At 34.5% G+C, this 71,163-nt stretch overlaps 7 protein-coding genes across 10 annotated transcripts; 3 read left to right on the forward strand and 4 right to left on the reverse strand.

Annotated features, from left to right (window-relative positions):
- Positions 1–5,142: 5,142 nt before the first annotated feature.
- LOC108983872 (probable WRKY transcription factor 29) lies at positions 5,143–6,736 on the reverse strand. 2 transcript variants are annotated; one of them, XM_018955648.2, is made up of 2 exons: positions 6,301–6,735; positions 5,143–6,158 (listed from the first exon to the last, which is right to left on the reverse strand). In XM_018955648.2, the coding sequence occupies exons 1-2, from the start codon at positions 6,618–6,620 to the stop codon at positions 5,546–5,548; spliced, it is 933 nt and encodes a 310-aa protein (XP_018811193.1). In that variant the 5' UTR covers positions 6,621–6,735; the 3' UTR covers positions 5,143–5,545. The 2 variants fall into 2 exon arrangements, with proteins under 2 accessions (XP_018811193.1, XP_018811192.1); XM_018955647.2 differs by having other exon boundaries at positions 5,180–6,161; positions 6,301–6,736.
- Positions 6,737–11,811: 5,075 nt separating this feature from the next.
- On the reverse strand, positions 11,812–16,794 carry LOC108983880. 2 transcript variants are annotated; one of them, XM_018955663.2, is made up of 11 exons: positions 16,609–16,794; positions 16,415–16,499; positions 16,111–16,187; positions 15,992–16,016; positions 15,804–15,897; positions 15,606–15,672; positions 15,409–15,505; positions 13,748–13,929; positions 12,822–13,049; positions 12,632–12,748; positions 11,812–12,281 (listed from the first exon to the last, which is right to left on the reverse strand). In XM_018955663.2, the coding sequence occupies exons 1-11, from the start codon at positions 16,684–16,686 to the stop codon at positions 12,216–12,218; spliced, it is 1,116 nt and encodes a 371-aa protein (XP_018811208.1). In that variant the 5' UTR covers positions 16,687–16,794; the 3' UTR covers positions 11,812–12,215. The 2 variants fall into 2 exon arrangements, with proteins under 2 accessions (XP_018811208.1, XP_018811207.1); XM_018955662.2 differs by having other exon boundaries at positions 15,804–15,900; positions 16,609–16,793.
- A 6,243-nt stretch (positions 16,795–23,037) lies between these two features.
- On the forward strand, positions 23,038–27,429 carry LOC108983879 (DET1- and DDB1-associated protein 1-like). Of its 2 annotated transcripts, XM_018955661.2 has the most exons (5): positions 23,188–23,258; positions 24,348–24,408; positions 26,711–26,771; positions 26,963–27,027; positions 27,194–27,429. In XM_018955661.2, exons 2-5 carry the CDS (start codon positions 24,376–24,378, stop codon positions 27,269–27,271), a joined length of 237 nt encoding a protein of 78 aa, XP_018811206.1. In that variant the 5' UTR covers positions 23,188–23,258; positions 24,348–24,375; the 3' UTR covers positions 27,272–27,429. The 2 variants fall into 2 exon arrangements, with proteins under 2 accessions (XP_018811205.1, XP_018811206.1); XM_018955660.2 differs by lacking the exon at positions 24,348–24,408 and having other exon boundaries at positions 23,038–23,258.
- Positions 27,430–28,291: 862 nt separating this feature from the next.
- On the forward strand, positions 28,292–32,118 carry LOC108983878 (2-C-methyl-D-erythritol 2,4-cyclodiphosphate synthase, chloroplastic). Its single transcript, XM_018955659.2, has 3 exons — positions 28,292–28,698; positions 28,958–29,088; positions 31,621–32,118. Exons 1-3 carry the CDS (start codon positions 28,374–28,376, stop codon positions 31,852–31,854), a joined length of 690 nt encoding a protein of 229 aa, XP_018811204.1. The 5' UTR covers positions 28,292–28,373; the 3' UTR covers positions 31,855–32,118.
- Positions 32,119–42,527: 10,409 nt separating this feature from the next.
- On the forward strand, positions 42,528–45,166 carry LOC108983882 (1-aminocyclopropane-1-carboxylate synthase-like). Its single transcript, XM_018955664.2, has 4 exons — positions 42,528–42,823; positions 42,931–43,062; positions 43,256–43,416; positions 43,823–45,166. The coding sequence occupies exons 1-4, from the start codon at positions 42,653–42,655 to the stop codon at positions 44,823–44,825; spliced, it is 1,467 nt and encodes a 488-aa protein (XP_018811209.1). The 5' UTR covers positions 42,528–42,652; the 3' UTR covers positions 44,826–45,166.
- A 5,141-nt stretch (positions 45,167–50,307) lies between these two features.
- LOC108983873 lies at positions 50,308–50,790 on the reverse strand. The gene has a single exon (XM_018955649.2). It carries the CDS (start codon positions 50,788–50,790, stop codon positions 50,308–50,310), a length of 483 nt encoding a protein of 160 aa, XP_018811194.2.
- A 5,727-nt stretch (positions 50,791–56,517) lies between these two features.
- LOC108983871 (heavy metal-associated isoprenylated plant protein 39-like) lies at positions 56,518–57,982 on the reverse strand. The gene is made up of 3 exons (XM_018955646.2): positions 57,740–57,982; positions 57,294–57,369; positions 56,518–57,018 (listed from the first exon to the last, which is right to left on the reverse strand). Exons 1-3 carry the CDS (start codon positions 57,743–57,745, stop codon positions 56,747–56,749), a joined length of 354 nt encoding a protein of 117 aa, XP_018811191.1. The 5' UTR covers positions 57,746–57,982; the 3' UTR covers positions 56,518–56,746.
- Positions 57,983–71,163: the final 13,181 nt, after the last annotated feature.

Consider the following 71,163-nt stretch of genomic DNA (forward strand, 5'->3'; position numbering starts at 1 on the left):
ACTTTAAGGTATTATGTTTTGGGAGAATTTTGTGCAGAAAGGCAAAAATTTTGGATGGATTTATAGCTCTTGTTGTCTGTTTTGTAGCACCGATTTCCTTTCTTTGTGAATTTCTCTTCCAGAGAATGCTATATTTTGTACCAACAGGTTTTCCACGTTTCAGGCTTATTTTAGACTCATTAACTGTTGTATTATTTGATTGTCATACTGGGATATCGATTTTTGCTGGAGTATTAGCAGTTGGAATGTGAAAGTTTATTATTTTCTTGTTATTAGTAAAGACATCTAATAATTAATTTACAATAGTTTACAAATGAATGATCTTTTGAACTTCTAGTTCACATTAATTTGTACGTGAATTATGATGAGATAGCGTCAAAGTGTTCTATATTATTTGTTTTTATGCTTCTGACAACGTTTCTCCTCTTAATGGTAGGAAGACTATTTCATCAAAAACAAAATCTTCAAAACGAGTCTTAAAGTCTCCAGTTAAGGGCTCGAGGTATCTAATGATAGAGGGAGAATCAAAACCAATATAAATTCAAAGTTTGCATTAACAACTCATCTTAGTGCATTGGGGATGCGCAATTGGAACATAAATAACACAACAAAAAAATACGAGGATGAAAAATATTTGATGGTTGGTCAAATGCAAGTTTCAATGGAGAATATTTATTATACACAATTGATCTTATTCGAAATAATGATTGAGCATACAAAATTGCATATCCCCAAGTAGAGACAAGTAGTTTTAGTAATGGTCTAACAATTAATTGCAGACGTTTAATAGATGACTCAGCTAAACCATTATGAGTATGTATATGAGCAACAAAATATTCAATATTAATTCTAACTGACATGCAATAATCATCAAAATTCTAAATTTATTCTCCTACATTATCCAAACAAATAGACTGAATTGAATAATTAGAAAATTGAGCCCGTAATTTAATAATTTGTTTAAGAAGTCTAACATATGCAATATTTTGAGTAGAAAGTAGACAAACATATGACAATCTAGTTTATGCATATATTAAAACCATAAAAATATCTAAATGACCTACGTGGTAGATGTATATGTCCACATATATCTCCATGGATTTTTTGTAAAAAAGATGTTGATTCAATAATTACCTTGGAAGAAGATATTCTGACAATTAGTTTTCTTTTGGAACATGTCACACATGGATAATTACTGAATAAAATAATATTTTGGTTCTTTAAAGGATATTCATATGAATTCTCAATTATTCAATGCATCATGATTGATCCCGAATGATCAAGATGATCATGCCAAAGCATGAAGGTTTTTGGATTAGAGCACTTCTGGTGCATTACAACATGTGATTCAATGATTCTCAATGTTGTATAATATAACCCAGAAGAGAAATATTGTAGTTTTTCAAATATGAGCTTCTGGTCCAAATTTATTGTTTTAATTTAAATATATTCATCACTGCCTTCATTCGTGGTTTCAACATGATAACCATTATAGCAAATATATTTAAAATTCAGTAAATTTCTTCTAGATTTTGAATATACAAACCATCATCAAAACAAAACTTTGTTCCTTTTGGCAACAAGGTATCGGCTCTTCTAGAACCTTCAATTAGATTTGATGACCTAGATATTGTATTGACGTTGACTTTCTATAATGTCAAATATTAGAAATATTTTTTATCCTTAAGAATTGTGTGTTGTACAACTGTTTGCCAGATACATATCTTTATAAATCATCTTAGAATTCATCAATGCATCAATAAAATTTGTCTCTTTATAAACAAAAATATGTATAAAACTTTATTAATGCAAAAGAAAGTATAATAAGATGTATTAAGAGATAATTACTCAAATATAATGTAATAAAGAAATAAAATTAATTGGCATAGTCATATGTATTACTAATTAAAATATTATCTTCTCTTCAGGAGATTTGGAAAATAGCAATGTAAACTTAGCTTTTCAGGAGCTCAATATCATCCTCTTTGAATTTCTTCTGTTTGGATCTACAAAAAAATCAGAAATATCGAGATAAATTAGGACCATCATATTTAGATTAAAAAAATAAGTTAGATGATCTTCTGGATTTTTGTAGTTAGCAAAATTCATTTTGACCCATTTTTCTTTTTCCTTCATAGATGCTTGATACCAATGTCATTTCATACCAAAATAGTGATATTTAGCTTCATATTTCTTTATAGACTTATTAAGCAAATCTTTATCTTCATCTTGTTTTGTCATGGTGTGGTTTCACTTCTGGTGGTATGAAGCACTTTTCTTTGATAAATCTTGAGTACACGCTCCATAATTTAGATAGTTTTTTTTTTATCAAGTCCATGTCCGAGACCACAGATTCCTTTGATGTGAAAAGGGGTTTCATTTGTTCAAGAGAATGTAATAGAATCAATTGGACAAGACTGGTATTTTTTTATTAACAGCTTGTTTTATTCAGCTACTAGTAAACAGGATATTAGTTCAAATACTTAGTGAACATTCGCACTCAATATTGCTACTGTAGAAGCACATTTGAAACGTGAATATGTTATATGTTTCATTTCAAAAATATCATCATTGGCGGCTTTTGTTTCTCTACAAAGTTTCAAATGTACAACTTCAGGTGTATTTAATCATAACGAGCTTTTGGGTGAATCATGTTCTTCTAGTACACGTATTATTCCCTTAAACTACCCCATAGAATCAATAGATATTTTATTGTGAGATACTCAATTTTCAATAAAATTATTGATTTAGAGCAATCATTTAGGATGCTTCATTTCTTTCCTTAATTGTATTGAATGAGAAAGAAATATTTAAAATTGAACTAACAAATAGAATACAAGAATATTTGTCGCATTGATATGATAATATTATACTCTATATAATATCACATAGATCATATCAAAATTTTATAGAATGATTTTTATCGCAATAAACATATATCAATATTTATAGAATAAAAACTTACAGTGGTCGAGAAATGGTTCACAAATATCTTACCAAAGATCAAAAGAACACAACAGTTAGCTACAGTCTCGTGCTGATAACGTGTTGTAAAATTAAAGAAAAGTAACAAAATAATTGAAAGATTACAATATATAAAACTAGTTCTTCAGGAACTCAATATTATTACTCTCAACATTCTTACTATTTGTCTACAATAAATCCTCCTCAAGACTCCCTTTTATAAATATGAGAGGATACATTACATTAAATAGATACACAAACTTAGAGAATGACAATACAAGAATCAAGATGATATATGAATATTGAAAATAGGAATACATGAATGGTTCAGAATTCTAATGGTTATCCATCAAATACATGGAATGTATTTTACTACATTCATGTATTTACAATATGATCGAAGTTATTTAGGGCCTAATTTGCAGATTATTATATTATACAGAGTTATTAGTTCCTTATCTCCACTTTAGTAAAATTTGAGAGATTTCTTATTAATAATATAACAAAATTATAAAGAGAATATTGAAGAGAGAGAAAAAAATTATAATTGTAATCACGTTTTTCTCTCCCACAAGTGAGGAATTTTTTTCATAAATAGGTCATTTTTTTTAGAGAGAGAGAGAGAATTGCGATTTCAAACCAAAATTTAGCGAGAAAATTACTAATGTTGATGCTCTCTTAAGAGTTATATTTATTACCTGATGCTCAAATATGCTAACAATTTGTTTTATGTATATGATTATGTTTATTTAATATTAATGCTATATTCATACCAGTGCCATCAAATCGGACATATAGTACAAGAGATCGATATTATTATTGTTAATGCATTACATTTTATCAGCTTTCCAAATTTTTCTAAACAAGTAATGCTATTTACGTAACGTCGTGGAGTGCACAAGTATCGCGTAATCGTTTAAAAAAAATTATTATTAAAAAATTATTTTTTTATGTGTTTCTCATATTTATTATTTAAATGGACTACAAACATAATTTCTGTTTTATAAAATATCAACACAGATAAGAGGCCGAAAAGTGAGGTACGTAGTACGGGTACCCAAGCCAGCACCAAGCTAGCTCGATCGATCGATCAGTACCATACTAATGCTGGATCATCGAGTAGAATTTGTGAGTAGTGCATTCATGTTTGGACTCATCATCAAGTTTTTATTTTATTTAAGATAGTTTTTTTAACTTCAATTCAAAGGTCTTACTAAAATTTCCCTAAATTTTCTATTTCTAATAAAAAAAATTATAATCATTTACTTAGGTTTCAACAAACACAAATAACACAAGAACTTCCACAAAAATCTAAAAAGCAACTCATGATCTCACAAAATTAATAATAAAAAACATGAACTTTTCGAATCAATTAGCTGCTGCTACGTACGTACGCATTTTCTCAAATCCAAATATAAAACATGTTTTATATTTCCTACCCACTTTTACAAAACCTAATAAAAGCATATATCAGTTTTTATCTTTTTTCAGTAACTCATAAAAAATTCAAAATTTTATAATTTATTCATATATACATGATGCATCGCGCACGCGTTTCTTGTAGTGAGGGACGCCTGCTCGGGCAAGCTGCCGAAGTTTTAGTCAATTACCATTTTACAATAATATTCTAGGGTTAATTGTTTTTTAGTATAGATCAAGTATTCTTTTCGTGCTTTCGTAACTTAATTTTAGAGACAGAACTTATATAGAGATCACCTAGCTTTGCCTTGTGTTGATAGGGTCATGGGTTGGTTGATCCCTAAGATTTTACAGAAAAGTTATGTGATTTAATTAATTTGGAGTTTATAGATTCTGCTGCATGCATGCACACACAACATGCAGAACGCAGTATTAGATATATCCTATAAATTAAGATCCCTCAACTGTAAATTAAGTTATGTGATAGTGGAAAGCCTTCCAAAGTTTAAAACTGCATTAATAATCCCTTTGAAAATGTTCTTTTCCGTACTAGTTGGAAGATCAAATTAGCAGAATTGCGTGCAATTCCAAATAAAGGATTCAGCATGAGTACCAGCTTGATGATCTAAGACTAACGATTTAAAAAATGATTTGAATGTTTGAATGTGAGGATTCATGAACATGTTCATTAAGGGTCATAATTATATAGCTTATCCTGTTTGAATAAAATAACACAATTTGCTATTATTTCCCCTACAGTTAGGGCAGTGCGGGCCAGTGGGTTAATGTCTGGCCTCATATAAAAACTCTTATAAAATCCAACTTGACATACATATATAACTGTACCGATTAAAGAAAATTAATGATTAGAGATGATGTTTTCCTAATCCTTATTTTAATGATGGTGGAAATTAAGTAGATCTACAGTAATGTTTGGTTTAAGTCGGATCGTTCAACCCAACTTTCTTGATATACCCTACATTCTTCACAAACGCACGTCTTTGTCCGATGCCTGAAAGGCCCTTTTAGCCAAGTTGGACTCTAAATTACAAGACAAGAACGGATGAGAGAAAAAAGAAGGAAAAATAAAATTACAATTTCAATCTGTGGCGAGAACTGCAACAGCTTGAGTATGTGATCTGCGTGCAGATGCCCCTTCGTGTCAGTGACCATCACTTACGGCTGTGGATCTTTCGACGAACCAAGGTACAGGAAAGTTATCTAATAATTGATCCAGAAAGCAACCATCCATGGCCGGTTCCGCGGTCAATTCGTCAAAATCCTCAAGGCTTGGAAATAGATCGATATCGCTATCCAATATCATATCAGGCATATTGAAAGTGCCATTATTTTCATTTTCTTGCACCATTTGCTCTTCCTCTTTCTTCAAGCTCGCACTTTGCACAAACTCATCCTCGATGGATGCCATCAAAGGGGTTGTTGGAGAAAGGACTTTGGAAGAACTTGGAGAATTGTTTTTTCTTTTAGGTGTTGGGAATTTGCTCCGAGTGCTGCCAGCAAGGGAGTTTCGGCGAGTTGGACGGGTGTGGTTGTGTTCTGAACTATAGGTTACAATGAAGACTCCCGGCTCCAAAGGGCTCCGTTCCACCTGTTTTCTTGCTGAACACCCTTTTGAACTGCTGCACCTGTAATAGCTCCTCGGATATGGGGATCCCTTGATGGGTTTCTGACCGTATTTCCTCCATGCCCACATATCTGAGCAAAGTCCCTCGGCTGCTGTCACATGTTGGACCACCCTTTTGTGCTGATTCTTCCTGCTGCAGTACAAGGGGATTGAAAATTGTATCAGATTTTTTGGAAAATCAATAAGCTTTCAAATACATATATGAAATCTGGATTAAAGTCGCAAATATATTATAGATCACAGCAAAACTTTTACAGTACCAAATAACCAACCTTCTTCTTGGTTCTTTTATACTGGGCTTCTGTTCTGGTTGTTTGATTTCTTTTGGAACAGATACGGAGCTGGCAAGGATGGTTTGTGAGGGAACGGGTTGCAAGACAGGGTAGATCAAAGGCTTGTAAAGCTTATCCAGTTCGTCTAGAACCGTTGCGGTTTCACTGATTTCAGGAAAACTTAAAAGGTCATCTTCTACAGCACTCAAAGGAGCAAAACAAGATTTTGGGTTCCCAAAGATTGTAGGCCGGGCTTCATTTATGCACCCTCTTACTACAGCTTGCAAATCCCAGTCCTCCATGCGCCCAAAATCACTCATCAAGAACTTGGTGCTGCTCTGAGAGAGAGAGAGAGAGAGAGAGAGAGAGGGAGCAGAAGAGAGAAGAAGGAGCTGACTTTAGATTGTCTGAGAACTGTAAAGAGCCTTGTGAGGAAACTGAAGACTGGGTTCGGTTATATATTGAGCAAAGAGAGAAGGAGATCATAGACTTTCTAAAAAGCTTTGTTTTGAAGTCTTTTCCTTCCCACACGTATACCATTTCCTGATTCCTAACAGATTGACTTTTTTAAAAAGTCAAAGGTTAGGACAAACAGTAACGATACTCGCAACAACCTCTACTCGCTTTACATTTCGCCAGAATCTTCTCGGTCGGTGACTTGAAGCTGCAATTATAGAGTTGAAGTCAAGGAAACCGGGCGAGTTTAGATTTTTATGTACTCTGGAGGTTACCTTTAGAAGTCATGCATGGATAATTTCTCCGCTCACTCTTTCATGCGTCGGCCGCGCGGATACATACTGGCATCCCGCTAATGCGTTTTGGTCAAAAATTTATTATTTTTCTACAGAACTTGCATGTGATTAATTTATACACAATGCTAATAAGACACTGATTCATGAAGCATTATCGTATTAATGATACTAACTTTTTAACTTGTTTGGATCGATAGGCTGCGATATGGGATCTTTAATTTAATTTTTTTTTTGTTTGATATGTCTCTTGCAAGCTGATTATATATATATATATATATATTATGATAAAATCTAAATATTATAGTACTGTTCATACATGAGTATATATCTCCTCTCTCTTTCCGATTTGCATCTGGACCATAATTTTAAGAAATTTCAATGATCTATTAGCCTAGTTTATCCACGCACTATTTGAAGTTTTCAAATGCTGCTTGCGTGAAAACCAATAGATCATCATTGACAGATTGATTAATATGAAGGGAAATTACACTTGATTCTCAAATTACCACCTATTTAACTGTAATATCATTTTCAAACTACCAATTTGATGAACACCCCAATTTGATAGCTAATAAGATTAGGAATGGTCTTATTGCCTTCAAACTAATTATCATTTAACGTTTTGAAAAAAAAAATTTTAAAACACAGTGATCAAATTTGGAATATTGATAATTTTCCTTTAAAGTAGCTAGGTTTTCCCAGCTTTAAAGCAAAAGTTCGATGAACTTTAAAGTGATATATATATATATATAAATATATATATTTACAAAGGTAGTAGTGTCGCATTCAGCTGTACATATATAGTGGGGATATGCTAGTGACAGGATGATCCCACGTATAATTTTATATATATCTTACTTTTGGTAATTTGATTGGCCTGGACATGATATAATATATAGAAGGCCTGCCTAGCTAGGGTATATATCTTGGTTGGTCCCTGATCTCCCTTGTGTACTCATGACTCGCAAAGAGAAGGATATATAGATAGCTTGAACCCCTAAATGGTAAACCCATTTTCTGATCGATTCCCATCAGGCTCATGTCAACCCTAGCTTGCTCACTCCCACTTTGATGAGAAAAACAAATTAGACATGCGCATTCTAACTTCATAACTTTGTTCACAAAATCAGGATCTTACGCAAAAGGAAACAACATGCAGTACCGCCGTTCAAAGACAAGAAATATCCCAGTCAAAGCACCATAAAAGTCAGTTTACTCTGCTTGCAAGTTGCTAGCTAGTTTACATATATAAATATATATATATATATATATCTATATATATGCACTCCTTAATAACTGGGACTCATGAGAAGCCAAGAGTTTTATTAATATATATATATATAAATATATATAAATATATTGTCTAGGGCTGGGGATGAACCAAAAAATAGAGAAAATAACCGAACGTTTGTAAGGCATGAAATGATGATCATCAGACTGTTTTCAGCTGGGAAAAAAAAAACGAATAGAGAACATTGAAAGTGAAACTTTTAAATGATCAAGATACAAATTCGTGGAAATTAAAAGTTTAAAAGAATAATTAAGCATATATATATATAAATTTTCCTTAAAAAGAAAAAGAGAAGGAATCGTTCCGTGAAATGGAGGGCAGCGCAGCAAGAATGGACTTTTGGTGACCACCATAGCACTAGTTAGCGTTATTTTCAGTAGAAATACGTTGATATCTTCTTAGCTTGGCTTATATGCATATATAGAGCAGGAAGAGGACCTAGTGAGCTAGCATATATAGAGCATAGGCAACTTGGGGAGCCTTTGAAATTAAAGGCTGTCAGCTAGCTGAAAGCTCTTGGTTTTGGATGAAGGGGACTGTACCACGCGGAGTGGTGATGACTGATGAGAAACCGCGTCTTTTAGTCGGCGTTTAATTCTCTGTATTTTTTTATTTTTTTCAAAACTTTGACGCCGAAAACGACCTTTCCATATAAAAATAGTGTGAGTATATATTATATATAAATATATATATATAATATTATACGATTTGAAGGTAGAAGTGAGATCTTACCGGCCAATATATGGAAAGCCCGTGCGAAACGACGTCCGTTAAAGTGGACAATGCATGCAAGCTAAATGCTATGGGGAGAATAATTAGGAACAAGTCCAAAGGATACACACCTAATTAGTTGATATTGCTGTGTCTTTGACGTCCCGTGATTGTCTTTGAGAGGAAGGCCCTCTATTAATTCCAAGATATTAGATTTTACTAATTATAATATACAGAAAATTCGTTGATTATTGTGGCTATATAAATATATATGGTACTTATGCATATGGTACTGAAGTCATGTGAGGCGACTGGGATTCGGAATATATATATATACACGATAAATGCATGTGTTAATGTCGTATTTCGCAGGCCTGGACAACTCCACACCCCCGGTATACGAGCGATCACCTGCACAGTAACTACTACGGGAGAGGGACATCGAGGTTCGTTGATCCTTCGATGCTTAAGTCAATATGATGAAGAAGATGGTAAAACAATAATGAATATGATAGCGATTGATTGACTGATTAAAGATGATTACCTTATCCGCTGTTGGTAGTATCCTATTTATAGTTACCGAACAGGTCCCCACCGTAGTGGGCTGTTGCATAGCAGGGGATAATATGTTTACATTGTTGATTCACCGAGCTGCTCTTATGTCATCACCTTGCCAAGCCGTGAAGAGGACATGCTTGCTGGGTCGCATTGGATGCGACACACCTTCTACTCTGGGCCGCATTAAATGCGGCATGGTTTCTACTCTGGGCCGTATTAAATGTGGCATACTTTCTGTCCTGAGTCCCTTCCATCTAGTGATGTATGCCATGTTCCTTCCTTCTTAAGTTTTGCCTATATCTTTTGTCTTGTCAGTATTGCCCGACTTGGACTTCCTGCCCGAGCTTTGATCCAGGTATTGTCTGTTTGACCCAGACCAGGTGATTGGGCTAGGCCTTGCCTCCAGCCCCATCCAACCTAGACCACATATCTCAATCGTGACCTGGGCCCATTATTTGGCCCAACATAAGGGATTTTCTCCCTTCATAGCATGTAACGAGACATGACTTCAAGGCTAATGATGATACATGATTTATAACTATTTTTATAATTTTATTTCAATTAGAGGGTAATTATGCAAGATTTAAATAAGTTGTAAAAGAGGGCATGTTGTGGAGTGAATGAGAAACCCTAGTGCCGACACTCTCTCTCTCAAATTCTCTTAGAAATCCTCCAAATCGCTAGAGGAGGAGGAGAAAGGGGGCTTCCTCCACCTTTTCCTTTCTCCTTCCCACTCTCATTCCCTCATTTCTCCATCCCTCATTTCTCTTCCTTTCCCCCTTTCTTTCCCTCCTATCTTCATCCCTCATTTCTCTTCTTTTCTTAATTTATTTTGTTTCCTTCAAGGCTGAAAAGACAAATCTACAGTTCTTCGGCACCTCTTGTGAAGCACGAGCAGCACAAGATGCTTCCTAGGCCGATCGTTGGGATCGTTCAGATCTAACTTTTATGACTGATTTTGAAGTCTATCAAAATAGATCTAAGCTGTAATTCGTCATTTTCATATCCATCTTTCTGTTTTCATTGTTGTTTCTTTTTGTTTAGTTAAAAAAAAAAAAAGAAAAAAAAAAAGAAAAAGAAGAAGAAGAAGAAGAAGAAGAAGAAGAAGAAAATCATCTCTTGGATGTTTTGTCCGTAGAGGTTAACTCCTCTCCTATGGAAGGTGGAGGGTATGAGTCTCTGTTTTAAGGCAGAGTACTATCTTTTAGATGGTTTGTCTGTAGAGAACTACAACAATAGTCAAAACCATACCATTCATAAAAGAATTTGTGTACTGAAGGAGCTCTAAATGTAATAGTTGGCTTGTGACTTGGAAATTGTCCCATATGTATCTGGTCATGAATGTAACTTTTCTATGATGAATGAATGAAGTCAATTTCCCATTAAAAAAAAAGAAAAAAAGTTGTGAAAAAAATATCATTATTCTAGTTGATGATGTGAATAATACGTACGTACGCAAGTAATAAAACTTTGCTTACTATTGCTTTAGTGCTTAGTCACTGACGTAGCATAATTCTCATACAACTTGCAGGCTAGGCCAGTCTTAGCATTCCATGCATGTACTTAATTAAGTACATGACAAACAGACACTCAACAAAGTTAAGTCATAATAAATAAATACATAGCTTTTAAGAACCTATACAAAGTTAATAAAAGCAATTTTATAGCTAATCCCCCCCCATACATTGGATCAGCCCATATGCATGCATGCATTTATGTCGGGTCTATCCAGTTACAAGATGGAAAAATAGAATATCGCACTTTCATTTAAGGGTTTTATTAGGGCATACCATGCAGTACACGTATCTTCATCAACCTCGAACTGCCTTCTTAATTAGGGGTTCATAACTATTGCCTGTCGGCTTTCAAATATAATGTTTTATTGTCTCTTTCTGAGGTAGCACTGTCATGATCATGTTCTCCACAACCAAAAACAAAGGCCAAGCTGTCTTTCATCGAAAAAATGAAAAAATGAAAAAACAAAAAAAAAAACAAAATAGACCGATCGAGTTGAATTCAAAAGTTCACGTTTTGATCTCTTGCATTTTCTCCACAAACAATACTGATAGCATGCCTACATATATATATATATATATATATATATCTATTATCTCTATTATACTGATAGCATGCCTATATATATATATATATATATATATTATATCCACTAGAGAAACAAGTATTAAAGAACTAGGTTTATCTCAAATGAGTGCTTTATAAGAAAGATCACGTTATTGCCGACTTTGTAGGTTCATTGTATTATATATTCAAATCTACCATTACAAGAGAGATACCAACACCGTAATTTTGTGCAAGCCTCACCCAAATAATGATGCTGACCAATATTACATTCCAGCGAAAGAATGAAAGGATAAATTATCCAAAAATATCTCCATCTAATTATCACAACAGATCTAGGAAGGGCATCATCCTAAATAACTCATAAGCTAGCCTCAGCTGCAATACACGGATCGGTATGGCCAACTCAAAATCCCAGGAAAAGAATATACCAATAACAAAAAGAAACTCACTTTCTCCTTCTAAATGTAAACTCTTCGTACTGGTGTTGCACTAGTAATGCCAAAATTTTTTACCAAAATACTTCAGCCTCTCCTCGATGTAAGACTCACCCTTTTTCCTTCCACATGAAACTTCTGACTACCTTGTATCTGCGGTTACAACCCAATAGTTCATGAATTGCACAAAAAAATAAAAAATAAAGTGAAAGAAACACACAAAAATTATACATCTTCATATTTGAATAGAGTATCCTTCCTCAGTATTTACTTTTACTGATGAACCAAAGGACCAACTCTTAATATTAATATAACTCTTAAGGATCTCAGTTTGTTACTGTGCCTAGTAGTTCAAACTTAAAATGAAAATAAACAGTGCTCAGTAGTTCAAACTATCTAAGGAATTATAAAAATTGGCAAGAAAAACTTTTTTTTGGGCTACTTTCCATTTTTCTTCCAAGGATTAAAATCATAAAATTGTAACACTACCTAAAAAACAATACCTTTTGTTTCAGGTAAGCTAGAGCATCTCTCCTTGAAGAGAAGTTCGAAAAAACAGAAGATGAATGCTCATCAATAAGAAGTTTCAGCTGTTTCAGCTTCAATGACTCTCCAGGTACCTGAAATCAGCCTTCAATCAGTGATAAAGAGAATTTGCAACATTAAAACAAATTTCAGTTCTGGAAGACCAACCTGTCGAAGAAGCTTTTTGCACAGCTTCTTCAACTTCACTTTGGGTTCATCAGTCCTTTCCTCTTCTGATGAGTCGTCACGTTTTCGTTTAGCTAAATAACCAAGATCTGTAGAATCTTCATTCTCACTATCACTAAATGATGTCTTTTTCCCCTGAAAGTGGCAACCAGCTACTTTTTTTGGCCGGTCCCTAATACCTAGTCCTTGCTTTCCAGTCGTGGCTTTATCCTGAAATGAAAAGAATGCATCAAAACTCAAACGTCTAAACTTTATGTCTCACTATGCTTTTCCTTCCTTACACTCAGCAAACTTCTTATTATGATAAACAAATTACCAGACTACAAGGTCTGCAGAAAATCTGTCAGCATATTACATGATTAACCAAATTATCAGCCATCCCTCACTAGTCACCGTCATTAATTACTTAACTTTCAGACATTGATGAAATTAAATGATTTTGAATTAGGAATAAAATGGCATAAACTTGCAATTATTTTCTCATCACAAGAGTGCCTCCTCCCAAGTCCACCCGAACCCCAAAAAGAAAACTATCAGCCCCTTCTTTGTCCACAAAAACTCCAGATATGTCACCAAACATTTGTCCTAATGAAAACAATTTTTTTTTTACCTTCCGCAAATAGCCATTTCCTCATATTCAGACCACAAGACTATATACGTTTTTATGTTTAAATGTAGAAGTAATGGCAGGATTGTGGACGCTAAATTGCTAATCTATGACAAGTAGGTGATGGAGGATCTAACCAGTTCCTTTAAAATGTGTTTTAATAAAGAGTGCAACATATATGGTTGGAGAATGAAACATGTTTTGCCAAAAAAATGAGTTAAAAAAAAACAAAAACAAAAACAGGCGCAACCAGAGTGCATGGGAAGTATTTGTGTAACACCTATCAAGAAGAGGAACATACTTGGACAAGATTATATAGTTTCTCCTGATCATCTTCAAAAAATACAGTTCTCTCGCCACAGGTTTGAGAATTATCAATTATCAGAGATTTCTTTCTCATAGACTCTGCTCCAAGGAAACCTGCTGAGATAAACCCATAGTTATGGCCCCACCATTCTGGAGAAACACCTTCAGCTTTGTCTCCTGTCACAAAGTGATAAGGCTTTTCAAATAGCAATTGGTTTAACCTATCTTATCTAGCCAACAGGACACAGTAAGAGATATTTACAAGGATTTACAGTTAACAGAATACTTTTCACATATTACATGATGCAGAAAAATGTTTGGAAGAGAACTGGAATTCCATTGCCCACTACAGGTTATAAGAAAAGGAGTCTTGATAGAACATATTTCTTTTTTGATAAGAAGAGCCTTGATAGAACATATTGACAGCACAAGAAGGGAAAGAACTTCAGATTTCAGAGTTTGACCAAATTCCAACCCAACCTTTGACAGAATACTACTACTTTTTCTTATATAAGTACAGAAGATAACTACCTGAAAAACATGTCAGCATTTTTCTATCAGGCATATGGCAGATGCTTTTCACATTGAGTAACATATTAGAGTAGTAAACAATCTTCTTGTTACCCCAAGTCTGATCTCTTTTTCTCTAACATCAAACATATATTTTTTCTTATATTATTGCTCATTAACTTCAGTGCTTCAATGGGAGAACCAAGAGTTGACAATAAAACAAGTAGATTTTGAGGTAGAAAATATCAGACATTAATTCCTTCTGTTCTTAGAGCACACAAGGTGACACTTATCAGTCAATAACAATGTATCCATCATCTTAAGTGATCTTTTATTTTTCAATTGCAAGCATAAATCAATAACCAAAACGATAAAAGAAGCTTACCCTTAGACCAATATCAACACCTTTTGATAATTAAGTCAATATTATTAATTGTGCAAAGGGTGCAACCCAAGTACACAGGGTGTATACAAGCGGTGTGGAGCCATCTAACTAGAGATGAAACAAAAACAAGATGACATAAAATTTATGTAAATAAAACTACACCCATTAAGTCAATGTTCAAGACACGAGGGTCTTTAGCAGTATAGAACAAAACTCATCCACTGACTTCATACAGCCTTCAAAGATCCTCGCATTTAGTTCCTTCCGCACAGACCATATCATGCAAAAAGGAAACATCCTTCAACTTCGACATTATATTAGCCTATGCTATCACGCAAAAGTCATGTAAAATGCCAAAATAATATTCAAAAAGAAAATAGAATTATCCTCTCTTCCTAATGAAATTATTAGTGAAAATTCTACCCCCTCAATGCCTAAAATCTCAACTTCTTTAATAAAAAGTATATTTCAAATGTCTGCTGAATCACACATTTTCAGATGTATCATGACCATTACCTAGCTTCAGAAACAATATTACAAGGATAAACCTCTCAAGCAATATGATTGTTAGTAAAATATCATCCCACACACACAGAGAGAAGCAGCACAATGAAAACAAAATATAGGAAACTACCGTTTTACTTTGAGAATAGCAAAGAGAGTTTAATTATATTGATCAAAGGAATGCCATATACAGGAAACAAACACATTATAAAAATCTCACCACATTATTCAAACAAATGGTCAAAGCCAAAAATTACCTTCACTATAGAAAAATTGGCTTTCCTCTGGCTTTGCCAATTCCAATTCACCATCTAGATCAGGATTTTTTCCTGAAGACTCCTCGGTCTTTTTGACCTAGGGTACACATACACGGGATATTAGGAAGAAAATTATAAAACAAAAAAGATGAACATAGATACATTAGTTTCGTGAGAAATATGCTTTCATGACCTACAAGAATTCCTTCAAGATCCTTAGAAGAATAGGCATGCACAAGCTTTCCTCTCTCTCTCTTTTTATATCTGATTATCAGCAAGAAACCAATCAGTAGTGAACACTCAAAACACCCAACACAGGAATCTTATAAAAGAAAATCACAACTACGTGATCTAATTCCTTATCAAAAAGAAAAATAAAAGAAAATCACAGCTACCTTCCCTGTGGTCGAGTAGCCTTCACGACTGGAACCTGAAGATCGTCAGATGCATCGTTGTCAGTGCCTACTTCAGCCGAGTTCTTCTCAATACCTACTGTGCAAATACAATAATACTCCGTACGTCAAATTGTAACATTAAGGTGGCTACAATATTAAGTCAATGTCATTATCTTATACTCTCATACCTTCATTGCTGGATTGTATAGCTTGCTGCCAATCAAAAAAAAACAAAACAGATTTGTTAGCGAAATTAAAACGTATTTTGTACTGATCCTCGTTTTGGAGGAGTGAACGCCTTACATACCACTTTCAACCTTTTGAGGATATTGTCAAATTGTGTGGTATCAAATGCCCAACTGTTTGGCTTCTCTACACCAATACCTATCCCAGAATCCAACGATAAAGAAAAAGAAAGTCACTTCGAGAGCCTAGCATCAATACATAAGTAAGATTCATTGATCCAACCACGCTTTTCCCTTACTAGGCCGCTAATAGTTGTAGATTTGGAATTAAAAATTTGGACATATTTCCGTTCCTAACTTTTTTTTCTTCTCGGAATTCAAACAAGCAAAAACATTTAGATAAAAAAAACAAATAAAAAGACTAACCAGTAGTGTCCTGTTTGTTCTTTACTCTAACGTGTCCTTTGATTCCTTGCTTGTCTTTCCCGAGCCCTTCTCCTTCTTCCCATCCCTTTTAAGAGAATAAAAAAAAAAAAAGGTAAAAAAAAATCACCCAAGCTAAATCCTCGAAGAAATAAAGTAGAGAGAAAAAGAGAATTCAGGGAGAGGAGTGAGAGCACCATTTGTTTCATGAGGCGGAAAGCAGCAGATTGTCTGGCAACGCCGACATAGCAGAGGGGAGCTTCGGGAGAGGCCATGCCTGGTGCGAAGTCGTTCTTCGCCTTAGGCCGACGATCCAGAGCCGTCCCTCGCTCTCTCTGTGTTTCTCTGCGGAGGTCGAATAAAGAGAAGCACAAGGAGAAGCGACCGAGCTCAAAACCTAAAGACGAAGCGAGCGGGACTATGGTGCTTCTCTTGTTCAGCCTTTTGGTGGGGTTTTATCTTTAGACGGTTTTGATTCGATCGTATGCCTCATCTCATTAAAGGACGGCCAGTACGAATGGAACGGTTGGATTAACAATCCGAGGGTCAGCATTTGCAGTCTTTGAATTTTGTCCGTCAGGACGACGTCGTTGTCTTTTGAGTGCCCTGTTAAGATAAAAAACACAAGTAGAATACGATTTTTATACAACTTAATAATAATAAAATCTTAATTTGTAATATTATTTCACTTTTGATTTAATTATCGATGCTTTTAAATTTTTTAGAAAAATATATACTATTTACTATAAAGAGGTAAAATAGTTGTGGACCGATTGTTATCATTGTTTTAAATATCGTATCGTACCGTACTGATTGGTATAGTCGATATATATCGTACTGGCCATTAGTCTGGTATAGATATTATATATATTTCCTACCGGTCTAAATATTGGCCTATACCTCAATCTGTACCGGCCTGTATTTCGGCCCATACTGGTCGATATTTCGATCTTTAATTGTTTTTTTCATTCTTTTAAATTATAAGCTCATTTTTTTACTATTAATTCAGATTAGGCTATTTATAATTTATATATATATTTATATATAATTTATTTATATATAGACTATTCTTTTAGAATATAATTTTTATATATTTATATATATAATTTATTTATATATCGATTATTTTGAAACAGTACATGAAACGCTACTAATATCAAAATATTTTATTTCAATATCGATACGATGTCTGGTACAGTATTCAAATTTTCGTTAATCTATCAATACTATACACACCTCCTGTCCTGTTAGGAGAAGATATCATTATTATATTTTGTCAATATAATAATATTTATTAGAAAAATTTTACTTGCAGTCGGCTGGATAAAGTGCCCCGCAACCATGTCCGACGTGGTTAATGAAACGATTTGTTTCATATGTTTTTGGATTTCAAACAAGCTATCCAAATGGTTCGTTTCTCCTTCTCCCCTCCACTTTGTCATTTTCCTTCCCCCCTTCCTCCTCTGATCTTCATTCTTTTCACCCTTCTTTCTCGCAAGATCTGTTTCTCGCTTTCTTGTTTCGTCCTCGTAAGATCTGGTTCCCTCCACGAAGACAAGCTGTAAAAATGAAATAGCTACCAGATATAAGGCCTCGATGAGGAATAAGAACAACTCACTGCCATTTTCCAAGAAATATCGCATCAAAGCATAAAAAGAGTCAGAAACCTTACCTCTCCACAGAACTCCCTCTGTTTTGGGGTTGTCATGTGGGTTTGAGGTCGATGATTATGTAAGGATTTTTTTTTTTTGCCAAGAATTGTTTGGAGAAATGGGCACTGGGGAGCCGATTGAAGAAGACTGGGAGCAAAATATGAGGCGTTTTATTTCTTTGATGAGCTGTGTTCCATTTTCCCCAATTTCTTTGATCTCAACATAGTAGTACTACAACATCCTCTTTTTCCCTTACACACATCCCTTGGATTTATGTTTCTTGCAACATAGTTGGAGCTGAGCCACATATTCTTATTAAGAAAGGGATCTACTTTTCAGACAATAATCGATGATCTCTATAGTTGGAGCTAAGCCGCATACAGGGTTGCAACTCTGACGGAAGAAGAAGAAACTTGCATTTTTGTTTACATTGGCCTTTTCTTTACTTTTTCTTTAAATACAAACACTTTCAAACTAATCATTATAAATTTTTCAAACTTTTAAATAAAAAACAAAAAATATTTCAATTTTTTCAAATTCTAAAACAAAAATTATATTAAAAAATTATGTTCTAACAATATTTTAATATTTTTATTCAACTTTTTATCTCTATTTTTTCAAAACTCAATAAATATTTAACTTTGACTATCCCACTGCTATTCACAAACTATCTTACTATTATTTACAAAATTATCATCCCATCTCATGCTCCAAGCATCCCTTAGAGCATTGGCATTGGCTTCAATAAAAGCCTAGTCAAATGTAAAATATGATTAATTTTAGTAAAATCCATCTGCATTGGATTCATCAAAGGGATGGATGATAAGTTTTGAGCTACAGTAAATCTATAGGACCTTTCAAATTTGAAGGGGTTACTGTTCATTCAGCAAATGTGTTTTTTTATTCTATTTTAATCCCAACAGCCTTATTTTTGTTTTCCTTTCTCTCTCTTCTTTTCCTCCCCGCGTCTTTTCCCTCCCCATTTCTCTCATTTTCGCAGTGAACCCTCTCTCTTTCTCTCGTTTTCTCTCCATCGCTTTCGCAGTGAACCGTTTATGTCTTTCTCTAGTTTTCACAGTGCCCTCGTTATCTATTTCTCTCGTTTTCATCGTGTCCCCTTTCTCCATTTTTCTCGTTTTCGCAGTGCCTCTCTTCGATTCTTCACGCATAAACAGAGCAGAGCACACTGGTTTCTCTCGTTTCAAGTTTGCACGAGTTTCTTCTTCTTTCATGTACTGTTTGTCTCATTTATTTTCTCTTGCAACCTTAGTTTCAAGAAGAAATGGAACTGGTCAGCCCCGATGGGGGCTTTTGCTCAGTGGGAATCATCTGGAAACTTCATCTATTACATTTTATTGACCCTGATTTTTTTTTTTTGTTGATTTTCTCAGGAGCACTCAGTGTTGCGGATTGTCAATCACTCGGAAAAGGGTATTGTGTTTTTTCTTTCTGTAATATATTGTTGGTATATTTCTATATTTGCATCCCGAGTATGATAATTTATCTGCAGATTGTAATGTATTGTTGGTATATTTCACGATTAAAAATCTCGTGTGTTGGTTTGTTGGTATATTATGTGGTTCATAAAAATCGTTTCCATTCAAAAGAAAACATGACAACAGCGTTACTGGATTTGTTACTTTAATTAGTTTTCTTCATTAATAATGAAAGGGAACAATTTACTCATGGAGGAAAGTTCATTTTGATGCATAACATGATATCTGCAGCTTGTTTTGGTACAAGCGCTACTAATTTTCATTGAAGTAAAAGCTCATTTGGAAAGGTTAACTTTTTGTGGGCTGATTGTAATCTAAATTGTGACTTGATGTAAAGTGGATTGTGACTTGATGTGAATTGAATTAGAAGTGGGCTGGAAGTAGAACTTCACACTTGATCTGAATGTCACTTAATGTAAACTGAATTGTGACTAGAAGGGGAACATTTTGTTGGCTGATTGTAGATGCTTGTGTATTTATTTTGTATAATAGCGATCAGTTGAGTTATATTAATCTGAATGTTATATGGCAGCAAGTTCAAAGAGTTGCATTAATCTGAATTGAGTTCAAAGTGTGATGGCAACAAGCCTACTTTCTCTTTATTTTGTGTGATGATAGCATATTCCAAATTGAGTTAGATGAATCTGAGTTGATTCTTGAGCTTGATTGTGAAAGATCTTGTTGGTGTCTTCTGCTATGGTTGTCTATCTGACCCAATTGGGTTGTAGATGCTCAATATTTCAATATGAGGATTGATTAGTAGATGCCGTGTGGTTTAATTCCAAATTATGATTTAATTATTTTTTTTTAAACTGAAAATTTGAATGCCGTGCAGTTTAATAGAACTTCAATGTTATGATAAAACTCCACAATTTACCTTAAATAATAAAAGCAATAAAAAGCAATAATTTGTTGGCAAAATGTGTTTGTTGGATAATTAGGTTGAGAAAAAAAATTAATTTCAAAACAATAATTTAAGTATCAAATTAAATTATTACTTAACATATTATTAGTGTAATTGCAAGATATTAAATAAAAAATTAAAAATATATATTTTTAAAAATAATATTATATTATTATTTTGATGAATCCAATGATTAATCCAATATGAGATTATGGATAAGAAGATTTTACATTTATAGAAAACATGTACTTTTTATCAAATTTTGAAGATAAATTTGATGAATTCAATACTAGTGCTTAGGGCTCCGTTTAGATTGCAAAATAGTCTTATCTCAACATCCAAACACCACGAATACAACCATTTTTCAAATTTAGGTCTTCAATTTTTTCATCTAATCATTAAAATTTTTTCAAATTTTCAAAAAAAAAAAAATCAACTTTTTCAAATTTCAAAACAAAAATTATACTAGAAAATTATATTATAACAATATTTTAACTTTATAATATTTTTACTCAATTTTTTATCTCTTTCTTTCCAAAATCTCATAAAGTATCTTAATTCAAACTCTTTCACTATTATTTACAAATTTATCATCTGGTCTCAACGTTCAAACGAGACCTAAGATTTAGAAATTACTCCATGAACTATTTCAGACTAGTTATAAGACCAAAACGAATTTTTGATCCATAAATACCTTTGGACTTCATCATAGATCTTGTTTTTAATAGGGATGTAATCGATTCGGTCTGGTCAATTTGTGAGGAGTTTTTTGAATCGGACTAAAAATTTTGATCCTCCCATTTTCCAACATGAAACCAGACCGATTACACTTATAGATTGGACATAATTGTTATCTATCGACCCGATTGGTCCATTCGGTCCGAGCTAGTATTAAGTGGGCCAGCATACAAAAAAATCCAAAATTACCTATTAATGTTTATTTGGGGCTAACATACAAAAAATCCCAACATTTTTCTTCCATTTTCTTTCTTTGTTAAATAAATTAAATGATAAAAATTATATAAAATAATATAATTAAAATTAAGTTAGCTCTTTAACGTAGATTATCTAATTAACCCATTAATAAAATTATTAATTATAATTGTATTAATGACGTTGCTAATTTAGTACTTAATTCTCAATAGTATGTGTATGAATTATGATAGTTAATACATAATGGCCTAAATTAAAATTTTAATATTTTATATATAGTTAATGAATAATTGGTCAATGGATATTTCATACTTGTAATTTAGGTATCTTACAAAAAAATATATTTAACTCTTTTAATTAGGTGTATATATTAGGTAACTAGGGTATGTATCATATAATACATTAGTTAATTGTCAATAGCATATTAGTTAATATTTAATATTATATTTAACATATATGGTTAATGATCATAGTTTAGATGAAAATTACATAATTAAATTATACAACTACTATATAAAATATTATATAAAAAATAATTCAAAAAATATATATATATATATGTATTTTGGTCAGTCCGATCCGGTCCAAAAATTAAAATTTTGCAAACCAGATCGATTGGAATCGGTAGGTTTGAACCAATTGAAGCATTTTGGTCTGGTTGATTTTTTGGTCCGGATCGTTTAACTTACATCCCTAGTTTTGACTACTTGGAAAATATGAAAATCTTAGGGGAAAAATAAAATGTTGTACTAAAAAATCCCCCTTCCTAAAAAAGTAACGGTAACAACCAGAACAAGAATTAAGTAATTAACTATAATGTCACATAAAGTAATCTATCATTTTATGAATGTTTTTAATATTTTATGTTAATATTTTAAAATATTAAAAAGTAACTTTAAATAATTTATATGCTCATTATATCAATAGTTATTACTTAATTCTAATTTTGAGAATGTATACAAAGTTTTTATTTAAAGTTATGCTCAATTATCTTTAGTACTCAAAGAATGATACGCAAAACTTCGTGGGGGTAGTGTAGTAATTTTGAACGAGAAGTATAATTAGATGCTTTAAATTTAAAATTTTGCATTCACACTTTAAAATCGTCTATAAATTTTTAAAATTACTCAGAATTTTGTTTCTAAAATCTTTTTTTTTTTAAATAAGGGTCATGCTAGTTAGCTGCCTATATCTTATCCCTAGACGTAAATGCTAGTTCATTTTTTGTTTTTTTTACAAAAAAAATAGTTTTTAAACATTTTAAAAAATATACAAATTCACTAATAATAATTTCTATAAACATTTTAAAAAAATAAAAAAATAAAATACAGATACTTTGAGTCTAGAGGACCTCACTTATTTTTACAGATGAAATGAGATGAAAATTAAAAATTAATAAAATATTATTATAAAATATTTTTTTAATATTATTTTTATTTTAAAATTTAAAAAAATTCAATTATTTATTTTATTTAATATAAAAATTTTAAAAAATTATAATAATAAAATAATATAAATTATAAAAATAAACTAGGCCTAACTAGCATTTTTCCAAAAAAGTAATAATAACAAAATAAATGAGATATGCAAGGAAAAAAGGATGGTCCTGACTCCTGTCAAGTTAAAAGGCGCTAAGTAATTAGACTATCAGTTTACCATACGCAGCACTGAAGAGGCTGGTTCTAGAATCAGGGCATTGTGCATTTGTGCCATCTCTCTCTCTCTCTCTCTCTCTCACTCATAGTCTGTCTAGATTTGGGTGCAGAAATAAGCGTTTGATGGGGTCTATGCTCGGTGACTGGCCGTCGTTTGACCCTCACAACTTCAGCCAACTGCGACCGTCCGATCCTTCTAGTCCTTCGGTAAGTATTTTATTTTCTGAAGCCAAGCCGTTTGGATGATGTTTACTTCATTGAATTTAATATTTATGGAAAGCTTTGATTTTGTACGATCAGCGTAGCTTTTTTGGACATACCCTCCTGTGTTTGTTGGGATACTGAAGCTTATGAGATTCTGTATACTTTTCATTGGCGAGGATGAAGTGTAGGAATACATTGGTTTGTGTCGGCAATTGAAGTTTCTGTAGTTTTCATTTTGGTTTTTTGAAGATTTGGTTTCATGGGAACTGATTGTTACTTTAAATTTGTTGGGCACTCTTAGTGTTGACATAATCCATCGGCACGAGACACTGGGCTGAGGTTGAGTTGCTTGTTTATTTGCAGCATTGCGCCTGTAAAGATGAACTTTTGTTGTAACAGACGCGGGGATTTATTCTTATGTATTTGGAAATTTATTCTTATGTATTCTGAAAATTGAGCAATTTTTTACTGATTTTTATTACATCAGAAGGGAAATTTTAGGAACAAATTGCAGAGGTTTATTGAAAATGATGTTTTTTTTGGTAAGTAAAAAAAAAAATGATAGCCGTTGAGGCGTTTAACCAGGTTGGACTCAGATAAAATTGAAATACATATAGTATATTTTTGGTTTCTCCCAAGAACACTTTCGTTTTCCATTAAGCATTAACTCAAAGTTTTGATTGGTCAGCGGCTCTTCAATTTGTAGGATATCAAGCCAGAATAACATCTCATCTGAATCCTAATGAGAAAGTTAATGTGCTATATTTTAGCTTTTTGCTCTTGCATGCTTATTTATCTCAAGCCAAATTGAGTCTTTATATTCTTTTCATGGGGCTGCACAAATTTCATGCAATAAAAAACAAGACCAATAGATTTAGAGATTGTCAATTCATGCCATGAATGAGATACTTTTGTTTGATTGACTTCTATTGGTATTAAAAGTTGTTGAGAAGGTGGATATTCTAATCGATTTTAGAGAGGTGTCAAAAGAATATATATTTTTTTATAAGTAAAAGGAGAGGTGTTTTGAAATGCCTCATTTTGATTCTTCTTCTTGACCTCTTCTTCTCCTTACCAACCTTCGAACCACAGTTCTAGTGGAAGAGGCTACACCAAATACATGCCAGTTACCACCGTGGTACAAGTAAGGCTGGTAATGTTAAAAGAATATCTTACTTTCCCAAGTTATAATTACGGATACACTTTCTTGAGAGATATCAATGAAAGATAAAAAAATTCGAGCTTTTTTTTACTTTGGCCTTTAGATTGATGTAATTGTTCATGTTTTTTATGGTTAGAGACTATGCTCAGAACTCTAACAGCAAAGAGTCAACAAAGAGAATGATCATAGTGAACTTCATTTTATATGTCTCTTTCTCATCTTATTTTGCTACTTAGTTGTTCACCTTTACATTCTCACTTACCATTTTGTTGTTTCGTCTGCAGTTCATTCTACATTTTTATAAGGGAATTATTATGGGAGCAGACCTTTTTTAATATTGCTACCAAAGACTTCTTTGAGTCCAGTTGATTTTTTCCTTATAATATTTAAGTCATAGGCATATATGTTAAATTTAGATTAATATATGCATTATATTAATGTGTTTACTACATTGTTCTTCAATGCATTGATAAAGATGGATTTTTTTCTTTTTGGTTGGGTTCATAGGCAGACCCTTTTGCACCATATACTTGACATCCAATTGTCGTATTGCATCTTAGTTGCTGCTTATTGATAGTTTTAGAAATGGAGAAACTTTTGTAATAGTTAGGATTTGTGTAATTTTCCCTGGTTTTCTCTTTTGTTTGGAAATAAAATTATTTGGTCATAAAAAAATGTTCATTCGCTACACGTTTTCTCTCAGATAAAGCTAGTAAGATCTGGTTTAAGCTGCTTGAGTTTACTTATTGAAAGTTTAAACGTATCTGGATAAAGTGGGATTAACAGTTGGTAATGTAGTTCAAAATTATAATAGTCAACTTTCTAAATGGTTGAGGAGGGTTTGTTTTGTAGCCGTTGAAGTTATGATCAAGATTATCTGAATTGAATCAATGGTCTCTCAACAATTTCCCCATGGTTATAACAAATATCATCACACGTGCTATCTAGTGGGTGTAGCATGTAATAACCATACTGTTTTTGAGCTAAAGCTCATTGCAATCTATATTGTTATAATATGCTAACTTGTCATGTACAGTTGCAGAGTGCAGGCTGCTATTCACTTTGACCCAGTCTGTCTAACCAAGCTAAATTTAGATAGAGAGGGTCTTTGGGCCGGACGGGTGTTTAAGTGGAATTTACACCCTTCAGTGAGACGCAGTCACGTTGCTTCGTTAATTTTATTACCATAGACACAACTGCAGTGGATAAAACGAAGTGTTGAACAACGTAGTCACCCAGCTGAAGCTCGTCTCCACCATGGAGATTTCTCTCAAGCTCTCTCGCTCTCCTCAAGCCTATCGGCCTTTCAATGGGACCGCAAATTTATTCAGACAAACCCAAATCACCTGGATAGTTGAAGAAAACCAAATGACCAAGATGATAAAGGATGTCATTTCTCCCATTCTATCCATGTAATACCACTGGTACACTCTCTTCACAAACCAAAACACAAATACCCAGCCACCCAATAATAAAGCCCCGATAATTGCCCACAACGAATCCAACTCTATCTGATGAATTTCATTTCTTCCGGCTTAATTTCTCACAAAGTGAGAAGAGAGAGAGAGACTTTGTTGAGGAGAGATAGACCGACAGAAAATCGAGGTTGAAGAGAGAGAGAGAGAGAGAGAGATTGCTTAGAGTGAGGAGAAAGCTTGAGAGAGAGGGAGTTTGCAGAGGAGAGAGAGAGCTTGCAAAGAGAGATAGAGAGAGTTTGCCGAGTGAGGAGAGAGAGTTTGCTGAGAGCAGGAGAGTGAGAGAGCGAGAGAGAATTTTTTTAGTATTGGACCGGTTTTAGGATAAATTTATGCAATTACTTACATGTCTATCTCTAATTTAAGGGTGTAAATCTTACATTTACACCTCATCCGATTTGAAGCTTTTCTCATTTAGATAATTAAGTTTGTGGTATAATAATATTTGTATCTTCTGGTAGGTGTCTTTAGCATTTGTGCAAGTATATGCTTTGGAAAACTGTTCCGACTTGTCTGATGTAATTTTGTTTCTCATTGAGAAGTGATTTGTAAAAGTCCCAAATAAACAAGTCCCGCACATACCTTTGTAAAAAAGTGGATACCACCTTGAAAAAGTGTAAAAAAACTATTATTTTTTTTGTGGGATCCATCTTTTTACAAAGGGCCTATGTGGGGCTTGTTTATTTGGAGATTGTACCTTGCATTACTCTCTTGATGGCGAATAGTTCATCACTCTGTTCTTTGTTATGTTATGCCATGTAGAGTAATAGTAATGCATCTCTCTTTCCATCTATAACAATGTTTCTTTCTGCATGCAGAGAATGACGCCTACAACTTATCATCCTACTCACAGCCGCACCCTTCCACCACCTGATCAAGGTAATGAGGATAACTTAGTACCTCTTCATCGTTTCATTATTGGAGCTTCTCTAGTTTTTGGTTGATGGGGGTTCTTTTGACATTTACCTTCATTTCACTTGCATTGTGAGTTGTGACAGTTATTGCTGGTGTTGATCTAACTGTTGGTATTTGATAATGAGGAACTGACCTGTCTGAAAACCTTTCTGCAGTGATAACTACTGAGGCCAAAAATATCCTCTTGAGACACATCTATCAGCGTACTGAAGAGAAGGATGTAATAAATTCTTCATCTCATATTTAAGTACACTCATGACATGCACAATTTGTATGGCCATGTCATGGAGGTCCGCGTGTGCTCACGCACACATCCACCTCACACACACAGGACAGTTTTTGAGCTACTAACTATCTTCTGAGTCGCCTGGCCTTTCTCATTGCAGTTGAGACCAAAGAGAGCTGCGACTGAAAATCTTATACCCGAGCATGGATGCAAGCAACCAAGGGCATCACCCTACTGAGCTTTTCTGTCAGAGTCCGAAAAATTAATTTATGTAAACGATCTTGTCATGGCAAAGATGAGTGGTTTTGTTGTTGACTGAAGAGGGTATTTGAATGGCATTGTTGTAAACTGCTTTGGCAGAAGTGAGAAATGTACATTTTCTGTGTACAAATTATACATATAGTTGGGGGATTCCTGGTTATAGTTTACAGGGAATGAAATGATTGGAGATGCTGCTCTCGCCAATTCACGTAAATTCCTGATCTCTTTTAGGAGACGTTTGGATTCGCAGCTCATCTCAACTCATCTCATCTTAACTCATCTCATTACTATTCATTACTATTTAGTAACTTTAACTCATAAATTTTATTACTATTTACAATTCACTTTAATTCATCTCAATTCATTTCACATGTATCAATCCATCTCAATTTATCTCAATTCAACTCATCTCAACTCATTTCTATGTCAATTGGTGCATGTCGCCTTTCTTTTGTAACTCGGTATAAATCTTGCAAATCAAAAAGATATATATTATTTAGAAATAAAGGTAGCTTATTTTTTTTTTCAAAAAAGAATTATATCAATAAAGATATATATTATTTAAAAATAAAGGTAGCTTATTTTTTTTTCAAAAAAGAATTATATCAATCAGCCCAAAACGAATGATATAATTTTTAATAATTAAATTTATTAATTTATTGATTTATGTTTAATTTATTTTTATAAAATAGATGAGTTGAGATTAAAGTTAAAAATTGAATGAAATATTGTTATAATATATTTTTTTAATATTATTTTTATTTTGAGATTTGAAAAAGTTGAATTATTTATTTTATTGTGTGAAAATTTGATAAAATAGTAATGATTAAATGAAATGAATAGAAAAGAGTTATGAAAATAAACAATATCTTAATCTTTTAAGTAAATGATAATAAAAAATAATTTTTTTATACCCTTTTTTTTTAAGTAGAATTTACATTTTTTTTTTTTACTCATCTATTTAGAGTAATTTCTCCTGCCCATATTAATCCTTCAGGAAACATGAGTGTTTCAAGTCTTCAACAGAAACCAAAAGCTTCAATTCCCTCCCTCACTCCCAGAGCTTTCTTCAAAATTCAATGGCCATGGCAGCACCCATCCTCTGTGCCTCCCCAATCCCTCAAAAACCACTCTCTCTCTACACTAAATCTCACTCTTTCCCTCTTTCACAGTTCTCTATCCTGCCCACACCAATGAAAACAGCGGTAGCTAGGACGTCTGTGTCGGCCTCCACAACCACCTCCTTGGAAGCCGGGCAAGCTCCACTCTCCTCCATGCCATCCAAAGCCTTGCCATTTCGGGTCGGCCATGGGTTCGATCTCCACCGGTTGGAGCCCGGGTACCCTCTGATCATCGGTGGGATTAACATACCCCACGATAGAGGCTGTGAGGCCCATTCCGATGGTAAGTAATAATTACGTTCAACTCTAATTGGATACTTTCGTGATTGATTTTGGATGAGTTGAGACCAATCAATTATGGGTTCCCGTTATTTTATTACATTTTGTTGGAATTGAAGTCTGCTGATAAGGTGGTCATGTCCTTTCTGATTCGTGCCTAACTGTTGTTTTTCTTGTTGCTGTTACTTTCACTGTCACTGTTTTTTATGCTTTTATTTTAGTTACCGTTGTTCTCGTTGTTATTATTCTTGTTGTTGTTGCAGGGGATGTACTGCTGCATTGTGTGGTCGATGCGATCTTGGGTGCTTTGGGGCTTCCTGATATCGGGCAGATATTCCCAGATAACGATCCTAAGTGGAAGGGAGCGCCATCCTCTGTTTTCATCAAAGAAGCTGTGAGTTATTGTTCAATGTAGTTATGGGGCATGCGCAGAAAATCCTTATGGATTTCTGTTTTTTTATTTCGGTTTTGAATGTTGAAATTGTTTTGCTTGGTAAATTGCAATTTCGAGCGTTTCTTTATGAAAGACTATATAGATTTCATAGTCTTCAATGGTTTGGAAAAAGAAAGCAAGCAAGCAAGAATATTTTATGTTGTTGACTTGTTGGTATAGCAGCAAATGAACCAGGCTGGCCAACTTGGTGCGATTGGGAGCTAATTATTTAACCAGAATTTTATTTTTACTCATCAAAAAAGAAATAATTATCCAGAGTTGTTTGTTCAGTCTTTGTTTATTTTTGGAACCAGACCCTTTAGGAATCTAATGAGAGATGGAAAAAAGACCAAAAAGAATCATACAAACTATAGCTAGGAAGAGGTAGGTGGGCTGCCATCTAGGGGTATAGTGAATTAGAAAATAAATCTCAAGTTCTTCCACGGTCCTTGTGTTATTTCAAAACTTTGTTCATTTCTTTCCCTCCAAGCGCTGCATCAAGCAAATTGGGATTACTTTCCATAAGGTGTCGTTGTGAGGACTCTCAAACCACTCTTTCTAATATGCTAACAGATCCACCGTTCAGGCATCACCTTTATTAGCCCCAGTAGGCTAAGCATCACTTGCCAGAAGGAGCTGGCTACTTCACATTGAAGTAAAAGATGATCTCTACCAGTTCCCCATTCTGCTTACACATACAACACCATTCAATCACCATAACATGCCTTCTCCTCAAATTATACAGGGTAAGGATCTTCCTAGTTCAGTCATCCAAACAAAGAAAACTGCTTTAAGGGAGCCTTACTCCTCCAAATTGTCTTTTCCATAGAAAGAGATGTTATCGCAGGTGACTGGTACATTATAGAATGACTTAACTTCAAACATCCCTTGCTTGGACATGCTTCGACGAAGCTTATTTGCACCATCCTGTCTCTTTTCTAAAGAGGTAAAGCAATCAGCCTCCCGATCTTTTTCCCTGCATCTAAACTCCACTTCCTATTCAGTAGTCATTAGAGAGCTGTAATTTGTCTGCCTCCACTGCGTCCTTGACCTTATTAAGGTTTAATAGATCCAGGAAAGCTTCTTTGAGGGCTGATCTCTACATCATACACCATACTGGAAGTTTATCTTGGTACCATCACCCACCTCAAATCTATTGTATTGATAAAATTTCCATCATACCTGTCAAATGTTCTTCCATAACCAAACCCCATAGCTCCCAGTCCAATTTTTGTATGTACTTTTAATTTTACTAAACCACAATTCAACGTAGCTCCTAGCATTTCACTTTTCACAACATTGACTACTTATTTTCTAACCCTGCTTATGATCTGACGGTCCCGTATATTCTGATTTTTTCTCTCTTGGATGGGTGCTATTCCAATATCTAAAGCAAACAAAATCTCACTTATTGGTTATGTGGAATTTGGAATGTTACAAAGATTTGGATACTATACTATCATGCTGCAAACCTTGCTTTAAACTTGACCATAATAGATCCAATTTAAATGTAGTTTGCCTCAACCTAAAGATAGATATCAGCATGTCCTGGAAATAGAAAGAAAGAAAGAAAGAAAAGGGTTAAGTTCATAAACACTGTGCTTATCTAAGATCTTCATAAGCACGAGAATTATTGGACATTATTTGCGTTACTGGGAAAATAAATGGCATCAACATGGGTCAGATACTGCTATTATGGGATGATGTGGACACTAAAATACTGGGTGACATTTTTCTAGGGGCCCACTACCCTTTGTAGTCAAGTGGCGCCTCTCCCCTTTGAAAGGGGTAGGTCCTAGGGTTGAACCATGGGAAGGAAGGGAAATTGCGTATGTGGTAGAGAACCCTGTGATGTGTCCTACTATTGAAGTGTGAGAAAGGGGGAAAGGCTCATTTTTCTTGCAGATTAGTGCATATAGAATGTGATCAAAATGAATCACAAACATTCTGAACTTGGTTTCCAATCTGGCAGCTAGGCCTCGTTTGTTTTCACAACTATTCTCAACTCAACTCATCTCATCTAATCATTACAACTTTCCCAAATTCCCACACAATAAAATAAACAATTAAACTTTTTCAAATCCCAAAATAAAAATAATATTAGAAAAATATATTTTAACAATATTTTATTCAACTTTCATCTCATCTCATCTCATCTCATCTCATCTCATCTGTGAAAACAAACGAGGTATGAACAAACATATACTGTAGGTGTTATAAAATTTTATGTTGTTTTTGCAGATTTCCTGTTGGAGGATGCTTCATAAATGACTGGTTTATAATCTATCATGAGATTTTTCTTCTTTTTATTTTTTTCCTAGTAATTCTATTTTAAATGGTGCCCATAAAAAGGAAAAAAAAAGAAAGAAGAAGCTTTGTATGGTCAATCTGATGAGTCTTTGTTTGAACAGGTTGGATACAACGAATGTCATTCATATTAGTTGAGTTCAATTTTCTTCTCGAACTTATTCTCTTTGATATGATTCATTTCAGGTCAGACTCATGCATGAGGCTGGTTATGAACTTGGAAACTTAGATGCCACTTTAATTCTTCAAAGACCAAAAGTAAGCCCGCACAAGGAGGCAATCAAGGCAAACTTGTCTGCACTTATTGGAGCAGACCCTTCCGTTATAAATCTGAAAGCCAAAACTCATGAGAAGGTTGACAGCCTAGGAGAGAATAGGAGTATTGCAGCTCACACAGTGGTTCTTCTAATGAAAAAATAAAAAGATGCCAACAAAGAGATTCTCAGATGTAAGAATAGTGGGTCGTTAGCATTGTTGTATACCACTTACACAGATCCGATTGTTAGCATGTGGGAACAGAAATCTTCTTCTAAGATACGTACGAGTTGTATCTAAAATTGGTCAGGATCTTTGATGTTTATCATCTAGTAGTCTGGAAAATGTTATCAAAGCACCAACCCACCTTCGCTCAACAATCCATATGAATGTATGTTGACTTTTCTTAAAATACTTGAGATTACTGCATCTGTATATCGCCCACATTAGAAGTTTGAGAATTTGAATTCAAACATTTTGCCACTAGTATTAAGAATTTACAATGTTGATGTTTAGCCTTTCTATTTTCTGGTTCTGCATTGAGCAGACCCTAGCCACCATCATGGTTCAGTGTTAGTTGTTGACGATTTTAAACCATGCCCAGTTTTCCATATATAATATATATATATATATATATATATATCTGCCTTCTACCTAAAAGCACCTATAACGTTAATAGTAATGAACAGTAATAATGAACAATAATAAATAGTCTTTTGCCATTGTTTCTCTATGAGTCGAGAATGAGTTCGTGTGTGTGAATGTCAGTGTGTGACAGAGAGGGAATGGAGGTTTGTGGTGGCTGGGTCTGTGAGAGGTGGTCGCTGGTGTGAGGTGGTGGAGGTGCGGTGGTCTGGGTGGCCGCGTACAGCGGTTCAACTGGACAAAAATGGGTGAAACCCATTTCGGTTGGGTTACCGCAAGGGAGAGAGAGAGGGCTGCGTATGGGAGAGATCGGTGGTAACTGAGTTGGTCGCTGGCGTGAGGGGGACTCGCTGGTGGGGGCAGTGAGGTTGGGTGGCCGCTTATGGCAACGCAACTAGAGAGAAATGAGAAAAACTCATTTCGGTTGGGTTACTAAAGGGGAGAGAGAGGGTTGCGCGTGGGAGAAATTGGTGGTAGCTGGGTTGGTCGTCGGCTTAAGGGGGACTTGCTAGTGGTGGCGGTGAGGCTTGCCGGCACACGACGGCGCCGGGCTGGGCTGAAGGAGGATGGGGTGTGCCACGTGGAGGAAGAATCGGGCCAGAGGAGAGAGAAAGAAAGTGAGAAAAAAAATCACTATAATATTTATCACTATTATATATAAATAAAAAATACAATCACTATAATATTTATTACTATTATATATAAAAATAAAATAAAATCATTAAAATATTTATCACTATTATGTAAAAAGTAGATTTTTTAAAGTGGATCTCAAATATACCACATTTGTTTAAAGATATTGTGCAGATTTTACACACTTTAAAATTATATAAATAGTTTCTTTTGTTAAAATTTATATATAAATAATTTCTCTTATTAAAACACTGATTTAAACTAATTTAAAATTAAAATATAAATAACATATCATACATAAACTATCAAATTTAATTTATAAAATACTAATATTTCATCATTAAATAAATGATGAAATTTTATTAAATATTTTTAAGAAATTAATCTCAATCCTTCATTTTAAGTCCTTATTAAATATTTTTCAAAAATTAAAACCACATAAATAATTAGAATTTGAAAATAATTTAAGTATGATAATATCCTTAATTAACTAAATAAATAGCATATGATACATAAACTATCAAATTTAATTTATAAAATACTAATGTTCCATCATTAAATAAATGATGAAATTTTACTAAATATTTTTAAGAAATTAAAACCATATAAATAATTAGAATTTTAATATAATTTAAATATGATAATATTCTTAATTAACTAAATTAGGCAAACGTGGGTAGGGAATGAGAGAGAGGAAAAAAGGAAAAGTGGGAGAAAATGTTAGTTTTTGAGTTTTAAATCCCAATCTTTCATCTTGAATCTTCATATTTAATCTAATGGTAGAAGTTTAAATATTGATTTAAACTAACATAAAATAGATAATTAAAATATAAATATTATATCATACGCTTAAAATTAACTTTAATTTATAAAATACTAAATTTGCATCATTAAATAAAAGAGAAAGTTTTACTGAATATTTTTAAGAGAATAATATTATATCATACACTTAAAAAATCAACTTTAATTTATAAAATACTAATGTTTCATTATTAAATAAATGATGAAGTTTTATTAAACATTTTTAAGAGAAAAAAACTATCTAATTAATTTGAATTTTTAATATAATTTAAACTTCATAATAAATGATGAACATGAATAAATAGTAATTTCACTCTTATGTATTAGACTATTTTAATATTTGAAGTCACACTTAATTTTTTTCTTCAATTTGGCAGATGTTTGCAAGTTTACCACTGCTATTATATAATATATATATATATATAAGAAATATTTTAGCTGGATTACATAAAAGTAAATTCACAAATTGATGTGGCTTGATACAATACGTCAGATTATAAAGTTATTTTTATTGTAAAATAAATCTAATAAATCACGTGAAATTACATCAATTTATAGATTTATTTATATACTTTCTTTGTATATATACCACTTCTCTATATATATCTCTCTTAAATTTATAATTCTTTTACGACTGACTCGTGATAGTTTTGCACAACTCATGCTTGTTGAACGCCTTTTGGTAAAACTTGTACCAGGCGTAAGGAATAGAGTTTTTGACTAGACGTGACTATTTTGTATCACACTTATTCTTGAAACCTTTCCGGCATTTTTAGCGTTTAAAGTATGGAAAGGGAGCTGCATTTTATGGTGAAGTAACCTACCACCCAACTCCAATTTCCGCCTCTCCTTACTTTCCAGAAAAAAAAAAAAAGGAAAAAAATTAGATTAAATTGACTGTTTCTCTCCTATTTTTGTTATTACGATTTTTAAGACACTTTTCGGGATAATTTCATTTTTTAAGTACTGTACTTATTAAATTAAATTAAATAATTAATATTTTATCATTTTAATATTCAACTAAATTACAGTAAATGAAACGAAAATTAAAATTTATAAACGGATAATGTAAGAATTTTTTGTCTGTCTAATAGTTGTTTTAGAACCTCAACTTAGTGCTATTGACTAGATTGATTCCCTCAATTTATGAGATTATTATTATTTTTATTTTCCGACTCTTAGTAATAATAATAAGTGGAGATTTCGTGCTCAGATTCTAGAACATACAAGGGAAGAGAGAAAAATATATAAAATGACTTTCACGATAATCCCGTTTAAGAAATTCACTAGAACAAAAATAAATACTGTTTAGCCTATTTCATGTATTTATTCCTTTAAAATATTTTAAGGGATCTAAATCCTAACATAAGCATATTAAGGTCTTGTTTGGGGTTGTGGTACAAGTCTTAAAAAGTATTTACATAGTTTTAAAAATTTTTTAATAAAGAAATTAAGTTGTTTGGGTGTTACATATTCAAGCATTTTTAATCTTAAATAAGTTAAAAAGTATGTTCGAGGAAAAACATAATTTAGAACGTAATTCAAATTTTAAAAAGAGTGTCAATGGACGAAAATACTTATATAATTTTCAGATAATAACAACTTTCAAACTTTTAAGGATTTGGTCATAATCTTTAAAAATTTAAATAATCGTAATTTTTATATCAGAAAGTATTTTTTTTTTAATTTGTTTTCAAACAAACGTAACATGTTTGAAAGTGTTTTAAATATATAGTTACCAAACAGTAAATACCACTTTAATAGTAGAATTTATTATTTAAGTTATAAGTTATAATGTCTCGTTTGGTTACGCAGTTCAGATTAGATGAGATGTTTTGTTAAAAGTGGAATAAAATATTGTTATAATATAATTTTTATTTTAAGATTTAAAAATTTTAAATTATTTATTATATTTTATATAAAAATTTAAAAAAATTATAATAATTATATAATACAAAATAAAATAAAATAATTTAATTTTATATAATCAAATCTACCCGAATTCTCGAACATGTAATAAGTGGCAAAAGGTAAAACCAAGGGGAAAAAAGTTAACCAAGGAAGACGAACGCGTGACAAGTTTCAACGGTCCATGCGTAAAGAACAAAGCCGATAATTTTGACAAATCTCAGTGTCTTTCGACTGTAAAAATGGAAAAAAACCAGACACAGCCTGTTCAATTGGAAACCTCTTCGAGGGCTTGAAAGGTTCCGCTGACCAATAAATAAAAGAAAAACAGAAACTTGTGATAATTATATGAGTCATCTTAGCCAATGGCCACCCACATGATTAACAAAAAACAGATGACCATAAAATTGTCTGATCTGGAAGACAAATTTAAATTGGAATCAAACTTTGGTCCGTATTTGACCCGACCTATAGACATCTATGACTACGGCAGGAATGCAGAATCAGAATCTCTTAAGATATTATAAAAATAAATATACAGTAACTTGATATGATACGTTAGATTATATATTTTTTTTTAATTGGTAGAATTTGGCTGATGAATGTGATACGTTACGATGCACATAAATGCAAAATACAATTATAGCCACAGAATTCGGCTGGTAGAATACCTAAACTACAATAAAGGGAAAATGGGTGGGTTGTAGCAAGAATATGCAGGAAGAGGGAAAAACCAGTACCCTTCCATTGTCTTTGCCCTTTGGTAGCATTAATTAAGAACGTGTGGCTGTTGAAGTTTGAACACTTGTTGGACATTCTAATAAATGGACCACGGGTGAAATGATGCCTTTGAATTTTTATGCCTCAACCGACGTTTTTCTTGAACAGAGAATTCCTATTTATTGTCTCATATCAGATTATATGTACATAAATCATAAATAAATAAAAATAATCATTTAAACCCACGTTAGGAGAATATCAATTGAATGTAATTTTGATAAATTAGAATAAATGGACAAAAAAGGTTATTTGTATATGTTTGTGTCTATTGAATTATCTTTGGGCGGACAATGATCTCCTGAATAGTGTCCTCACATTTGTACAGACAAGTGTAAATACACTTATTTATTTATTTTTTCTTTTCTTTTAATATTTTTTTTAAATATTTTTAAAAAATAAAAAAAAATAATTTTTTAATAATCACTTTCTTAATTATTAAGTAATTTTTTTTTTTTAAAAAACTGATCGATCAATTTTAATTATTAAATAAAACAATAATGAATGTCATATATTAAGTGAGAGACTGCATTTGTTTAGAAAAATACACTCCCTTAGCTCAATAATTTAGTATCAAATTCACGAGTCGATGTAAAAAAAATTTAGTGATAGTAATGATTGGTGTGACATGATTATTTAATATAATTAAATGTGCTGTTACTCAAAGAAGTTCCCAAACGTCCATATCAAACACATATACAATTGATTATTATGTAATTGAAATGTTGTAATACGAAGTTTTCATAAAGGGAAATGAATGCTAAGGAGTTTGGACTCTTGGAGTACTTTCTTTTTTTTTTTTTTTTTTCTAATTTTTTATCAAAGAACTTCGTCTTTCAAAAGTATAGCCAGTACAATTTAAATCCTTACAAACTTGTAAAAAAAATAAATTCTGGACATTCATCTATCCATATATGATCTTGTTCTATACTTGGAGCATTTTTAGGAAGGTCATTTCCTTCTCCTATATATTGCACTTCCCAAACGTTTCTTCCCTTCAGTATTGTTTTGATATCCTCAATAACGTGGCCTCCATACGACAAGTCCTTCTGCTCACTGTTAACGACTTTAACAACTAGCATTCCCTTCAAATGTGACTTTGTTAAAATTCAGATCCATGCACAATTCTACAACATACCATATAGCAACAGTTTCTGCCATGACAGAATCAAGGGCTGGTAATTTTTTGTAACTAGCACAAGCCAATACTTCACCGTTCTCATTTCTCAGAACCACTCCTAACCCCATGTGTTGATTATTGAGAGAAGAATCCCAATTTGCCTTGATGCATCCTTGTGTAGGCTTTTTTCACAGTCAACTGCCTTTACTACTCAAATTACCTTCATTTCTTGATGCAGTTTCTGCAACTATATCTTGTAAAAATCTTCAATCACTGCCTTTGCTGCTCTCATCATTGAATCAGGGCCTTTAAACTTGTTTTAAAAAATAAATAAGTTCCTTCTTTGCCACAATGATCTCATCAGCACTGCTACTAACTCTAGCTCCTCTAACTCAAGCTTGTTCATTAACTTCTTCCAGAAATCTAGGAAATAATCTTCATCGTTGGACTATTTTTTAATGGATCGAAAAGAACCTGCCCAAAAATCCTTTGCTGCAGGACACTGCCACATCACATGCATTACTGTCTCCACTGCACTTCTACATATTGGACAAGATTCATTCTCTACAACTTTTCTTCTCTACGGGTTCTTTTTTGTAGCAAGAGCATCGTTCCCCAGCTTCCATAGAAAGGATTTGACCACCCTTGGTACCCTGAGGCCCCAAATATTTTTCCATATCAAGTCTCTTTTAATCTCCCTAGAACATTCCCCCTTCTAAGTTATTTTCCTCTCTTGTTCCATATAATATGCACTTTTTACAGTGAGTATATCTCTGCTAGAAGGCCCCCATATCATCTTATCTTCTGAGCCAAGCTTACTCACAGGAAGGTTGCAAATTTGATCAGCTTCCTCATTCACAAAAATCTCCCTTACCTGCTCCTCATTCCATCCATACCCACACTGGTCTAGTAGCTCACATACCCTTGGATTTTTGTCCAAAACTCTAACAGGAGATTGAATTTTAAAGGAGGAAGGGGAATTGAGCCACTTATGACCCCAAACTTCAATGCTTTTGCCATTCCCTACTCTCCATCTTAATCCTTCTTTCAATAACTTTAAAGACCCCCATATGCTCCTCCATATAAGAGAAGGATTAGAACCCAATTTTGCATCCAACAAATGCTTAACCTTAAAATACTTTTCTCTGAAAATTGTTGATGCTAAGGAAAATGGTTTCTGTAAAAACCTCCGAGCCTGTATGGCCAGAAGAGCTGAATTGAAACTATTAAGGTCTCTAAATCCCATTCCTCCCTTAAGCTTTTGTTTCCCCATTCTTTCCCAGCTCTGCCACTAGATTTTCTTCTCTCTTTCTGCACTACCCCACCAAAACTTTGAAAACATACTATTTATCTCAGTACATAAAGTCTTTGGGAGTTTAAATACACTCATCGTGTATATAGGTACTGCTTGTAAAACTGCTTTTATCAATATCTCTCTTTCTGCAATAGATAATAATTTATTTTTCCAGTAACTATTTTTTTGCCAAATTCTGTCCTTTATACACTTGAAAGTGTTATATCTTGATCTTCTCACAACAGATGGAAGACCAAGATATTTCTCATAGTTGCCACATGCCACAGATCCCCAATCTCTCAAGATCATATCTCTATCTATTGTCTTTGTATTTGAACTAAAGAAAATTGAAGTTTTTTCTTTGTTCAAAAATTGGCCTGAGGCTCTTTCATAGACCTTTAGCACCTCCATTAGCTTCATCCATTCCTCACATTTGGTCCTCTCAAACAAAACACAATCATCTGCAAAAAGTAGATGATTTATCTTGACACCCTATCTTGCCATAGTTACTTTTTTAGTCAAACCCCTTTCATCAGAGAGGTTAAGAAGAGCACTTAAGCCTTCTGCACATATGATAAAAAGGTAAGGGGAAATAGGTTCCCCTTGCCTAAGGCTCCTTGTTGGCTTGAATTTTCTTCTAGGTCTACCATTTATAAGGACTAAGTAAGACACAGTTGAGACACAACTCATAATCAACCTACACCATTTTTCACAAAAACCCACTTGCTTCATCATGGCCTCAAGAAAGCACCACTCAATTCTGTCATATGCTTTTGACATATCCAACTTAATGGCCATTGAACCAACCTTTCCTTTATGCCTAGTCTTCATAGCATGAAGGGCCTCATATGCAACCATGATGTTGTCAGAAATCAATCTACCTGGAAGGAAAGCACTCTGAGAAGGAGATATTATCACTTTTAAAAATTTCTTTAGTCTGTTAGCAATAGCTTTTGAGGCAATCTTGTATGCCACATTGCACAGGCTGATGGGCCTGTACTCACTCATCACAGTGAGATTTTTAACTTTAGGGATGAGGGCAATATGGGTATAATTCATTCATCTCCTCAGTCACTCTAGGCTTCATTGCTTTTAAACAATCAAAAAGGTTTTCCTGTGTTGGGCAAGTCGACAGAAATAGATTCTTGAAGTACTCATTAAAGTTCCATTCTATATCATCCATGTTGGACAACAACCTTCCATTCTCATTATGGATCTGAGTAATCATATTCTTTCTCTTTCTTTGACTAGTACAAGCTTGAAAATACTTTGTATTCCTATCTCCATGCTTATACCAATTCCTTTTGGCTCTCTGCTTCCACTTTAAATCCTCTTTATCCAGCAAACATTCCAGCTCCTTTTGAACCTCTCTAATTTCCTTTATATTGTGACTGCCTTCATCTTTCTGTAAATTCTTTAAAACCTCAATTTTTGTAGTGAGTTCTTGATTCAAATTCCTTCTTAGTGCTCTATTCCACCTCTTCAAGCCATCAATACAGCTTCTTATTGACCCTTTTAGTATCTCAAAAGGTCCCCTCCCCTTTGTTGGTTGCTGCCATCCTTCCTTAACCACCTTCTCACATTCTGTTTCTGAGGCCCACCATACTTCATACTTGAAAATTCTATGGCTCTGAGAAAAGGACTTGTTTATTTGAGAGAAGCTTAGTAAAACAAGTATGTGATTAGAACTTCTAGCCACTAAAATTTATACATTGATTTCCTTCTGTGCTTCAATCCACCTCTTACTGTTGGTGCAAAGGGGTTGCAACACAATAGATAGTGAGAGGAAAGTTTGCTTCAAGGCGTATTACAATGTCGCTTTCCTTAAGACAATATTTGCCCCCACCAATAACGATATGCACACGGGTTACAAGCGAATTTGTCTCCAAGATACAATGAAGCCCAGAACAAGTATGTTTGTCTAACTGCGTTATGCATATATGAAATTAGACCCTGAATACCCTCAGATTTTGCTATTTAACCAAGAAATTAGAAATATGTTCTTTTGAGAATAAACAGATTCTAACAAGTTTTGAAGAAGTGAAAATTTTGGAAGAGAGAGAATTCGAAATTAAATTCTGGGATACTCAAATGGCAGGCCAATGGGTCTATTTATAGATGACCAAAGGTTGTGAACGAAAAGTAATTACTTTTCATATTTGTGAAAATTGTTCGGAATAGGTATATATATTGTGTTTGTTGCCATATGACACATCAATTGGACTTGGTCCAATGGTCACCTCGTTTATGTTCCAACTGGTTGGCGCTGCTTCGAGTCACACGGGACACGCTTTGGGAATTTAAAATTTTCTTTCCCATGCGTTGCAGCGCCTCGCACATGGAGTGATGCGTTGTTACGCCTCGTGCACGCCTGCATGCAAAGTGTTGCACTCTTGAGCCCATTCGTTGCAGTGCTTCATGCATGCACGCCTTAGTGCTGGCCGCATGCCTCTTGAAGATGCCTCTTCATAAATCAACAAAAATCATTCCTTTGAAAGAGATGTGGATCGAACCCAATCCCATGAGTTAAATTGGAGAAGTCTCAATATCACTAAACCAGTTAAAATCAGATGCAAACAAACACAAAATTGTATAATTCTCATAAACTTTTCATAACTTTTCTTTTTAAAATAATTTACAATTTCTAAAATTAACTCAAAAATATTATTAATAAATATAATATATAATTAATTATTTTAAAAATATTTTCAACGCTTACTCGGAGTACTTCAACCGCGGTCTTCCCTGTGTTGTGTTCGTGTTCTTTCTAGGCAATGACTATGACTCGCCGGTGTTTGTCGACTGTCACTGCTTTCGTCTGCTCTGTTATGGGACCTACGTTGACGTCTTGGCTTGCGCGTTTTATGGTCTTCAATTAATAGTGCAATTTTGCAACAGGAAATTTATAAGTCTAAGGTTTACTTATTACTTTCTATTTTATTTTTAAGAAATATATCCATTTTTTGTCCAATTAAAAAAAAGGGCTATAAAAATATCCTAAATGATACATGCTCTTATGTAGATTATATACTATATTTGAAACAAAAAATAATATACTTAATTCTATTAATAATTTTCATCTAAGAGTCTTTAGTAAATCTAACTTTTTTTATAAGTAAAAAAAAAATTATTAATCCACATAATTAGACAGAATCAAATACACAGGAAATATACCCAAAAAAAAAAATCTAATTACGGAAGTGAATCTAACGTTTTTCATATAAAGAACTCTTGATGTCCTTTTACATTCCAATGAAATTTATGAGGAACAATATCAAGATGTTAATTCAAAGTTCAATGTTCTTTTAAGACTTTATTTTTGTACAGAATATTTATTTTATGGCTGATGAGTGTCAAAGCCGCACACCTATTAGGCAATTCTCACTGAATTTTCAAACATATTTATTGCTGGAAAAATATATGCATCTGACCCACACCGGCACACACTCAATCTATTGAGTGTAAAAAACAAAAAAAAAAAAAATAATGTGAAGTATGTGCCGGTGTGGGGAAGATGCATAGCATTTCCTTGTGAGTTGTGAGTTGTGACTTTCACGGAACCTTCTTTGACGTAGTAGACAAGTTTTCTTCTTTCTACGAACAAGACTCCTCGGACTGCTACCCCTCATAAATAGGACATTCGACATTTCCTAACTCGAATACTTGAGTTTATCTACAGCTGTCTGCTGCCCAACTTTCTGACGCGAGAGAAAACGTACGACTGTCTACTGTGTTTTGCACATCAGAATCTTGGTAGATTTCTTGCTGCATCCCACGAAGAAAGAATGGGTTTTGTAGACAGGAGTCAAGAGAACTTGTTATCTAAGATGGCAACTGGCAATGGGCATGGTGAAAATTCTCCATACTTTGATGGATGGAAGGCGTATGAGAATGATCCATTTCACGCTAGCGAGAATCCTCGTGGGGTAATCCATATGGGTCTTGCAGAAAATCAGGTAGGAATGCTTATTACTTCGTTGTCGTTCACTTTCTGTGACTAATCTGAAGCACAATCTGAGAGACTCAGTCATGGACTAATGGTGGTTATGTGTTGAATGTGCAGCTTTGTTTTGATTTGATTCAAGACTGGATTAAGAAGAACCCAAAAGCCTCCATCTGCACGCCCGACGGCGTAGATGCCTTCAGAGATATAGCTATCTTCCAGGATTATCATGGCTTGCCAGAGTTCAGAAATGTATGGAACATACATACCTCATAGCTCTTCGTGTTCTATTCATTTGATCTCTCAGCTCTCTCTCTCTCTCTCTCTCTCTCTCACACACACACACACACAAAGTAAAAGAATCTGTCTGTCAATATTATTAGATGAAATGATTAAGATTCTTACTCTTTGCATATTAACAAGATAGATAATTGCAATTCCACAGGCTGTTGCCAAGTTTATGGCGAAAGTAAGAGGAAATAGAGTCAGATTCGACCCTGACCGCATTGTTATGAGCGGAGGCGCAACAGGGGCTCATGAGACGATGGCCTTTTGTTTGGCTAACCCTGGGGAAGCATTCCTTGTACCTACTCCTTATTATCCAGGGTAAGATAGAAGACTTTCATTTCAATTTTCTACGTCTTTAATGCTTTGTACTTTTTTTAATTTTTTTTTCTCATGAAAGTCAAGAAATAAATAATGCAATAATTCAAGTTTGGTGCATGATTAGCTGCTAATTTGACTTGGTTTTTGAGGCACATATATTGACCGTCGATCTTTGCTGTCTCTCACACCCACCTACACTAGAGAGACAGAGAGATTGACCATTACATCTACTTTGATTAATCGTATATAGATTAATTTAAACAGATAAATGGAACCAAACATCATTCTTGTTTCGCTAGTATTCATAGATATGTGAAAGACCTCTAGCAACATACAGAACATTATTTATCTCGAAAATTAATCTTTGAGTGCAGGATATTCTAATAAATTTTGCTTTATAATGCAGTTTTGATCGTGATTTGAGATGGAGAACAGGAGTACAACTTCTCCCAGTAGTCTGTGAAAGCTCTAATAACTTCAAGGTGACAAGAAAAGCTTTGGAAGCCGCCTATGAGAGAGCTCAAGAGGCCAACATCAGAGTAAAGGGCTTGCTTATTACCAATCCCTCAAATCCACTAGGCACCATCTTGGACAGAGAGACGCTAAGGAGTATAGTGAGTTTCATCAATGAAAAGAACATCCACTTGGTCTGTGACGAAATATATGCGGCCACTGTCTTCAGTGAGCCTGGTTTCGTCAGCATATCTGAGATAATGGAGGAAGAAATCACTTGCAACCGTGACCTCATCCACATTGTTTATAGTCTTTCAAAGGACATGGGGTTCCCTGGCTTTAGAGTTGGCATTATCTATTCGTACAACGATGCGGTAGTAAATTGCAGTCGTAAAATGTCCAGTTTTGGACTAGTTTCGTCACAAACCCAACATCTAATTGCATCAATGCTATCGGATGACGAGTTTGTCGACAGGTTTATTGCAGAGAGTGCTAAGAGGTTGGGGATAAGGCATGAGGTCTTCACTCAGGGACTCGATCAGGTAGGCATTGGTTATTTAAAGAGCAACGCTGGCCTATTTCTTTGGATGGATTTGCATCACCTCCTCAAAGAGAAGACATTTGAAGCAGAGATGAAACTGTGGCGAGTGATAATAAATGAAGTTAAGCTCAATGTTTCTCCTGGTTCTTCTTTCCATTGCTCAGAGCCAGGGTGGTTCAGAGTTTGCTTTGCTAATATGGATGACAGCACCATGGAGTTGGCTTTAACAAGAATCATAACTTTTGCCCGCCAAAGCGAGGAGCTCAGAATTCAACGGAAAAGACAGTGTTGGGCAAGCAACCGCCCAAGACTAAGCTTCTCAAAACGAAGAATGGATGATATAATGACGACACAATCCCTGTTGTCTCCTCACTCCCCTATACCTCAATCACCCCTTGTTCGAGCTAGGACTTAGATTGTGAATTACCGCCATTTTTATGCAACGTAGAGGCAGACGCATTCTTTAAATTCTTTATTCTATTTAGGTGAAAATGATTTCTCCTTTGTAAAAGGGTAGTTGATCCATTAGTTTAGTCCTGAGAAAATAACATATATAGTGGCTACTCTGCCACGGGGTTAACTCAGTTCATCCACCCCTTCTTTTTCCTTCTTGAGAGCATTTTTTCTTTCTATTTCACATACCAAATGGTGTTGAAAAAAGTTATGTAGTTTGCAAGAAATTACCTTGCAAGCACACATTTGATTTCTGTACTTTTCGAATGAGATTATAAAGATTCTTGAGTTTTGATTACAAAATTTATCATCATGCGGATTTGTACTTTCTGTGAGACGAGTTGGGTCGTAATGGTGTTCATCAATATTCAGGAAAAAAGAGAGAAGAAAGAAAACAGAGAACAGAAATGAAACCTCAAACCAGGAACTTCATATACTGATTTCTTCCAGTTGTTGCACTGCTAGCTACTCTTGATCTATAAAAACAATAAAGGAACCATCATCTATCCATCACACGGCAGAAGAAAAAAAACCATGAGAGCTGTGAAGCTCCCAAAGTAAAGTCGTGCAATGCACAATGCTTTACAACATCAATAAGACAAACAATCATGCGGTACGCCTCTGGATAAGTTCAAAAATCTCTCAAAGATAAAGCCACTGCAAAAATGCAGCAGAACTACCTACATTTCCATACCCATAAAACATATTCATGGACTAGGACTAACTAAAGAAATCGGCCTTTACCGGGAAAAGAAGGGGCCCTTTTTTTTTTTTCAACCTTTTGGTTTTCGAATGAATTTTGTCGACCACCCATAAAATTTGCGCATGAAGCCAGCACTTCACAAATTTTCCTATCTCATTGCAAAACCACCAGCAACATCATTGGCTTGTCTATATGATAGTCCATGCATGCAATCATCAAAGCAAAGAACAAAATCAAATTTCTCTCATCAACATTTAGAGATGCCAAGGACCACTGCCAGGATTATAATTAGTTGGGCTTCTAGCAGCCACTTGAGAGTCTATAGTTACAACAAGAAGCATTTATTTCTTTATTGTCCCGTTTGCACGACGATTCAAACCAAGATTCAACAATTTATAGTAAGTTATTTAAAAAAATATATATAGTAAGTTTGAATAGGGTATTTCACTAATAATAAAAGAAACTATTCAATGCAAGTTGAATATGTAAAACCATGTACAAATGTGTTTTTATGAAGGGCCATTCTACGGAGACCGAAACCTTTCGGTCTCCGTAAGAAATGGTGTATTTTTTCAGTTTTTTCGATAGATCTCTCGAAAAAAATGCAGATTCAGTGCATTTCTTCGATAGATCTCTCGGTCTACCTAACACTTTTCTTTCACGAATTCATTGATTATAAAGAATATGAATGCAAATAGTTCAATAAGATATAGCTGGTTACTGTTATATATACAATATTGTCTTTATTATGCCAGATCATACTAAAGGGACGGTATGAATGAATGTAATTATGATTCTTTTAGTATGAATAGTACAAGGCTTTATCCAAGTAAATTACCAAAAATAGAAAAGGAAACTAACGGGGGAAACTAATCCTAGAGATTGACTACATATACACATACTTGAATGGTGAATATTACACAGTAATTACAAAATAAATGAAGGATTGTTTCCATATATTTGTAGCCAAGAATCAATGAGAGAAATGTGGCTTAACATGAGAAGCAATGGACGATGTTGACTTATTATTCCCTCACAAGATTGACTAGCCTTTTAGGACACCAATCTTGGTCAGATGAGTAAGAAAGTGAAGACGAGGCAACGACTTAGTAAGAGAATCAGCATGTTGGTTAGAAGTTTGAACATGAGAAACATGTAGGCGACCTGTAACAACTTGATCCCGAACAAAATAGAAGTCGATAGCGATGTGCTTCATACGAGAATGAAAGACTGGGTTGGCACAAACATACGTAGCATTCACGTTGTCACAATAGATGACCGGAGCAGGGGAGATAGGCACATGCAGCTCTTGAAGAAGATTCATTACCCAATTGACTTCAGATGCATTAAAAGCAATGGCCCAGTATCTTGCCTCAGTGGAAGAGCGAGCAACAATATTTTGCTTTTTAGAATTCCAAGAGATGGGATTTGCGCCAAAAAAAAACCAACAGAGAGGTTGAAGTTCGATCATTAGGATCACCTGCTCAATCGGCATCTGCAAATGCATGAAGGGTCCGAGGAGAGTTCTTGAAAAGCATTATGCCATAATCAAGAGTCTCAACGAAATAACAAAGCAATCGTTTAACTCCGGACTACGTGGAAGGACAATGTATGAATTGAGATAGCTTGTTGATGGCAAAGGAAACATCAGGACAAGTCAAGGAGACATATTGTAAGGACCCAAGAGTTTGGCGATACAAGGTAGCATCAGTTGATGGAGAACCATTAAACAATTTGAAAGCTTCAGTAGTAGCAAGTGGTGTAGAAACAGGCTTGGCATCATCCATGATAACATGATGCAAGAGGTCTCTTATATATTTGCTCTAAGATAAAAACAAACCATTAGAGGTAAAGTGAGCTTCAACCCCAAGAAAATATGAAAGATTACCAAGATCCTTTAGAGAGAATCCACGGGCAAGAATAGTGATAAAGGCAGTCACATAAGCAGCAGAGGATCTAGTGAAGATGATGTCATCAACATAAACCAATAGATAAAGAACCAAAGTGGGAGAGTGGAGCATAAACAAGGAGGTATCCGAATAAGAGTTGGTGAAGCCTTCGGAAATTAGAAATTACGAAGTTCGTGGTACCAAGGATAAGGGGCTTGCCAAAGCCCATATATAGCCTTTCGTACACTACAGACATGATTGGGAAGGTCGGGGTGGGTGAAGCCAGGGGCTGGTCCACGAATACTTCATTAGATAAAGGGCCCTGTAAGAATGCATTATTCACGTCAAGTTGGCAAAGAGGCCAACTGTTAGTCATAGCAAGAGCAAGTAATAACCGAACAGTTGCAAGCTTGACAACAAGGCTGTAGGTTTCAAAAAAATCAACCCCAGTTCGTTGATGAAAACCTTTAGCCACTAAGAGAGCTTTATAACGATCTATTGACCCATCAAGATTCCTCTTAATCCTATAAACTCACTTGCACCCAATAACATTTTGTGTAGGGGTTCATGGAACGAGAGACCATGTTTGATTAGAAAGTAAGGCATTGTATTCATCACTTATGGCTTGACGCCATACATGACGTTGCTAGGCCTATTTGAAGGTTGAGTGTTCAGTGTTTGGAGAGACGATGGTGGTGTGAAGATCAAGTAGGCGTTTTGGCTTTGTAATGTTATTACGTAACCTGGTGTTATAAAGGTGAGGTTTAGCTATGATGGGAGAAGGAGAGGATATAGGAGATGAGACACTTACTTGTGAAGGATTGGATGAATCCCTAGATGGAGGCGTGGAGGAGGAGCCCAAGGATGAGGTATCCTGGTTTATAGAGTCAGACCTGTGAGAAGAAGATTCACCACGCGAATTAGAATGATGGCTATAAAGGGGAGAAGACACGTTCTCGGCTTGAAGAGTATAAGAGATAGGCATATTGGAGATATTTTGAGCACTCAAAATTAAGGGTGAAGAATTAGGAGTGATATCAAAAGAAGATACATGAGTGGAAAATTGGAAGGTTCATGAGTTGGTTTGGATAACCAAATGTCTGAGGAAGGCAAGATGAAGGGCGACTCAATATGGGAAGTTTTATTATGGAAAAGGAAGATATTTTCCACAAAAACCAAATGTCTAGAGGTGAAGAGTTTATTAGTGGAAGGATAAATGTAGAGATATGCATGATGTATAATTGAGTTGCCAGCAAATACACAGGGACGAGATTGTGGTTCGAGTTTGTGAGAGGAGTAGGGTCTTAACCATGGGTAGCAAAGACAACCAAATATTTTTAAGGATAAATATTTGGGTGACTGCTTAAAGAGATGAAAGAAATGAGATTTGTTACTTGTGACCAGAGATGGCATTTGATTGATGAGACAAATTGCAACTTGAAATGCTATGGACCAATATTTGAGCGAATAGAAGCATGATGAAGCAAAGTAAGAGCAATTTCAATAACATGACGATGTTCACGCTTAGCTGTGCCAACATGTTCAGGAGTATGAGAAGGAGATTTGAGATGTTGAATTCCAACTCGAGAAAGAAAATGACCAAGACTAGTGGCTTTGCCACTTCCATCTGTATAAATAGTTTGAATCGTTGTAGAAAAATGATGTTCAACAAGAGATTTAAACCGTTCAAACATTGAAGTAACATTAAATTTATTTTTGATTGGATAAAGCCATGTGTATTTTGTAAAGTAATCCACAGAGATAACGTAATAGCAAAAATTATCAAAAGAAATGAGACGAGTAGATCCCCAAACATCCATAAAAAGAATTTCCAGAGGTCTAGAACAAGTTAACAAATAAATGCCAAACGGAATTTTGTGGCTTTTATTACATAAACATGCGTTGCAAGAATTAGAAAAAAGAGCTAGACTTATATAAAGGTAGTTTATGAGAAGCAATAATTTGATGGAGGATTTTGGAGGACGGGTGACCTAACGACTATGCTAAAAGCTAATGGTTGGAGAGGGAGGACTTGACCTAGTTGTCATGAAGGCCGGGTATTGTGGTGAAGAAGATGATTTGGTCACTGAAATTGACCACTCATACACGTTTCCTCTTCTCCAGCCTCACACCAAGATGCCCCTATGGTTAGATCCTTCACAATAAAGAAATCAAGGAAAAATTCAATAGAGGTATTATTGTGAGAATAAAGTTGAGAAACAGAAAGAAGATTCTTCTTGATGTTAGGTGTACACAAAACATTATTAAGTTTGAAAGTGGAATCACAAGATTTAAGAGTAGTAAATCCTATATGAGTAATAGGGATGCTATTACCATCTCCAACTATAATATCTTCATTACCACCATACTCAGAGTGAATATAGAGGTTTTGCAAATCAGAGGTGATGTGATGAGAGGCCCCGGAGTCAACTATCCAACCCGACTGATTACCTGGAGTCTCATGAGTTGTGAAGTTGGCTTGCGACCAGGTGGAAGGTGAGGGACATGATTGGCATACTTTGGCAACATGACTAAGCTTATCACATAATTGACAAACAACTCAAGGTTGATTCTCGTTGAAAGTAGGCCCCAATTCTAATTTGACTAGTTGGACAAGAATCCTGACTGCATGAGTTGTTAGAATAATTTTGTTTTCCATGGTTTTCATAAGAATTCTGTTGGAATTGATTATCGTTGTTCCCATGGTAGCCATTTTTGTTTCCTCCATATTGTGACTGTTTTTTAAAGATATCGGAGTTGTCGTTTTTGCTCTTCTTGTTGTATTGCTTATGTGAATATTGAGCAGTAATGGAGGAGTCTTCTTTTATTGATTTTGAGTGCCTAAGACTAGTTTAATAGTCTAGAAGCTTTTCGACAAATTCTTCAAAGAAGATGAGTGACTCTCTTGCACGTAAGGCAGCTTTAAGCTCTTTGTAGCCATTGATGAGACCATTGAGCGTATAAACTACGATTTCTCCATCACTCAAATCATGCCCAATCATAGCAAGGTCACCAATAATAGTTTTAACGGATTGCATAAACTTAGAAATGTTTTTTCCTTCTTGATTAACCTTGGTGAGAGAGTTGATGAGACCAACCATTCGAGTATTGGATTTGTTGGCGTAGGTAGTTTTGAGTTTGTGCCAAGCCTCCTGAACGTTTTTACACCGAGACACAATCGACCCTACTAGTCCAGTGACATCCATTTGGATGGCAATGAGCAGTAGTCGATCTTGATAGATCCAAGCTTTATATTCTAGATCATCGGCTGGTGGGCACAAATGAGTTCCATCAATGAATCCCATGAGATCATACCTAAGGAGAAGGTTTGTCATCTACAAGCTCTATATCGAATAGTTTCCTCCTTTGGACAATTTTTTAGGAATAAATGTGGTTGTGTTGATCGAGACAACTTGAGAAGGGGAAGGAGGTGACAGAGAAAAATTTACACTGCTGGACATAACCGTGACTTCGCTTGGTTCAATCTTGGCCGAAGAATGAAACGAGATGAAGAAATAGACAGTAACAATGAATGTAATTATGATTATTTTATTCTTAATAGTACAAGGCTTTATACAAATAAATTATCGAAAATAGAAAAGGAAACTAATGGGGAAATTAATCCTAGAGATTGACTAAATATACACATACTTGAATGGTAAATATTACACAGTAACTACAAAATAAATAAAAGATTGTTTCCATATATTAGTAACCAAGAATCAATGAGAGAATTGTGGCTTAACATGCTGAGCAATGGACAATGTTGACTTATCATTTCCCCACAAGATTGACTAGCCATTTAGGACACCAACCTTGGTGAATGTTCGTTATCGTCAAGATGTCCCATAGAGATTAGATTTTTCTTTAGCTTAGGAACATGTCTAACTTGCTATAGAGTCCATATGTTCCTATTTGGGAGTATAATGTGCATATCTCCCACCCATACTGCATCGAGTGCTTCACCAACAACTATTTACATCTTACCATAATCACACGTAGTTTTCATAACCTCTCAATGTGAAGTGGTATGAAACGAAGCCCCTGAATTCAACACCTAATCATCAACTGTACTGTGTACTGCCAAAGATAAAACATCATGTATTTCTTCAGTCACCACGTTTGTAGCGTCATCCTTAGTTTTCTATAGATTCAGGCAGTCTATTGCCTAGATCTCGACTTGCTCATGCTCTTATTTCTGTACTTTCACCTGCCATGTCCCTTGACCCGATTGTCAACATCTAGGACAAAACCTGAACTCAAGAACTCGTCAGAATCTCTTCTATGCACCTCCTCTGTATGGATCAGATTCTGAATGTCGTTGTACTTCAACTTCATCTTACATGCATAATTACTCAGCCATTCTCATGGCCTTCTAACGATTTTGACAATGATGCTAATAGGATCAATGCTCGAATCTCATAATCAAACTCAATTTCAACCGACGATGATTGATTTGTGATAATGTTGAAATCATTCAAGTATTGGACAACCGACGTACATTTTCCATCTTGAGGTTGGATAGCTTCTTCATCATATGCACATTGTTATTCGCTGACGACTTTTCATACATAGTAAACAAAATCGCTATGAGATTCGTTGTAGTTCTCTTCTTAATAATGTTGTATGCCACTGATCTTGACAGGATCAGCCAAATAAATCTTAGGACCTGTCGATCTAACAAGTCCCAATCTGTATCGTCCATGCTATCCGGCTTCTTTCCCAATAGAGGAAGATGGAGCCTCTTTCTATTGAGATAATCTTTGATTTGCATCCTCCAATACCTAAAGTTTGTGTCGTTGAACTTCATGATCCCAACCTTCACTTCTGCGAAAAACACCCCCAAGAACACACCAACGATGCAACAAGTACCAAACAACGAGAAAATAAATAATAAGCAATCACACGACACTAAATATACATGGTTCGAAAAAGTGCCTACATTCATGGAGTTGCAAGGGATTTTATTCAATGGGAAGATGAAGTACACATTGAGTTACAAGAGTTCCTCTCTCCTCACAATCACTACTCTCTCTAGGGCCTCTCCTCTAAAAAAAAAAAAACCATTATGTATTCCTCCGTATGCCAACTTTTAAACTTTTGGATTATTCGTTCAAGCGGAATGTCGAGCGTGTCCCGAGTGAGCTTTTCGTCTGATGTTTGCTTGAGCAGTCTATCGCATGAGTCTCGAGTGAACTCTTTGCCTGAGATTCGCTTGAGCTCTCTATCAAGCGCACTGTGAGCGAACTCTATGTCCAACATTTACTCGAGTAGTTTGTCAAGCAAACTGTCTGTCTACAGTTTGCTCAAGAGTAGTACGCCATCGGAGGGTAAAATGGTGTAGGAAATGTGTGGTCTTCTCGTGTGTCCAATGATGCAAGCTCAAAGAGCAAATAAACTTACCATTAAGGGTGTGCATTCGGACCGGATTTTTTTTCGGTCCAGTTAAAAATCCAGAAATCCGAATGATCCGAGCAGATAACCCCCCGGATTCAATCCTGGAGGATATAAAATTATTATATCCGCCCGGATCGGTTACGGATCAGGTATTTAACCGGTATTATCCGTAACCGGCTTTTACGAATTGGCTGAAGCAAAGGTGCCTGGGTTACTAACCCAAGAGGCCAAGATAATAAGTTAACCCGTAGGTTTCCTCTTCCCCAAAACAAAAGTAAAAAAGTAATCACCTTTTCATTTCCTCTCTCTCAGACTCACTTCTCGATTTACTCTCTCTCTCTCTCTCACATTCATTCTGCTTTGTTTACTTTCTTAGCTTGAAATTGCAGCAAACTCACAATCCTTGTCTCTCTCGTAGGGTTTGTACATGCTTGATCATCTAAAGCCCCCATCTACATCTATTTCTCCGTGAGCTCTCTCTCTCTCTCTCTCTCTAAGCTTGTATTTGTAGATTTGTAGATTTTAAATTCTGTGTTCATAGATCTTCTTTTTGGGTTTTCTTATTTTTAAAATCTTCTAACAAAAACGTGTTTATAGAACTACATGCTCGCAACACTATAAATTTTGTAAAACTGTGAGTACTTTTTTGCTTTTGAAAAATAATATTCAGATGCTTTCTCGGTTTGTATATCACTTTCTTCTCTCGTTGGTTGTTTACCACTTTGGCTAGATATATTTCTGTGTTTTTAGATTTGAGTTTCTGTGTTTGTAGATCTAAGTTTCTGGGTTTGTAGATTTGAGTTCCTATACTTGTAGATCTAAGTTTCTGTTGGTATAGTACTCGTATTTGTTCAATCTCAAATCTATCGACTTATCTACTAAAAATATTTTTTGTTGTTTATTTGCAAATTTTGTAACCTAGAACGAGAAGACAAGATCTGATTTTGCAAATTTATATATATATATATATATATATATATAAACTCAAAACCCCACTTTTTTACTTGCTCTATTTTCACTACCACCTCCAAACCAACCCCACATTCTAATCCAAAACTGATTTTGACCTGACAAGAAAATGGCTGAAAACACCCAAATCACAAACAATAAGGAAGACCCAAAAGCACCCAAAAGCCTATTCTTGCTATTCCCCAAGTTTAAGCTCTAACTCCCTTTGTGTTTGGCTGCTGGGAGAGTTTGAATGTTAAGGCTTTGAAATTGTTTCTGTTTTGACCAAACCATTGGATGCTGTTATTTTGCTCGGTTGAGTAACATTTTAAGATTGGGGTTGGAAAACGTTTGCGTGATATTTATGATTTTACGCTTTACTTGTTCTGAGAGCGGACCTTCCTTAATGTTGATTTGCCACCTCTGTTGAATGTTAAGAGTTTTTATGGAAAATTATTCCTTCTAAAAATAAATTTTACATGTAAATTCTCCCCTAATCACAAAATTGTCTTTTGTATCAACTCATATTTGATTTATTTAATTTGCAGAAATAGTTTTGTCAGATGCTTGGAACAAGGAGCAAAGGAGACTTCTTCCTGAAACCAATTCGATTATCTAATGTCAATAAGCTTAAATCCCATTTGTAAAGTGTAAATCTAAGAGTTCCTTATAAAATTGATGTTTTGCATTGTGATGTAAACGATGTAATATGTAGTATTGTGTGTAGATGTCTCTTATTATTTATTTTATTTTATAAAAATTTGAATGGACAAAAAAAAGTTTTAAAATGCCTATAAAAATATTTATTATATAAAAAAAATAAACATGAAAGCAATATAAAAAAGAGTCTTTTAACAAGTGTTACAAAAATTTATAAAAAATAAAAAACCGGATATAAAATCCGGTTATCCGGATATCCGGGTCCAAATCCAATACCCGCCCAGATTTTGATCGGATTTATCAGGATGGATATTCAACCGGTTTTAAAAAGTCAGATCCGGATCTTGATGCTCTCGGATATCCAGATCCAGATGCACAGCCGTACTTACCATGGCATTGAACATGAGAATAGGCATGGCTTAACCAAGACTGTGATGGATCTACCAGCTAGTGTTTCTGGGTTTCTTTTATTTTTTATTTTTTTTTAAAGTGATGCAGGAGATATTCATTTTCTATAACAGTTCATCTAAGCAAAGAAGGTACCGACACTAAGACAGTGAAGTTTCTAGACCATTGGGTCTATTAATTCAGGCAATTAAAGTAGACGTCGCATTAGGAATACAGCTCGATTTTTAAGGCCTCATCTACGCTACTGTCTGCTTGTTGACAACTTTTGACTTGGGTTGAGGTTTTGGTGGGTATTAGGTTCTAATCTTGCCAATCAACAAAAAAACAAAATATAAATAATTTAATTTCTTAGTTCAATTAGGTTCTATTCTTTTAAAAAAATATCAGGTTGTGCTGGGATGCAGAAATATAGGAAATGTGAAATCGATTGCTTTCAAAGCTTGGGCCTACCATCACCATATGTTATTAGATGATATTTTTCCGAGTATGATCCTGTCTTTCTATTTTTTTGGTAATAAATAATAATCATGCATAATATTAATAAAAAATAAAAGATATGAAATGAGGAATGAACAATCCCACTCTGTTATTACAAACACCGTACATGTAAAGAAAAAAAAAAAAAGATAAGAAGGCTTTATTTTATTTTATTTTGATTCGAGAAGGAGTCGAACTCAAGACTTTTATTTTAGAAGTGTTGAATGTTATGTCATCAGACCACATGCTTTTAACAAAATAAGAAAGATTTTGATGTCACAGTTACAATGCATTTTTTTTATTTGTATGATCATATATTTAAACATTTTCTGTTCAAGTGTTGACATGCTTGTCTCTTCATTAAATAGACTTGGCATGGATTGGATATAAGTAGTGTTTTATCTTATTTCATTTTATTATTATAATTTTTTTAAATTTTTACATAAAATATAATAAATAATTTAATTTTTTCAAATTTTAAAATAATAATAATATTAAAAAAATAATATTTTATTTAATTTTCAACTTTTATGCCAACTCATTTCATTTTAACTTACTGTTCAAACTATATCTTAGATGCACAAACTTTGCTTGGTCTCCTGGGTTGACTCCAGCAGAGTCAAGTTATGCCCAATGCGGTTTTGTTTCCTGGGAAAGTTATCTTTTCCTTTCTTTCTTTCTTTTTTTTTGTTTTGGGAAAAAATTTCATCTAGAGACTTTCCTTCCCATGTTGCTGGTAGAATTTCTGTTCCACAGACCAATGTTCAAGTCATTGGAGAAGTGTTTTCATGGAAAGTCTTTCTATTTTGTTTTTATTTCTTCCTTCCAGAGAATTTCCATATCGTATAGTCGGGAGTAAAAAAAAAAAGGCTTATTCTGTAACAGTAAGTCTATGATATCTATTCATTTGCAACTTGCAAATAAATATTATTACTATACTATTGGTTGTTTGGATCCTTTACGCCAATAACCACTTCACTAATCTCGTCATTTATAGGTTAATCAGTCAATTAATAGTTTCTGTCAGCATTATCCTTCATCCTGTCTGTCAGTTCCTTCAAAAGAGCAAATTTTTTTTGACATTCTCCTGTACTGCTTTCAGTTCTTTGAAAAACGTCAAGGTTCCTGAGTAGGGATCATAATAAAATCTAAAAAAAAAAAGTGAAGAGGATCAATTACTAACAAGAAAGCTCTTTAAATCCAATTCCATTTATTCATTTGCTCTGGAGTCTGCAGGTCCTCAGTATTGAATTTCAATGACATTCCCCTCATAAATTTTGTACTGTTTGAGGAATGTTTTACAGTAGAGAGCCTGCATAATACAATAAAACTCAATCACAGATTTTGGTTTCATCACCAAAGCATTCGAACTCTTTCAGCTGTTTCCCTCAGACCTCACAATCAGCAGATGACACAGTTATTTGCACATGGCTCTGGCTCTGTCAAGTAATAGTATGCGACAGTGGGAGGAGGATTATGTCCTTTAGGCTTTTCATCCTTCTTGGTCTCGTCTTTCTTCTTATCATCTTTCTTCTCCTCTTTTGCAGGCCCAACAGTCAAAATTTCTGTGCACGGCCAAAGTTTTCGAACTTTTTTAACAACATCCACTGGGTCTACCCCCCCAACAACGGTCAGCTTTTTGTCCTTCATGTTCATTTCAATCGAATCAATACCTGCAAATGTTGTTGAACAGAGCAGAAGGAGATGACTATAAGTTTAGTATAATTTAATTTAGTTTTCCTTTTTTCAATCAAACTTGAGATATTTATTTTTTTATGAAAGAAAAATATGATTGATTGCCCCAATGATCGTGGATATAGGCAGGAAAAAGAATGGAAATGAAATGAAATCATCTGAATCACATAAGTTCGATTATTCAATTAAATATGGTTCCTTGTCTTTGTTAATAACAAAACAGAGGTAGTGGTAAAACGATTTAAGTCAATACCTGTGAGGGTGGAAACTGCACTCATGGCCTTCTTTTTCTCCTTGTCATCGTGCAAGTCCAGCTTCAACACAACTTTCTGCAACCACAAAATATATATTTATATTTCAGGGATTGGAGACAAGTAAAGAAGACCCATCATCAAACAGAAACAGTTAAAATATCTAAATAAACAGAGAACATCGTCACAGAAGAATTCTCTAGATCGTCTCAAGTATTATTAAATTCAGGACTTTTTATAGAAGGGATAGTTTAAGAGCTATGACAAGAACAATGAAAAAAATGATGAAAGGAAACAATGAATTCTGGGATAACAACAGCAAAACAAATCAAGAATTCTACAGTATAACAATTGCCATGCAAACTTATTTTATCAAAGTCTTGGAAACAGCCTAGATGTTAGCTAAGCCAATAGAATATTAGACAGGCATGGAATTAGGAAACCTCACCTTCATTCCTGGGTCCAAAGTTCTGACAAGGACTTGATTTAACTAATCGGATATTAAATTTATGATACAAAGACAGGCAGAGATTACACAAGAAGAAGAAGAAGAAGAAGAGGAAGAAGAAGAAGAAGAAGAAGAAGGCGCAGAGAGAGCGAGAATCTCAAGACTTTCTTCTCGTTGAACAAGTTTTGGAGGATGAAAGGAACTCAAATATTTTATGTTGGCCTGATACTGATGTAGCACCAAAACAATTCTAATAAATACAAGGTGAGATAGAGTAGCAAATGCCTTGTCCAATAAGGAACCAATCGGTCTTGGACAAGAAGTCTTGGTCCGCATTTGAATTAATGATCTCTACGGCATTCGAAATTTAACTCCCCTTCACTCTCCTCTTTTATGTGCTAATTGAGAGTGGGCAAAATTAACTCTACTGTGTTGGCATTCACTCTCCTTCAATGTGCGAATTGAGACTCTTGCACATCTAAGCGTACGACACATTCTTAAAGAGTGTAAAATTTTAGTTTCGGTTTGGATTAAAAATTCTTCTCAATTCATTTTATCCGATCATTATTACTTTTTTAAATTTCTATATAAAATGTAATAAATAAGAGTATTGCTATTCATAAGCCCATACACCACACACCAAAATTTTTTTAAATTTTTTTTTATTCTTAAAATAATTGAATTATTCTACTCATAATCGAGAATAAAATTAAAGAGATTATAAAAAAGATAGTGTATGGTGTATGAGATTTAAGAATAGAATTTTTTAATAAATAATTCAACTTTTTCAAATTTTAAAATAATAATAATATTAAAAAATAATATTTTATCTAATTCATCTCTAAATCTAAACATATATATACCCATAAAATGATCGTTTAATGTTTTTATTTTTTCCTTTTTTTTTTCGTCCATGCCTTGTTTGGCAAGGCAAAGAAATGATTAAATTGTGTTTCGTTCCGTATGTATTACGCGTTTGGCCAATAAGTCAATGTGTACCTAAGCATAAGTGAATAGTAGCAATACATGTAAACCTTGAATTTGTATACATTTTCTAAGACTTTTTTCTCCCCCCACCCGTTTCCAAACTCAATCAAGGAGTTGAAAACCCATACGTTAATAATGGCAACATTTTAAATTTTCATTTAACTGAGGTGCTTTTGTGCCGGCATTTTATACATCAATCATTAACTCTATGGTTTCATAACTACTTATATAATTGTGTGTATTTTGGGTGAAAAAGTAAAGGAAAGCATCCTGCTCCAACCATTTCATTAGAGTCTACATCAAAGATGATAACAACTTGGTAATTTTTTAACCTTGAAATAGACAACTCTTAAATTTTCTGTCCCACGTGTGACACCGTGACCTAACTTCAAACGCTTCTTTTTATCCGTGGGATCCTACCTGATTCAATACGCTGATAAAGTGTACACGTGGCTTGGGACACAAACACGATGGGTCTTTTCCATGAGAAGTAAGAGCGGTGCTACTCCCCGGAGTTCTCGCTTTCGCTAGTGCTTTTAAAATATATATATATATTTTTTTAATATTTTTTTAAATATATTTTTTAACACATTTAAATATATTATTAAAAAATATTTATTTAATTATTAAATAAAAATAAATAATTTATAGTGGTAAAAATTAACGATAATAGCAGTATTTTCCGAGAAGTAACCTGGATGTCAGTTTTGTTTTGTGCTTTGAGTAGCAACATTGCATGCAGATTTTGAGCACAGGGGGATCCCTACTCCTGAGCCTGAGGGCCAATTATAGTTTTTTAAAATGGCAGAGAGAGAAAATAATTACCTCCATCTTATTTTATCTAATTTTTATAATTTTTTAAAATTTTTAAATAAAATAAAATAAATAATTCAATTTTTTTAAATTAAAAAAAAATTATAATATTTTATTTAACTTTTTAATTCATCTTATATTATCTATTTTATCTATGAAAACAAATTAGATGAGTTTTTAAAGATGTAGCTGCCAACAGCAAAGAGTTTTAATAAAAAATAATAAGAGCACTTTCATCTGATGGGTAAGTCGAAACTCCGATATTTGAACAACTTGTAATTAAGGTCAGCTACGTCTGTACATGGTTGGCGTCTGTTTCATATTTTATATGTTTATAAACATGCACCGCCTCTGGTAGTGTCACTAATATAATTGTCTTCATGTCGAAAATGAAGTTTTTGGAAGGGTGGATTTGGACAATTTGTTTATTCAATGCCGCCGGCCTTGCTCAAAACCCAGACACATCAATTGAGAATGACCACAAACTTTTCTACTCTTGACGATCTCAATTCTTATCATTGCACGTCACTTTTTTTTTATTTTATTTATTTATTATTTTAGCCTATGCATATGTGACATTGTACTAGACTGGCTACTTCGCACTGCTGCCAAACAATAATTGACTCTCCGAGGCAATAATAATAATAATTAATTATATATAATTATTTTTATATATTTTTTACGCATTTTATTAATATAATTTTGATTGTATGATTTTTTTAAAAATAGAAGTTACCTCGGTCGGTACTTTTGATTTCAAGAAGAAAACCTTTCAGTTTACCTGTTAACTAAGGTTGTGTTTAGATGTTGAAGTGAGTTGAATTGAGTTGAGTTGAGTTGAGATGATAAAATATTATTAGAATATTATTTTTTAATATTATTATTATTTTAGAATTTGAAAAAGTTGAATTGTTTATTATATTTTGTGTCAAAATTTGAAAAAATTGTAATGATGAGTTGAGATAAATTGAGAGAAGTTTGATAACCAAACGAAGCCTAAGAATATACTAATCATCTTTGATCTTTTGTCAATAGCAGATAGATAAACACATAATATACGCATGCAGAGAAAGAGGCAGACAGTAAAGACATTCGAACGGATTATATATATTACCATAATCAATCCAGAAAAAATATTAATTAATTATATATAGTATCAGAGAATATCTAACACTTTATGTTACAGTACATGCACTCACTCACTTACGGCTACCTTCATTACTCCAATACCATTTAGGGCCCTAAACCGATCAGTCTGCAAGACCCGCTATTGACCCATCCTATAAAAGTCAGTTTCATCGGATCGCTACTTATTATATCGGTCGAAACCGACTGGTGGGTTAACTCATAGACCTTGGGCATCCGGGTTCACCCACTCAAACTTTTTCTTTGGATTGCAGTGGTACTGTACCGGTGCAGTAGTACTTCATCTGTCATTGTCCTTTAATTCCATAATTTTTTTTTTTTCAAGCTGAAACACCCACTCACATGGTCCTGTCGTGGCGCAACAATCCCTCCCTGCACGTGGGTTTAAGATTTGGCTTCTTTTTCAACACAACGACATAATTTTAGTTAGTTAAAGTTCTCATATTGCTTAATTGGCGCTTGCCATTCTCATTAATTAATGTGGAAATGAGAGTTGGGTATCCCGTCAGTCTCATCATCGGGTATGTTTAGCAGACACCATTAATTAAGGCAGCAATAGCAGCGAACGTCATTGTAATCGGAGGGTGGAGAGTAGCCTGAGTCAGATTTAAATCAACGGCTACGTGAGCCCGTCCATCAACGACTCGACGATCCCTGAAAGCTACACATATGATATGGCCTTGAAATATTGAGCCAAAACCTTTGTTTTTTTTGTTTTTTTTTTTAAAGATCAGTCGGGTCATACGGGTTCGACCCTTTTTTTTTATTATTTTGAATGACCGGTTCAAGTCGGGTCGACAATTTAAAGGGAATCACTCGGGTCGGGTCGGGCACAGATCCGATATTTTCGAGCTCGGGTTGCAGGCCTAGACCTTGGGCATCCCTGGTTCACTCCATCAAACTTTATCTTTTGGACTGCAGTAGTACTGTACCGGTGCAGTAGTACCTGGAAATGATGATGGAAGATAATCCTACCTGGAATAATAGTGATTCAGAAGGAACAAAAGGACACTGATAACAAACACTGTTATGTCGTGGAAATTAAGTCCAAGAAAGGAAACTGCGACATACATGTGAGTTTGGACACTTTAGAGGGAAAGCTGCAACGTCTCCAATTGCAAAAATTGCAGGAATACTAGTCCAGAAATGGCCATCAACCTGAGATTTTAATATGGCAAACATATCATGTCTAATGTAGCGTGCTTTATTTATATATTTATTGGCCCTAAGCTTACTGACTGAGTTGCTGTTGTAGACGAACTTATTATCGTGATCTGTGAAAAAAGAAGAAGTCTATGTTGATGGTGTAAGAGCACTCTCATTGGAATAGCTAAATTAAAGTACATTTTTGATGAATGTAAGATGAATTTAATTTTTAGCTATTCCATTTATATAAATCTCCACATTGGAATAGCTATTTTTTCATTATATGACAATAAAATAATATAAGATGAATTTAATTTTAACTATTCACATCAAATCTCCAAATTGAATTATCCATTTATTCATTATATAGTAATGAGTAATTAATAATTTTGAAAATTTTTTAATTTTTTTAATTATAAATTTATTTTATTTTATTATATTTTACTATTCATAATATTATATATTAATTTGTAATTGTATTCTAATTATATTTTTTTAATTGTCATTTAAAATGGAGAGAGAAATAATTAATATTAAAAGGAGAGAGAATGAAATAATATAAAAAGGATTTGATGAATGAATAGTGTGTTCCAAATTTAGAAATTAGTTTGGATATTACTGTAGCTATATTGGAATATAGCTAATTCAATGTGAGCAATTTATTGACCTAATAGTTAAATTCTCATTGGATTTAACTTTTAACAAAGCTAATCCAATGAGAATGCTCTAAGCTTGGAAACATATATCATTAGAGTTCCGATTGCCAAAAGTAGTTGAAGTAAAATCTGCCTAAGACTAGTTTACAATTAGGCTCATCTGTATTCCACCCACAGTGGTGTTTAAGCCCACCCTTTCAAAAGGACTGAAAGCCTGTTTTGCTCCAATGACAATAATTACCCACAAAAAAGGTGAAAAGCATTTTTCATTTCATCAACTTCTCAATCTTGCCCTCTTATGTTTCCAAAAAGCCAGAGCAAATTTCATTTTCATGAAATTATGAAACGTGGGGTGCATGATGGGAAAAAACTTGTCCCTAGAAAATAAGAAATGAGTAAAATATAATTCATAAGCATGAGCAGAACATTACTGTGTCTTCTGCTTCTATGGTAGATCCGTCCTCCAGTTTGAAAGTAGCTACAAGTCCATCAGAACCAGCTTCTCTATATGATAGAGTTCTTCATATATCTCCAGGCTAGAGAAAGAGTAAATAGTCTTTGCAAGAGATAATTGTCTGGGAATATATATGATCTTTATATTTTAACAATACATGAAGAATACAAGTAAAACTGAGATGGATGGGTGAAATAGAGGCTCCACTGAAGTGTCATGTCATCAAGTTCTCCCATCATATAAAAGCTAGAAAACATTTCACAAGGTGCTCATCAGATGAAAGATACTTTACTATATACAACTGAGCGATCCAAACCAATACCGGCACAAAAATTGAGGATCTTCAGAACAAGAAAATAGAACTTTAGAAAAGTGCATTTGAGAAAATAGTCCAATATGCTAAGAGTTGGCAGGTGCTGTCCGAGCAGAGGCTCAGATACATCAAACAACAATTATGCCCCAAAAATACGAATATAAATGTTAATAAGTGGTGAAAGTCCCCACATTTTCCACTGTCATCATCAACTAAGTCCATCCCTAACTATCATAGAATCAACATATTGGAAATAACGCATACCGTTGTATGAAGTTTCCAACCAACAGCTGCAGCAGCAACCTCCAGGCCCTCTCGTAAAAATTAAAATGTGAAGTTCATATAAAACAAGGAATAAGCAGATTCTAACCATAAAGCTATCCTTAACAACTATGCAGTCCACAATATAAGGGATCCAAGAAGCCAGGATTTATGTAGAGGGGGAGGCCGATCGAAGGATATATAAAAATTTGTAGGTAACAAAAGTTCAAAGATTACTTAAAAGCGTGCAAAAGTATATAGAAAGTTTCAAGCTCAAATATAGAATAAAAAATAAAAATATTTAATATGCAAATTGATCTCAATGTTCTCTCAACGAATAGGTCATTAATTATCACATTCCTTCTCAACGAGCATGTGTATGATTTATGCATATTTAGGATTAAAAAATTCACATCTAATATTTTTCTTACAAAATCTCAGATGAAATAATGAAAATGTCAGAATTTTGAATAAAATGTCAGAAAATTTATGAAATTTTAGACTGTGAAAGCTCGGTGTGCTGATCCACATATCATTACAAGAGTTGACATCTGAGAATTCAACTATTTCTAATTTTCTTTCTACAGCTGACTGATTCACTCCTCTAAGTAATTGTCGTAGGAGGCTAGCTGTTGATCAGTTGATAAAAATTTGAAAGAAAATAAGTACGTTTCATTCTGGATTAAAAAAAAAAAAAAGATGGCATTTCTGTGGTAACATTTATAGAAGTTTCTGAATTTTTAGTTTTCAGACTTCCACGCAAATGTTTAAATATAATACCAAAACAAAACCAGAAGAAAGGTAATTAAAAAAAGGGATGAACAAGAAATTACCAAGGATGGTACTAGTGAATCAGCATCTGCAATATCCCGGATATAGTTGACCCCAGTTAGGTTTCTTCCAATTTTCTCTGGAAATCTGGAAATATTAGTCGAGAATGAAACTTTGTTTGAACCATTTACATGCATAAACTAAAAGCCTTCTAATTAGTCAGTAATTCAAAATTTCAAAAGTACCTTGACTTTGAGGCCGTGCATGGATCCTGTGGCTGTTATAATTGATCCATATTTAAGTAGCTTGCCTAAATTGGTCGTCAATGTTTGCTTCTCAATATCGATATTTGTGTTGCTTTTGGTAACTTTGGTCATTTGCAGAGAAGCAGAGTGATGAAATGCAGATAATAAGTTGGTTGCAAGAAGGTGCGTTGCCTGTCAAATTTCATTACCCTTTACAGTGTATTGCACTACCTATGTATAGTAAGTATAAAAGAATAAGAATCCCTAACTAATTTGTACAGTCTGTGTAAAACAGAATTACAACACATTGTTTTCCAGAAGCATCTTTGTTGAGCTGGAGCATGACTAAGGTGGCTTGTTGTGGTGACTCTAACAGCCCCCCTCAAGATGGAGAGTGTATGTCAATAACTCCCATCTTGCTCAATAATGAAGAAAACATTGGAGAATAGAGAGTTTTTGTGAGGATATTGGATAACTGGCAAGAAGAGGGTGTGTATGCAGTTGAGATGATACATTCTTGAATTTTATCCCGAATTAGATGACAATCTAATTCGATGTGGTTGGTCCTTTCGTGAAAAACTAGGTTCGAGACAACGTGTAGAGTAGACTTGCTGTCATAGTGTAGCCAGTGGTGGATCTTCTTGTATCTGGGCATGAATCATGATGCCCAATCGGAATCACAATAAGAGATTAATTGACAAGAAGATGAAGCAGGAAATAATAAGCCTTGTCCAGGGGATTCTTTTACATAGTGCATCACCTTGTAAGCTGCTTGAAGATGTGGAATTCGAGGGGCACTCATGTATTGACTGAGTAAGTTAACAGAAAAAGAGAGATTAGGTTGTGTGATTGTTAAGTAAAGGAGTCTCCCAATGAGCCTTTTAAATTCTGATGGGTCATGTAGCAGTTGGCCTTCATGCTTGGTGAGTTTGAATTTCAGGTCCATGAGAATTGAGCTAGGCTTGGCAGTAGTTAAACCAGCATCATCAAGTATGTCTAGGCAATACTTCCTTTGGCATAATTGAATTCCAGTTGAGTTGCGAGCCACCTCCAAACCGAGAAAATATTTTTAGTGTACGAAGATCTTTGATTTTCAATTTTGACTCTAAAAAAGCCTTGAGAGCTGAAATACCATGGGGGATCATTGGAAGCTACAACAATATCGTCAACATACACAAGTAATGCTAGAAATGATGAACCAATTCCTTTAGTAAATAGACTGTAATCAGTTCTTGATTGAGTAAATCCAAATTGTAACAAAGAGGAAGAAAATTTAGCATACCATTGTCGAGATGTTTGTTTGAGACCATACAAGCTCTTGTTTAATTTGCAAATCTTGTTCTTTCCTTGAATTGAATATCCAAGGGGTATTTTCATGTAGACTTCTTCCTCCAATTCTCCATGTAAAAATGAGTTATGAACATCGAATTGATGGAGTTTCCAACCTTTGATGGCAGCCACGGAAAGTAAGGTTTTTATGGTAACAAGTTTTGCTACGGGTGAAAAAGTTTCATAGTAATCGAGACCCTCCTCTTGGGTGTAACCTTTGGCAACTAAGCGGGCTTTGTGTCTTTCAATCTTACCATCCGAATTGTATTTTATTTTGTAAACCCATTTTGAACCAATAGTCTTTTTTCCATAAGGCAAATCAATAACATCCCAAGTTTTCAATTCTAAGGCAGCAATCTCATTATCCATTATAATGCGCCAATCTAAGCTTTTTACAGCTTGTGCATAAGTAGAAGGTTCATTGTGATGAAGTATAGAAATGGCAAAAGCAACATGTTTAGGAGACAATTTAGCATGAGAAAAGAGAAAATGTAACAGATATAAGAGAGTATTTAGTGAATTACCTTTGGTCTTTGAGCTTGAAAAGGAAATAGGGGGTGCAATGGCTTGTTGACAGGAATAGTCCTGGAGGTAAGAAGTGATGAAATTCATGGGCCTAACTCATCTCATAAAACCGGTTGTATAAGAGAGGATTGCTCATTGCTTATAAACATGCCCAAGACCTTGTCCACAGCCAATGTGGGATTATTCCTCAACACCCCCTCATGTGCAGGCCAGTATTTTTTCTGGTCCTTGTCACGGGGTAAGTAGTGTGGGCCCCCATTCGTCCTGTGGCAGGCTCTGATACCATGATTATGAACCCACTAGGTAGAACTCACCCTTGAAAACTAGCTTACAAGGGAAGGGTGCCTAGGAGCTTATAAACCATCAACTAATCTCATACTTAGTCAATGTGGGATCGTAACAACCACCACGCTCCGCAACCGACGTCCACGGCGGTCCCGGCGCTCACACGGGCTGGCTGTGCGCTAGGTCTTTTCCTAGCTCCGAGCGAACACTGCCATGCCGGCATCACCCCCCGTGCCGCACGATTGCAACCGTCGCAACATGGCCTTAGATGTGGGGTGGATTAATGGCTGAGATCAAGCCTTTATCTTTGTCAATTGAGCCTTGATCTTGGTCAGCTGACATATTCACTAAGGGACTTACTTCAGCACGATTTCTACTACTTAGAGACAAGCTGAGAGTGACCTCCTCACCCATCAGCTTGCAGGGGGATGTTAGAAGAAACTCAGCTGACCAAGATCAAGACTCAATTGACAAAGATAAAGGCTTGATCTCAGCCATTAATTCAGCCTCAGATGGAGGCCCGCATGCAGACCATGCTCAAGACAGCAAGACAGTTTATGCTTTCCTTGTATAGATATCAACTTTCCTTGTATAGATTTATTCTCTATTTAGTTTCCTTATCTAGATTTATTCTGATTGAATGTAATCTAATCACATTATTTCTTTCTATGTCTCAATCCCTACAATTATGGGAACATGTGTATTTAAGCAGCTCTGCTGCATTGTAAAGAATTTGTGAAATACAGTTTGCATTTTATTTTCTTCTATAGTTTTTTTCAAGAAGGTGATTTTTTTTGTCTTTTGGATTTGCGGGAAGAGATATTTGTTTGAGGTAGGTTAGAAGAAGTAGGTAACTTGTTTGAGGTAATGAGGTCAAAGTGGTTAATGGGTGGGGTGGGATGTGTTGAATGGTGGTTTGTGAGAATGTTAGAAGGAAAGAGAGAAGTGGCTTGCTGTGATGGGATGGTTTCTGTTGAAGGATCAATATGGGATGATAGTTGTGGTGGAGTTGGTTCTGGTGTAGGGTCAATATGTGGTGACGGTTGGTTTGAGGTGGATTCCGTTAGAGGGTCAAAAGACTGTGATGGTGAATATGTTAAAGGAATGTCAGAATGTAAGTGTGGTGACTGAGTGGTGGTATCGGTATTGGGAGGTAGAAACTGAGATGTGGGAAGGGATTGTGGAGTGGGAGAGGTAGTTTTATAGGGAAAGATGTGTTCATAAAAAATGAAATCTCTAGAGTAAAAAATGGATTGGCTGAGTAAATCGAACAACGTGTAGCCTTTGATGCCGAAAGGATATCCAAGCATAATGCATTTTCTTGCTCTAGAGTCAAATTTATGTCTATTTTGTTTTAGAGTGGATGCATAGCAAAGACAACTGAAGGTTCTCAAGTGTTGATATGATGGTTTGGTTTTAAAGAGTAGTTGGTATGGGCTATTGTTTTGTAAATCGGGGGATGATGTTCTGTTAATGCGATAGGTAGCAATTAAAATACAATCATTCCAAAAAGATAAAGGATCACCATATTGAATATAATGTAATCTGTTGCATAAAACGAGGTACAGTAGATCATATGATCTGTTGCACCGGTGTCAATTATCCAAGGAATATAATGTGAAGATTTTGCATGAGAAACCAAGAAGCAGGAAGGTATACCAGACATGCTTGAAGGGGAAGGGCAGACCGGAGATGGATCGATGGACTGAACCTGATTTGCTGCTGGTTGTGTAGCGTGTGACTGGAGCAAAGCAATGATATGCTGATATTGCTCCTTAGTTAGACTTGCTTGAGAGTTCTCATTGATCTGTTCTTGGTGAGAGAGACTAATTTGGTTGATAGAAGGGTCAGACCCTTTGGATCGAGTGGCAAGCTTATGGCCAGGAGGATAGCCATGCAATTTGTAGCACCTCTCTGCAGTGTGACCAACGAGATTGCAATGTGTACAAGTAGGTTTCTCAAGGTTTGGATTGGCCTTAAAGCACTTTTCCAGAGAGTGACCTAAGACTTTGCAAAAGGTACAAAATAAGTTTTCTCGACGTTGGGAGGTAAAAGGTTTGGAAATATATCGGTTGGGTGAATATTGAGTTTTGGTAGCTAAGGCCAATGTGTCATGGAGATTGGGAAGATTAGAGATCTGCTTACTCTTCTCTTCTTGTTGGACGAGAGCATAAACTTCACTCAAGGATGGAGTGGGTTTGAGAAGAATAATCTGATCTTTGATATTGCCGAAGGAGTCATGGAGTCCCATGAGAAATTTCATCATCCAATCACGTTGTTGATTCTCAAGAACAGGTTTTAGGGCACCACATGAGCATGATGGAATATACTTAAAATTAAGAAGTTCATCAAACAAACCTTTCAATTTGGAGAAGTAAAGGCTGACAGAATCATCACCTTAGATGAGATTGTGAATGGATTGTTTTAATTCATAGATGCGTGGCCCATTATTTTGGGAAAAACGTTGCTCGAGTTCAAGCCACAAATCATGGGCAATGTCAACATAAACGACACTGTTTTTTATTTCAAGGGACATCGCATTTTGGAGCCAAGTTATAACCATGTCATTGCATTTAAGCTATGGTTCTAACAATGCATCCGTGGAGGAAGGTTTAAGAAAAGTACCATCAATAAACCCTAGTTTCTTCTTGATTCTCAGTGAACGACGCACAGTGCGTGCTCAGGAGTAGTAGTTTTCAACAGTAAGGGGGTGATTGGTGAGTAGCATTGCTGGACCATTATTGTGGTTAAGAAAATAAGGACTAGAAGGGTCTTTTGGGTTGCAATTGATTTTGGTAGTATTTTCCGTAGTCATTGAAAAACAGAGAAATGGGAAAAAAAATAGAGAAGATGACGGGATTTCAGTTGGCTCTTGATACCATGTTGGTTTTGGTAACTTTGGTCATTTGCAGAGAAGCAGAGTGATAAAATGCAGAGAATAAGTTGGTTGCAAAAAGGTGCGTTGCTTGTCAAATTTTATTATGCTTTACAATGTACTGCACTACCTATTTATAGTAAGTATAAAGGAATAAAAGAATAATAATCCCTAACTAATTTGTACAGACTGTGTAAAACATAATTACAACTCATTGTTTTCTAGAAGCATCTTTGTTGAGCTGGAGCGTGACTGAGGTGACTTGCTGTGGTAACTCTAACAATTTGTTACATGACCTTCATAAAACATCCAAGAAGAAAAATGAAAAGCTTTCAAAATTACAGATAGCATGCCACAACATAAATTATGAATTTGCACCTCAAAATAAATTGGAAAAGCTCCTATTTCTGCCTAAGCTCTATCTTCCAAATTTCCATGATTATGTGAAAGTTCATGCAAGAATTTTTTCCCTTAATTCTTAGAAAAGTTCAATAAAATTATACGTAGTTCAGTGTAACAGTTCTGAAGAAGACCTCTCTATCCCTTTCTCTTTATACCAATCTGTTTGTCTTTCCCCACCAGATCGATCCAACACAGGTATGGAATCCCTACATTTAACATTATTCAAAAGAAGAATATTTCCTAATCATTACCGTAATTAACAAAAAAAAAATATCTTTTTATTATATATATATATATATATATATGCTGTTAATTCAAGCTCAATAGATCAAAAGTGAACTACGCATGTACTAGGCTGAAGTATTTCCATGATATTGAGAATATGCGTGATGTAAGAATTAAACAAAAACTCGGAATAAGAATTTCGGAGCATTGGGCATATTAAGAAGTGCAATGAGAAGTAAATAATAATCCTCGCAGGTAATCGCGGTGGCTTCTTATCTAGACTAAACGAGTCAGCTTCCGTTAAAGTTGGCCGCTCATAAGGCGCCGATCCCTGCGAAACGGACAAGCCAAGAGACGAGCTTTCGTATTATCATTTGACCGCTCTGTGAAAAAATATTAATAATAATAATTTGTGTGATTTTTAATGTATTAATGTATTTTTTATATTTTTTAAAAATAATTCAAAAATAATACAAAAATATGAATAAAAAATTTGGATTAAAAAAAACACTAGTTTTATACTAGCGGTCACTTGCAACAATAAGTTGCAAGCGGCCCGCTAGCTTTACTCATTTATAAAAGGATAGTATACTAACTAGAAAATACTATCTTGGTAGTTGGGTTTTAATAATTTTTTTTATTTAGTGGTTAAACAAATATTTTTTAATTTTATTGTAAATTTTTCGTAAAAAAATATTAAATGATATAAAAAAAATGAATAAAAAAAAATCTTTTGCCCTTATGATCCGTCTCGTGCTGCAGTAGGTGGGTGTAGCACTACTCTACTAACTATGGAACATTAAGGCCGAAGGAGTAGCTGTAAAAACTAAAACGTGCTTGCAAGGGAAGAAATGACAAAAAAAAGTGAGGCAGGGGCAACCATTTAAGGTGACCTAGATATTATTTAGATCAATATTTTGAATATTGTACAGAATGTTGTATTGATCAAGATATTAAAATGAAATATTTTGATATCAATACTGTTTCATGT

This window comes from Juglans regia, chromosome 2, assembly GCF_001411555.2.
Source record: "Juglans regia cultivar Chandler chromosome 2, Walnut 2.0, whole genome shotgun sequence".
In the NCBI taxonomy this organism is placed as follows: Eukaryota; Viridiplantae; Streptophyta; class Magnoliopsida; order Fagales; family Juglandaceae; genus Juglans; species Juglans regia.

What these genes read in the sequence shown, in the direction of transcription:
- LOC108983871 (XM_018955646.2), bottom strand. An exon ending in TGCAGTTTCCACCCTCACAG is followed by an intron (nt 57,019 to 57,293) that starts GTATTGACTTAA and finishes CAACATTTGCAG; the next exon opens with GTATTGATTCGATTGAAATG.
- LOC108983872 (XM_018955647.2), bottom strand. Translation starts at nt 6,620, where the DNA reads ATGAGTGATTTTGGGCGCATGGAGGACTGGGATTTGCAAGCTGTAGTA. An exon ending in ATAAAAGAACCAAGAAGAAG is followed by an intron (nt 6,162 to 6,300) that starts GTTGGTTATTTG and finishes CTTGTACTGCAG; the next exon opens with CAGGAAGAATCAGCACAAAA.
- LOC108983882 (XM_018955664.2), top strand. Translation starts at nt 42,653, where the DNA reads ATGGGTTTTGTAGACAGGAGTCAAGAGAACTTGTTATCTAAGATGGCA. An exon ending in GCTTGCCAGAGTTCAGAAAT is followed by an intron (nt 43,063 to 43,255) that starts GTATGGAACATA and finishes GCAATTCCACAG; the next exon opens with GCTGTTGCCAAGTTTATGGC. An exon ending in CCTACTCCTTATTATCCAGG is followed by an intron (nt 43,417 to 43,822) that starts GTAAGATAGAAG and finishes TTTATAATGCAG; the next exon opens with TTTTGATCGTGATTTGAGAT.
- LOC108983879 (XM_018955660.2), top strand. Translation starts at nt 23,175, where the DNA reads ATGGGGTCTATGCTCGGTGACTGGCCGTCGTTTGACCCTCACAACTTC. An exon ending in CCGATCCTTCTAGTCCTTCG is followed by an intron (nt 23,259 to 26,710) that starts GTAAGTATTTTA and finishes TTCTGCATGCAG; the next exon opens with AGAATGACGCCTACAACTTA. An exon ending in CCTTCCACCACCTGATCAAG is followed by an intron (nt 26,772 to 26,962) that starts GTAATGAGGATA and finishes ACCTTTCTGCAG; the next exon opens with TGATAACTACTGAGGCCAAA.
- LOC108983873 (XM_018955649.2), bottom strand. Translation starts at nt 50,790, where the DNA reads ATGACAAACCTTCTCCTTAGGTATGATCTCATGGGATTCATTGATGGA.
- LOC108983878 (XM_018955659.2), top strand. Translation starts at nt 28,374, where the DNA reads ATGGCCATGGCAGCACCCATCCTCTGTGCCTCCCCAATCCCTCAAAAA. An exon ending in CTGTGAGGCCCATTCCGATG is followed by an intron (nt 28,699 to 28,957) that starts GTAAGTAATAAT and finishes TTGTTGTTGCAG; the next exon opens with GGGATGTACTGCTGCATTGT. An exon ending in CTGTTTTCATCAAAGAAGCT is followed by an intron (nt 29,089 to 31,620) that starts GTGAGTTATTGT and finishes GATTCATTTCAG; the next exon opens with GTCAGACTCATGCATGAGGC.
- LOC108983880 (XM_018955662.2), bottom strand. Translation starts at nt 16,686, where the DNA reads ATGGCCTCTCCCGAAGCTCCCCTCTGCTATGTCGGCGTTGCCAGACAA. An exon ending in TATACAATCCAGCAATGAAG is followed by an intron (nt 15,901 to 15,991) that starts GTATGAGAGTAT and finishes GTATTTGCACAG; the next exon opens with TAGGTATTGAGAAGAACTCG. An exon ending in AACTATATAATCTTGTCCAA is followed by an intron (nt 13,050 to 13,747) that starts GTATGTTCCTCT and finishes TTTTCATTTCAG; the next exon opens with GATAAAGCCACGACTGGAAA.